Source organism: Aegilops tauschii, chromosome 3 (assembly GCF_002575655.3).
Source record: "Aegilops tauschii subsp. strangulata cultivar AL8/78 chromosome 3, Aet v6.0, whole genome shotgun sequence".
NCBI lineage: Eukaryota > Viridiplantae > Streptophyta > Magnoliopsida > Poales > Poaceae > Aegilops > Aegilops tauschii.
In genome coordinates this window covers 38,064,979-38,137,067 of record NC_053037.3, presented here as the reverse complement: position 1 = coordinate 38,137,067, position 72,089 = coordinate 38,064,979, and the positions used below count along the sequence as shown (strand labels likewise).

Here is a 72,089-nt window from a genome sequence, read left to right as displayed (position 1 = left end):
ATGATTGCAATGATGTTATTATAAATTCTATTAATGTCAACTGTGCTAATAATATGCAAAACCCTAAGCTTGGGGATGCTAATTTTTCTATGTCTACTACTTGTTGCAATGATCATGATTGGGGTGATTCTTTTTATGATCTTGAAAATTTATTTAAGCCCCATGATGAATATGAGATTGATAATAGTGTTTGCAATAATATTTAAAGTGGGTTTGGAAGAGTGTCAACTTTATATCCCACATATTTGGAGGATGTTCAATCTTATGAAATTTTTGATAAAAGTGGGTTTGGAGAGGTCATGACTTTAGTTAATGTTAATCCCACTATTTTGGAAGAGTGTCACTTTGCATGCATGTGGTTCATACAAAGAATATTTTGTGTGATAGTTATATTGTTGAGTTTGAATATGATACCAAATATAATTATTATGAGAGAGGAAAATATGGTTGTAGAAATCTTCATGTTACAAAATTACCTCTCGTTATGTTGAGATTGCTATTGTTTCTTTCTTCTTCCTTGCATATGGTGGTTTTTGCTTGTCTTGATAATTTGTTTGCCTATAGGATGCCTATGAATAGGAAGTATGTTAGACTTAGATATGTTTGTCGCATGTTTTATGATGCTCTCTTTGTGCTTCAATTCTTGTCTTTCATGTGAGCATCATTGAAATCTCAATGCCTAGCTAAAAAGGCTTTAAAGAAAAGCGCTTGTTGGGAGACAACCCAATATTTTCCTTGCTGTTTTCCAATAAATATTTTTCATCTAGCCTCTGATTAGATGTGGTTTTGTGTTTTAATTAGTGTTTGTGCCAAGTAAGACCTTTGGGATAGCTTACGGTGATAGTTGTTTTGATCCTGCTGAGAAACAGAAACTTTTGCGCCCAGGAAAATAATTTTCATAATTCACATAAGCGTGCTATTGATCTGATTCTTTTTGAACTGTATTGGTACACAAATTGCCCAGGTTTTCCTAATTTTTCAGAATTTTTGGAGTTGCATAAGTATTCGATAGTTACAGATTGCTACAAACTGTTCTGTTTTTGACAGATTCTGTTTTTCGCGTGTTGTTTGCTTATTTTGATGCATCTATGGCTAGTATCGGGGGGCATGAACCATGGAAAAGTTGGAATACAATAGATATTACACCAATATAAATAAAGAATGAGTTCACAACAGTACCAAAAGTGGTGATTTATTTTCTTATACTAACGGAGCTTATGAGATTTTCCGTTGAGTTTTGTGTTGTGAAGTTTTCAAGTTTTGGGTAAGGATTTGATGAGGAGTGGCAAGAGCCTAAGCTTGGGGATGCCCAAGGCACCCCAAGGTAATATTCAGGGATACCAAGAGCCTAAGCTTGGGGATGCCCCGAGAAGGCATCCCCTCTTTCATCTTCGTCTATCGGTAACTTTACTTGAGGCTATATTTTTATTCACCACGTGATATGTGTTTTGCTTGGAGCGTCTTGTATACTTTGAGTCTTTGCTTTTTAGTTTGCCACAATCATCCCTGCTTTACAGACCTTTTGGGAGAGACACGCATGAATCCTGATTTATTAGAATACTCTATGTGCTTCACTAATATCTTTTGAGCTAGGAAAATTTTCTCTAGTGCTTCACTTATATCTTTTTAGAGCATGGCGGTGGTTTTATTTTATAGAAATTGATGAACTCTCACACTTCACTTATATTATTTGGGGAGTCCTTAAAATAGGTAATTTGCTTTGGTTATAAAATTAGTCCTAATATGATAGGCATCCAAGAGGGATATAATAAAAACTTTCATATAAAATGCATTGAATACTATGAGAAGTTTGATTCCTTATGATTGTTTTGAGATATGAATATGATGATATTAAAGTCATGCTAGTAAGTAGTTGTGAATTTGAGAAATACTAGTGTTTAGGTTTGTGAGTCACGTAGCATGCACGTATGGTGAACCGTTATGTAACGAAGTTGGAGCATGATTTATTTATTGATTGTCCTCCTTATGAGTGGCTGTCGGGGATGAGCGATGGTCTTTTCCTACCAATCTATCCCCCTTGAAGCATGCACGTAGTACTTTGTTTCGATGACTAATAGATTTTTGCAATAAGTATGTGACTTCTTTATGACTAATGTTGAGTCCATGGATTATACGCACTCTCACCTTTCCGCCATTGCAAGCCTCTCTTGTACCGCACAACTTTCGCCGGTACCATAAACCAACCATATACCTTCCTCAAAACAGCCACCGTACCTACCTATTATGGTACTTCCATAGCCATTTCGAGATATATTGCCATGCAACTTTCCACAGTTCCGTTTATTATGACACGCATCATCATTGTCATATTGCTTTGCATGATCATGTAGTTGACATCATATTTGTGGCAAAGCCACCGTTCATCATTCTTTTTTATACATGTCACTCTTGATTCATTGCACATCCCGGTACACCGCCGGAGGCATTTATATAGAGTCATATTTTGTTCTAGTGTCGAGTTGTAATTTTGGAGTTGTAAGTAAATAAAAGTGTGATGATCTTCATTATTAGAGCATTGTCCCATGTGAGGAAATAAAAAAAAGAGAAAAGGCCAAATAAAATAATAAAAAAGAGAAGGCCCCAAAAAATGAGAGAAAAAGAGAGAAGGGACAATGTTACTATCCTTTTTCCACACTTGTGCTTCAAAGTAGCACCATGATCTTTATGATAGAGAGTCTTCTATATTGTCACTTTCATATAATAGTGGGAATTTATTTATAGAACTTGGCTCATATATTCCAACGATGGGCTTCCTCAAAACGCCCTAGGTCTTCATGAGCAAGCAAGTTGGATGCACACCCACTTAGTTTTCTTTTGGAGCTTTCATAAACTTATAGCTCTAGTGCATCCGTTGCATGGCAATCCCTACTGACTCACATTGATACCTATTGATGGGCATCTCCATAGCACTTTGATACGCCTAGTTTATGTGAGACTATCTCCTTCTTTTTGTCTTCTCCACAACCACCGTTTATTCCACCTATAGTGCTATGTCCATGGCTCACGCTCATGTATTGCGTGAAAGTTGAAAAGGTTTGAGAACATCAAAAGTATGAAACAATTGCTTGGCTTGTCATCAGGGTTGTGCATGATTTAAATGTTTTTTGTGATGAAGATGGTTCATAGCCAGACTATATGATTTTGTAGGGATAAGCTTTCTTTGGCCACGTTATTTTGAGAAGACATAATTATTTTGTTAGTATGCTTGAAGTATTGTTGTTTTTATGTCAATATTAAACTTTTGCTTTGAATCATACGGATCTGAACATTCATGCCACAATAAAGAGAATTACATGGATAAATATGTTAGGTAGCATTCCATATCAAAAATTCTATTTTTATCATTTACCTACTCAAGGACGAGCAGGAATTAAGCTTGGGGATGCTTAATAGGTCTCCAACGTATCTATAATTTTTTATTGTTCCATGCTATTATATTATCTGTTTTGGATGTTTGATATGCATAAATATGCTATTTTATATGATTTTTGGGACTAACCTATTAACCTAGAGGCCAGTGTCAGTTCCTGTTTTTTCCTTGTTTTAGAGTTTCGAAGAAAAGGAATACCAAATGGAATGAAACTTTCACGATGATTTTTCTTGGACTAGAAGACATCCAGAGGGCTTGGAGTGCACGTCAGGAAAGCCACGAGGCGGCCACAAGGTCGGAGGGCGCGCCCAGGGGGGTAGGGCGCGCCCCCACCCTTGTGGGCCCCTCGTGACTCCACCGACCTATTTCTTCTGCCTATATATTCTCAAATATCCCAAAACCTACCAGGGGAGCCACGAAACCACTTTTCCACCTCCGCAACCTTCTGTACCCGTGAGATCCCATCTAGGGACCTTTTCCGGCGTCCTACCGGAGGGGGATTCGATCGCGGAGGGCTTATACATCAACACCATTGCCTCTCCGATGAAGCGTGAGTAGTTTACCACAGACCTACGGGTCCATAGCTAGTAGCTAGATGGCTTCTTCTCTCTCTTTGATTCTCAATACCATGTTCTCCTCGATGTTCTTGGAGATCTATTCGATGTAATACTCTTTTGTGGTGTGTTTGTCGAGATCCGATGAATTGTGGATTTATCTTCAGCTTATCTATGAATATTATTTGAATCTTCTTTGAATTCTTATATGCATGATTTGATATCTTTGCAAGTCTCTTCGAACTATCGATTTGGTTTGGCCAACTAGATTGGTTTTTCTTGCAATGGGAGAAGAGCTTTGGGTTCAATCTTGCGGTGTCCTTTCCCAGTGACAGTAGGGGAAGCAAGGCACGTATTGTATTGTTGCCATCGAGCATAACAAGATGGGGTTTTCATCATATTGCTTGAGTTAATCCCGCTACATCATGTCATCTTACTTAATGTGTTACTCTGTTCTTATGAACTTAATACTCTAGATGCAGGCAGGAGTCGGTTGATGTGTGGAGTAATAGTAGTAGATGCAGAATCGTTTCGGTCTACTTGACACGGACGTGATGCCTATATTCATGATCATTGCCTTAGATATCGTCATAACTTTACGCTTTTCTATCAATTGGTCGGCAGTAATTTGTTCACCCACCGTAATAATTTCTATCTTGAGAGAAGCCTCTAGTGAAACCTATGGCCCCCTGGTCTATTTTCCATCATATAATCTTTTATTTTCCATCATATAAGTTTCCGATCTACAATTTTAGTTTCCTATTTACTTTCTTTGCAATCTTTACTTTTCCTTCCATAAACCAAAAATACTAAAAATATTACTTTACCGTTTATCCATCTCTATCAGATCTCACTTTGCAAATATCCGTGAAGGGATTGACAACCCCTTTGTCCCGCTGGGTGCAAGTTGGTGTTTGTTTGTGTAGGTATTCCGTGGCTTGAGTGTTATCTCCTAGTGGATTAATACTTTGGTTCTCAAAAGCTGAGGGAAATACTTAATCTACTTTGCTGCATCACCCTTTCCTCTTCATGGTAAAAACCAAGGCAAGTTCAAGAGGTAGCAGTCTACCAAAGATAATGGGACAAAAGTCATCTTGTGGGGAACCAAGAACTAGAAAATCAGTAGGGCATTTTATTTTCCCACACAAGACTTCAACATCTCTAACAATCCCAAGTGGTGTGATGGTGTCTCTATTAGCAAGTTTAATAGTAACATCTATGTCTTCTATTTCAGCGGGTGCTATATCATTCATAATTTCATGATATAAGGGAAAAGGAACAGCACTCACGCTAGCACCTAAATCACATAAACCATGATAACAATGATCTCCTATTTTAACTGAGACAACACGCATGCCAACAACAGGTCTATGTTTATATTTTTCATTGGGTTTGGCAATTCTAGTAGCTTCATCATAGAAGTAAATAACATGCCCATCAATATTTTCTACCAGGAGATCTTTAACCATAGCAACACTAGGTTCTACTTTAATTTGTTCAGCAGGTTTAGGTTCTAATATGACTTTTGCGAACCACAGTTGAAACCTTAGCATGCTCCTTTATCCTAACAGGGAAAGGTGGTTTTTCAATATAAGCAGTAGGCACAACTGGATCAACATTGTGACTGATAGTTTCTTCTTTAGCTATGTCGGGTTCTTTAATTTCTTCTTTAATAGGTGGGTGATATTTAAACCACTTCTCCTTAGGGAGATCAACATGAGTAGCAAATGATTCACAAAAGGAGGCTACTATCTCAGAGTCAAGTCCATATTTAGTGCTAAACTTGTGAAAAGCATCAGTATTCATAAAAGATTTAACACAATCAAATTCAAGCTTAATACTTGACTCTTTACCTTCATCGAGTTCCCAATCTTCAGAGTCGCGTTTGATTCTTTCTAAAAGATGCCACCTGGATTCAATAGTCTTCTTCATAAAAGAACCAGTACAAGAAGTATCGAGCATGGATCGATCATCATGAGAAAGCCGAGCATACAAATTCTGAATGATAATTTCTCTTGGGAGCTCATGATTGGGGCATGAATATAACATTGACTTAAGACTCCCCCAAGCTAGAGCGATACTTTCTCCTTCACGAGGCCAAAAGTTATATATATATAATTCTGATCACCATGAACTAGATGCATAGGATATTTTTTTTTGGTGAAATTCCAATTTCAATCGATCCCAATTCCAAGATCCAATATCATCGCATAGCCTATACCATGCCAATGCTTTTCCATTCAAAGATAAAGGGAAAACCTTCTTCTTACCTTCATCTTCGGGCAAACCTGCAAGCTTAAATAATCCACGAATTTCATCCACATATATCAAGTGCATATCAGGATGTTTAGTTCCATCTCCTGCATAAGGATTAGCTAGCAGTTGTTCTATCATACCCGAAGGAATTTCATAACCAATATTTTCAGTAGGTGCATTAGGTTGAGGGGAAACTAATTATGGTTCATGTCGAGGTGAAGATACCCCAAACAAACGCCTCAAAGCATGATTCTCCATAGTAACAAGTGACAATAAATTTCAGTACATAGTAATAATTTTCCCTTACCAAGAGCGCTTCACTCCTCGGAAACGGCGCCAGAAAAGAGCCTTGATGACCCACAAGTATAGGGGATCAATCGTAGTCCTTTCGATAAGTAAGAGTGTCGAACCCAACGAGGAGCAGAAGGAAATGACAAGTGGTTTTCAGCAAGGTAATATCTGCAAGCACTGAAATTGTAGGCAACACATTGTTTGATAGCAAGATAATTTGTAACAAGCAAGTAATGGTAACAGTAACAAAAGTGCAGCAAGGTAGTACAATACCTTTGAGGCAAAGTACATGCCAAAACGGTCTCTTATGATAAGCAAAGCGTTCTTGAGGGTACACGGGAATTTCATCATGTTGGTTTGATTCGTGTTCGCTACTTTGATAATTTGATATGTGGGTGGATCGGTGCTTAGGTGTTGTTCTTACTTGAACAACCTCCTACTTATGATTAACCCCCTCTCAAGCATCCGCAACTACGAGAAAAGTATTAAAATAAAATCTAACCATAGCATTAAACTTTTGGATCCAAATCGGTCCCTTACGAAGTAGCGCACAAACTAGGGTTTAAGCTTCTGTCACTCTAGCAACCCATCATCTAATAACTACTCCACAATGCATTCCCTTAGGACCTAATGAGTTGAAGTGCCATGTAGTCGACATTCACATGACACGACTAAGGGAATCACAACATACATATCATCAAAATATCAACCACATATCAAGTTCACATGATCACTTGCAACATGACTTCTCCCGTGACCTCAAGAACAAAAGTAACTACTCACAGATAATAATCATGCTCAAGATCATAGGGGTATTAAATAGCATAATGGACCTGAACATATAATCTTCCACCAAATAAACCATATAGTAATCAACTACAAGATGTAATCAACACTACTAGTCACCCACAAGCACCAATCTAAGGTTCCGGTACAAAGATTGAACACAACAGATGAACTAGGGTTTGAGAGGAGATATTGCTGTTGAAGATGTTGATGGAGATGGCCCTCCAAAAGATGGGAGAGTTGTTGGTGATGATGATGACGCTGATGTCCCCCTTCGGGGGGGGGGGGGGGGGAAGTTCCCCCGGCGAAATCGCTCCGTCGGAGGGCAAAAGTGCACCTGCCCAAGTTCTGCCTCAAGACGGTGGCGCTTCGGCCCGAAAGTCCTCCCCATCATTTTTTCTAGGTCAAAATGACTTATGTACCAGAAGAGGGGCACCGGAGGTGGGCCGAGGAAGGCACAACCCACCAGGGCGCGTCTGGGCTCCCTGGCGCGCCCAGGTGGGTTGTGCCCACCTGGTGGGTCCCCTCTGGTAGTTATTTGCTCCAATAATTCTGAAATCATCCATAAAAAATCTCTGTGAAGTTTCAACTTATTTGGAGTTGTGCAGAATAGGTAGCTCTGGCATGCTTTTTCAGGTCCAGAATTCCAGCTGCCGGTATTCTCCCTCTTTGTGTAAACCTTGCAAAATATGAGAGAAAAGGCATTAGAATTACTCCGAAAAGCATTATTATGCATAAAAACATTATAAATAACAGTAGTAAAACATGATGCAAAATGGACATACCAGCTCCCCCAAACTTAGACCTCGCTTGTCCTCAAGCGAAAACCGAAATCGAAAAACATGTCCACATGCTTAGAGAGAGAGGTGTCGATAAAAACAAAATACGGAAATAGAAGCATCATGCATATTATTATAACAGCAAGGAAATTTAACATAAAACTTTATCAAATGACTTTTATCACACAACCTTTTTATCATATAAATTCTCATGAAAAAGTAACAATTCATCACAACATTGAAGTATAAAGCATAAACATTATTGAAAACCAACCAACTATGTTTTGAGTCAACTTTGTAACTACAATTCATCATATTTTCAGGAAGGGTCACGTATCAGAGCCTTTAGGCAAGTCCACATACTCAACCATCATCTAATCGTCTATGATTGCTAACACTCACAGCGTACCCATGAACAAAAAGTTTCAACCGGACACATAGAAATATACGGGCTTATAGTTTCGCCTCCCAACGTATTCACCTCAAGGGTGATGTCAACAATAATAACTCATGTCTACTCATATCCAACTGGATATATGTGCCTAGATCTTTCCTCACCACATGGTGCTTGCAAAAAGAGAAAATAAAAAAGGAATAGGAAAGAATACTTTGACTCTTACATAAAAGTAAATGCATAAAAGTAATAGATAGGCCCTTCGCAGAGGGAAGCAGAGGTTGTCATGCACTTATTTGTTTGTATGCCAAATCCCTTAATGCAAAAGAACGTCACGTTATATTGCCCCTTATGATAGCAACCTTTATTATGCAGTCTTTCGCTTTTATTCTTTGCCATCACAAGTTCATACAATGCTCAATTTTCTCTTACACTAAATGATCCAACACTTTTAGAAGCAATTTTTATTGCCTTATTGCACCGATGACAACTTACTCGAAGGATCTTACTCAATCCATAGGTAGGTATGGTGGACTCTCAAAATAAGATTTGGGTTAAGGGTTTTGGATGCACAAGTAGTATCTCTACTTAGTGCGGAATTTTTGGCTAGAAAAGATATAGGGCAAGCACCACATGTTAAAGGATCTATGACAATATAACTTCTATGTGAATATGAACACACATAAATCATTACGTTATCTTCCTTGTCCAACGTCAACTATTTTGACACAAAATATTTAATGGGGGCTCACAATCACAAAAGATGTCCAAGATAGTGTATTTGCATGTGATTCTTCTCTTCCCTTATTAATTCTTTCATGAGTTGCATCATTGACCAATGCTATGTTTGTCAATCTCCAACAAATTTTACCACTTATACTTTTCCTTATGTGATGTCATTACTTACCATAATATTAGCATATGATCTTATTCATTTATTTTCTTTTCTCTCTATTGAAACGTTAAAGTAAAGAAACAAGACTCAAAGTACTCTTCATTATATATCTCGAACACGATTACATCGATAGATAGATCACTAAGCAAACACATGAAAAGAAAGGATCAAACTAAACTTTTATTCAACTAAATCATTGGAAAACTAAAGATCGAACTAAAATAGATAAAAGCAAAGATAGTGGTGGTGATACGATACCGGGACACCTCCCCCAAGATTGGCACAAGCCAAGGGGAGTGTCCATACCATGAACTCAAGTCTCCTTTGGTGATGAAGAAGGTGGTGGTGATGTATGAGTATTTTTCTTCCTCAGCTTACACTTGAGGATGGAGTTCTCCTCCCTCAAGTCATCGATCTCCTGCTCAAGCTTTAGTACCTTTCTGCATAATTCTTGCTTGTTTTCCTGGAAGAGATGAAAAGGGATAAACTGGATCTTAGGTTTCTTTGCTTTATTAGGGAGACTTGACTTCTTGAATTCCACGTGCATGTCCCCAGGTTGGGGTAATGAAACTTCATCTTCATCCGAACTTGTCTCCTCTTCCCTTTTCGGATCATAATCATCTTCTTCCTCCGAGGTCCAACCATTATGTTCCACATCTCCATAAACCTTGGGGTTTGCAATATAATCAGCAACATAGCTCTCACCTTCCGAATCTTGAGATGCCATATTTTCAGATCTGCCAGAAAACTGCAAGAAAGAAAAACAGAAGATTTCTCCGTGATACGGTGTTCAATATGTTCGGGGGGTATATAAAGATTTTTTTTTTATCTTGGGAAACAAACAAACGGGAGGAAAACGGAGTCGGGAAGGTTCCCGAGGTGGGCACAACCCACCTGGGCGCGCAAGGCTGGTGTCTTCTGCCCTCCTCGGGTGCCTTCCTGGTTGTTTCTTATTTTCCTAATTTTAATATATTCCAAAACTGACAGAAAATATTTTTGCAGATTTTTCAGAGTCCGTTTACTTACCATACCACATACCTCCTTTTTTTTATTCTGTAGTGTTCCAGAAGGTCTCCTTTATGTGTTCCTTAGGTGTCATGGTTTGAATAATGTTGCTTTCAACATTAATAGGTGTACCTGAGATATAGTGTTTAATTCTTTGTCCATTGACCACCTTCGGGTTAGTACCTTCGGCATTATTTATTTTGGTAGCTCCAGAGCGATAAACCTCTTCGATGATATATGGTCCTTCCCATTTAGAGAGAAGTTTCCCTGCAAAGAACCTGAAACGAGAGTTGTACAAAAGAACATATTCTCCAACTTTGAATTCCCGCTTTTGGATTCTTTTGGCATGCCATCTTTTGACTTTTTCTTTAAACAACTTGGCATTTTCATAAGCTTGGGTTCTCCATTCATCTAGTGAGCTAATATCAAATAACCTCTTTTCACCGGCAAGTTTGAAATCATAGTTGAGTTCTTTAATTGCCCAATATGCTTTATGTTCTAACTCAAGAGGAAAATGATAAGCTTTTCCATAGACCATTTTGTAGGGAGACATACCCATAGGATTTTTGTATGCTGTTCGGTAGGCCCAAAGTGCATGATCTAATTTCTTAGACCAATTCTTTCGGGACCTATTAACAGTTTTTTGTAGTATTAGTTTTATTTCTCTATTGCTAAGTTCAAGTTGACCACTAGATTGAGGATGATAGGGTGATGCAATTCTATGGTTAACATCATATTTAGCAAGCATTTTACGGAAAGCACCATGAATAAAGTGTGAACCACCATCAGTCATTAAATATCTAGGGACTCCAAACATCGGGAAAATAACTTCTTTAAGCATTTTAATGGAAGTCTTGTGATCAGCACTACTAGTTGGAATAGCTTCTACCCACTTAGTAACATAATCAACAGCAACCAAAATATGCGTATACCATTAGTGGAAGGAAAATGTCCCATATAATCAAAACCCCAAACATCAAATGGTTCAACAGCAAGTGAATAATTCAGACATTTCTTGACGCTTGCTGTCGGTGTCAAAACCGGCGGATCTCGGGTAGGGGGTCCCGAACTATGCGTCTAAGGTCGATGGTAACAGGAGACAGGGGACACGATATTTACCCATGTTCGGGCCCTCTCTATGGAGGTAATACCCTACTTCCTGCTTGATTGATCTTGATGAATATGAGTATTACAAGAGTTGATCTACCACGAGATCATAATGGCTAAACCCTAGTAGTCTAGCGTGTATGACTATGGTAATGAGTATCCCTGGTTCCGGACTAAGTCCTCCGGTTTATATAGGCACCGGGAGGATCTAGGGTTACACAAGGTCAGTTACAAAAGAAAGGAATCTACATATCCGGTCGCCAAGCTTGCCTTCCACGCCAAGGAGAGTCCCATCGGGATACGGGTGCAATCTTCGGTCTTTGCATCTTCATAGCCCATTAGTCCGGCCCATGATAACAGGCCGGATGCCCGAGGACCCCTTAGTCCAGGACTCTCTCAGTAGCCCCTGAACCTGGCTTCAATGACAAGGTATCCGGCGCGTTGATCTGTCTTCGGCATTGCAAGGCGGGTTCCTCCTTCCGAACTGTACCCGAAGTAGTCTTCGGACGTATCGATGTGTCCGGATCTGTAACACAAACACCCCACACAACCGTAGAGAGAATATAATATTTCACGAATCCAATCTGCCGACAACTTTTTGTAACATGACATCACGTCTGCCCGGTCATAATTTTGAACTGTTCCCGTCTGCCGCTCCATGTTTCGAGACACGGTTGCCATTGGCACGTCTTGTCAAAGCAGAGATCGTGTCCCCTTATTGCGGGATTCTCATCAATACGGGCGTGGGTAACCCAACCGTGTCATTTACACAGCCCTTGGGAATAGGCGAGCTTTAGGGCAAGTGGGAGGGCATTTGACATTCGCGGCCTTTATAAGGGGATAAACATTCGTCCTCATCTACCCACGCCTTCTCCTTTCACTGCCCATCCATCCTTGAGCTCCAGCGCCCAAGCTTTAGCTTTCCCCGCCCTAGAAAGCACTCGAACATGTCCGGATCCGGAGCTGGAGGCAAGTGGATGGCCTCCTCCGTCAAGAAGAAAGATATCAAGGAGCTCCGAGAGGGCGGATAGATGGCCAAGGAGATCGTTCACCGACTCCCGGTCAAGGGACAGATTGTTCCTACCCCCGAACCTCAAGAGAGGGTGGTGTTCCTTGCACATTTCGTCCGCGGGTTGGGATTCCCTCTCCACCCATTTGTCCATGGACTGATGTTTTATTACGGGCTGGACTTCCATGATCTAGCCCCCAACTTTATCCTGAATATCTCAGCATTTATAGTCGTGTGCGAGGCCTTTCTTCGCATATCGCCCCACTTCGGCCTATGGCTGAAGACCTTCAACGTGAAGCCGAAGGTGGTGCGTGGCCAACAAGCAGAGTGCGGAGGTGCCATGGTGGGCAAGATGCCCAATGTCACCTGGCTCGAAGGCTCCTTTGTGGAGACAGTGAAGGGGTGGCAATCGGAGTGGTTCTACATCACCGAGCCGCGTGATACGTCTCCAACGTATCTATAACTTTTGATTGTTCCATGCTATTATATTATCTGTTTTGGATGTTTATGGGCTTTATTAAGCACTTTTATATTATTTTTGGGACTAACCTATTAACCTAGAGCCCAGTGCCAGTTCCTGTTTTTTCCCTTGTTTCAGTGTTTCGAAGAAAAGGAATATCAAACGGAGTCCAAACAGAATGAAACCTTCGGGAGAGTTATTTTTGGAAAGAAAGCAATCCGGGAGACTTGGAGTGCACATCAGGGGATCAACGAGGAAGGCACGAGGTAGGGGGCGCGCCCACCCCCCTGGGCGTGCCCTCCACCCTTTATGGGCCCCTCGTGGCTCCCCTGACAGACTTCTTTCTCCTATATAACCAATATACCCTAAAATCATCGGGGAACAGAATAGATCGGGAGTTCCGCCGCCGCAAGCCTCTGTAGCCACCAAAAACCAATCGTGACCCTATTCCGGCACCCTGCCGGAGGGGGGATCCCTCACCGGTGGCCATCTTCATCATCCCGACGCTCTCCATGACGAGGAGGGAGTAGTTCACCCTCGGGGCTGAGGGTATGTACCAGTAGCTATGTGTTTGATCTCTCTCTCTCTCGTGTTCTTGAGGTGATATGATCTTGATGTATCGCGAGCTTTGCTATTATAGTTGGACCTTATGATGTTTCTCCCCCTCCACTCTCTTGTAATGGATTGAGTTTTCCCTTTGAAGTTATCTTATCGGATTGAGTCTTTAAGGATTTGAGAACACTTGATGTATGTCTTGCGTGGGATACCTGTGGTGACAATGGAGTATTCTATTGATACACTTGATGTATGTTTTGGTGATCAACTTGCGGGTTCCGCCCATGAACCTATGCATAGGGGTTGGCACACGTTTTCGTCTTGACTCTCCGGTAGAAACTTTGGGGCACTCTTTGAAGTACTTTGTGTTGGTTTGAATAGATGAATCTGAGATTGTGTGATGCATATCATATAATCATACCCATGGATACTTGAGGTGACATTGGAGTATCTAGGTGACATTAGGGTTTTGGTTGATTTGTGTCTTAAGGTGTTATTCTAGTACGAACTCTATGATAGATTGAACGGAAGTAATAGCTTCATGTTATTTTACTACGGACTCTTGAATAGATCGATCAGAAAGAATAACTTTGAGGTGGTTTCGAACCCTACCATAATCTCTTCGTTTGTTCTCCGCTATTAGTGACTTTGGAGTGACTCTTTGTTGCATGCTGAGGGATATTTATATGATCCAATTATGTTCTTATTGTTGAGAGAATTTGCACTAGTGAAAGTATGAACCCTAGGCCTTGTTTCAACGCATTGCAATACTGTTTACACTCACTTCTACCACTTGCTACCTTGCTGTTTTTATATTTTCAGATTACAAAAACTTATATCTACCATCCATATTGCACTTGTATCACCATCTCTTCGCCGAACTAGTGCACCTATAAAATTTACCATTGTATTGGGTGTGTTGGGGACACAAGAGAATCTTTGTTATTTGGTTGCAGGGTTGCTTGAGAGAGACCATTTTCATCCTACGCCTCCAACGGATTGATAAACCTTCGGTCATCCACTTGAGGGAAATTTGCTACTGTCCTACAAACCTCAGCACTTGGAGGCCCAACAACGTCTACAAGAAGAAGGTTGTGTAGTAGACATCAAGCTCTTTTCTGGCGCCGTTGCTGGGGAGGCGAGGTAAGCGGCACTCACACCCCGTCAACTAAGCTCTTTTCTGACGCCGTTGCCGGGGAGGTGAGTGCTTGAAGGTATATCTTTAGATCTTGCAATCGAATCTTTTAGTTTCTTGTTTTATCACTAGTTTAGTTTATAAAAGAAAACTACAAAAAATGGAATTGAGTTTGTCTCATACGCTTCATCTTTTTAATATCTTTCGTGAGTATGATGGAAAGGAAAATTGTGCTGAAGTACTAGAAGAAGAATTACATAGAATGCTTGGCATAAAATATGTGAATGATGAGCATGATTGCAATGTTGTTAGTATGAACTCCTTGAATATCCATAGTACTAATGATGATTGCAGTAGTCATGATGAAAATATCTCTTATAAGCATGTCGATTTTTGTGGAGTGTATTGGGTTGCAAGTACACACCAAATAGGGAAGATAGATATTGCAAGAGGCATAAGCATTTAGAAACTAAATTGTTGCAAGAAAGGCTACGTGTTTGTGCTGAAAATTTAGTTTTTCTTAGCCGTACTTGTGAACTTTGCAATGAACATGATCATTTCAGTACCCAATGCAAATTGTTTCATGGTCGTATCGTGTCCAAAAATTGTGATGACTTTATTTACCTTGCACATCATAATGAACTTAGTTTGCTCTTGGGTTATGAAGAAATGAAACGTATAACTAAGGTCATTCCAGAATTTGCCCTTGATAGAGTTCTTCATTTTGATCTAGAGGAAATTTATATGTATTGCACGGTGAATTGCATTGAAAATCCTTATATTGCCAACTACATAAAGAAAAGAAAAGAAATATAAGATGAAGAGAATACTAAAGAAAGGGAAGAGACTTCCCAATATCCTCCTATTATTTCTTATGATGAATCAGGTAACGAGGAGGAGCCTTCTATTCAACCAATCTCATTAATAAGGAGCTCCAAAAAGAGGATTGAACCCACACATGGTGTGGTGAAGAAGAAGAAAAGAAAAGGTAAGAGAGGTAAAAAGATATCTCTCCCAAATAATGTTGCTCCTATTATTGTTGTGCCCCATGAAAATGAATCAAAAATAATTATGGAAGATGATGCACTTCATGATGATCTCGTTATGCCTATTGCTTGTTGTGATGATTATGATTGGGAAGATAATGATACTTCTTATGATCTTGAAAATCTTTTTGGCACTTTCTTGGAAGAATGTGATAATTGCTATACTATTGGTCCTATCCATACTATTAATGATGAGAGTGATTATGCTTATGACATGAAAAGGCCCAAGCTTGGGGAACCTATGTTTGATGAGGATGACATATTTGAGAATATATTTGCTGAAATTAATGTTTGTCCTAAGCTTGGGGATGCTATGTTTAATAATGATGATATTTTTAGCCTCCCAAGTTTTGATATGCAAAGTTGTTATGATGATAGCATGCCTTCTACCTATGCTGATTATATTGATGAAAGTGGGTTTGGAAGAGTGTCAACTTTAGGAAGTAATGATACCACTATTTTGGAGGATGTTGAATCTTATAATATTTATGAAAGTGGATTTGGAGAGGTCATGACTTTATTTAGTGATGAGTCCACTATCTTGGAAGAGGTTTCAATCGATTATGATGAGAACAAATTTGCTACTTATGATGATTATTGTGATGAAACTTATGCTATAAGAAGTAGTGATGATTATATTTATAAAACTTGTCATGATTATGATTACCCTTTTTCTGAACATTACTCTTTTAATGTGGAAACAATTTATAGTATTCAAGTCTCTTATGATACTCCCACTATTCCGAATGAGAAGAATTTTGCTTATGTGGAGAGTAGTAAAATTTCTATGCAAGTAGATCATGAAAAGAATGATTTAGGTGCTGGTTATATTGTTGAATTCACTCATGGTGCTACTGAAATTTATTATGAGGGAGGAATGTATGCTTGTCGGAATTGCAATAATATCAAGTTTCCTCTCTATGTGCTTAAAGTTTTGAAGTTATGCTTGTTTTACCTTCCTATGCAAATTGATTCTTGTTACCATAAGTTGTTTGCTCACAAAATCCCTATGCATAGGAAGTGGGTTAGACTTAAATGTGCTAGTCATATTCTTCATGATGCTCTCTTTATGTTTCAATTCTTATCTTTTATGCGAGCATCATTGAAATCATCATGCCTAGCTAGGGGCGTTAAACGTTAGCGCTTGTTGGGAGGCAACCCAATTTTATTTTAGTTTCTTGCTTTTTGGTTCTGTTTAGTAATAAATAATCCATATATCTTCTGGTTAGATGTGTTTTCATGTTTTAATTAGTGTTTGTGCCAAGTAGAACCTTTGGGAAGACTCGGGTGAAGTCTTTATGATCATGCTGTAAAAAACAGAAACTTTAGCGCTCACGAGATTAGCTTCAACTTTTTACTGGAGAGTGCTATTTAGTTGATTATTTTTTCAGATGATTACTAGACAAATTCCTCAGGTCCACAAATTTATTTTAGAATTTTTGGAGTTCCATAAGTATACGTTTGATAAAGATTACTGAAGACTGTTCTGTTTTTGACAGATTCTGTTTTCATTGTGTTGCTTGCTTATTTTGATGAATCTATGGCTAGTAAAATAGTTTATAAACCATAGAGAAGTTTGAATACAGTAGGTTTAACACCAAAACAAATAAAGAATGAGTTCATTACAGTACCTTGAAGTGGTGTTTTGTTTTCTTTCGCTAACGGAGCTCACAAGATCTTCTGTTAAGTTTTGTGTTGTGAAGTTTTCAAGTTTTGGGTAGAGATTCGACGGACTATGGAATAAGGAGTGGCAAGATCCTAAGCTTGGGGATGCCCAAGGCACCACAAGGTAAAATTCAAGGACAACAAAAAGCCTAAGCTTGGGGATGCCCCGGATGGCATCCCCTCTTTCGTCTTCGTTCATCGGTAACTTTACTTGGAGCTATATTTTTATTCACCACATGATATGTGTTTTGCTTGGAGCGTCATTTTATTTTCTTTTGTTTTGCTTGCTGTTTGAATAAAATACCAAGACCTGAAATTCTTAAATGTTAGAGAGTCTTCACATAGTTGCATAATTATTAAACTACTCATTCATCTTCACTTATATATTTCGGAGTAGTTTGTCGTTTGCTCTGATGCTTCACTTATATCCTTTTAGAGCACGGAGGTGGTTTTATTTTGAAGAAATAGATGAACTATCATGCTTCACTTATATTATTTGAGAGTATTTAGAATAGCATGGTAATTTGCTTTGGTTATGAATTTAGTCCTAATATGATGGGCATCCAAGAGGGATATAATAAAAACTTTCATATAGAGTGCATTGAATACTATGAGAAGTTTGATTCCTTATGATTGTTTTGAGATATGAATATGGTGATATTAGAGTCATGCTAGTTGAGTAGTTGTGAATTTGAGAAATACTTGTGTTAAAGTTTGTGATTCCCGTAGCATGCACGTATGGTGAACCGTTATGTGATGAAGTCGGAGCATGATTTATTTATTGATTGTCCTCCTTATGAGTGGCGGTCGGGGATGAGCGATGGTCTTTTCCTACCAATCTATCCCCCTAGGAGCATGCGCGTAGTACTTTGTTTCGATAACTAATAGATTTTTGCAATAAGTATGTGAGTTCTTTATGACTAATGTTGAGTCCATGGATTATACGCACTCTCACCCTTCCACCATTGCTAGCCTCTCTAATACCGCGCACCTTTCGCCGGTATCACAAACCCACCATATACCTTCCTCAAAACAGCCACCATACCTACCTATTATGAAATTTCCATAGCCATTTCGAGATATATTGCCATGCAACTTTCCACCATTCCGTTTATTATGACACGCTCCATCATTGTCATATTTCTTTGCATGATCATGTAGTTGACATCGTATTTGTGGCAAAGCCACCGTCCATAATTCTTCCATACATGTCACTCATGAGTCATTGCACATCCCGGTACACCGCCGGAGGCATTCACATAGAGTCATATTTTGTTCTAAGTATTGAGTTGTAATTCTTGAGTTGTAAGTAAATAAAAGTGTGATGATCATCATTATTAGAGCATTGTCCCAGTGAGGAAAGGATGATGGAGACTATGATTCCCCCACAAGTCGGGATGAGGCTCCGGAGGAAAAAAGAAAAAGGAAAAAAGAGGCCATAAAAAAAGAGAAAGGCCCAAATAAAAAAATAAAAAAATGAGAGAAAAAGAGAGAAGGGGCAATGCTACTATCCTTTTACCACACTTGTGCTTCAAAGTAGCACCATGATTTTCACGATAGAGAATCTCCTATGTTGTCACTTTCATATACTAGTGGGAATTTTTCATTATAGAACTTGGCTTGTATATTCCAATGATGGGCTTCCTCAAAATGCCCTAGGTCTTCGTGAGCAAGCGAGTTGGATGCACACCCACTTAGTTTCTTTTTCAGCTTTCATACACTTATAGCTCTAGTGCATCCGTTGCATGGCAATCCCTACTCACTCACATTGATATCTATTGATGGGCATCTCCATAGCCCGTTGATACGCCTAGTTGATGTGAGACTATCTTCTCCTTTTTGTCTTCTCCACAACCACCATTCTATTCTACCTATAGTGCTATGTCCATGGCTCACGCTCATGTATTGCATGAAGATTGAAAAAGTTTGAGAACATCAAAAGTATGAAACAATTGCTTGGCTTGTCATCAGGGTTGTGCATGAACTAAATATTTTGTGTGATGAAGATAGAGGATAGCCAGACTATATGATTTTGTAGGGATAGCTCGCTTTGGCCATGTTATTTTGAGAAGACATGATTGCTTTGTTAGTATGCTTGAAGTATTATTGTTTTCATGTCAATATTAAACTTTTGTTTTGAATCTTATGGATCTGAATATTCTTGCCACAATAAAGATAATTACATTGATAAATATGTAAGGTAGCATTCCACATCAAAAATTCTGTTTTTATCATTTACCTACTCGAGGACGAGCAGGAATTAAGCTTGGGGATGCTGATACGTCTCCAACGTATCTATAATTTTTGATTGTTCCATGCTATTATATTATCTGTTTTGGATGTTTATGGGCTTTATTAAAGACTTTTATATTATTTTTGGGACTAACCTATTAACCCAGAGCCTAGTGCCAGTTCCTGTTTTTTCCCTTGTTTCAGTGTTTCGAAGAAAAGGAATATCAAACGGAGTCCAAACGGAATGAAACCTTCACGAGAGTTATTTTTGGAAAGAAAGCAATCCGGGAGACTTGGAGTGCACGTCAGGGGATCAACGAGGAAGGCACAAGGCAGGGGGGCGCCCACCCCCCTGGGCATGCCCTCCACCCTCGTGGGCCCCTCATGGTTCCCCTGACCGACTTCTTTCTCCTATATATACCAATATACCCTAAAATCATCGGGGAACAGAATAGATCGGGAATTCCGCCGCCGCAAGCTTCTGTAGCCACCAAAAACCAATCGTGACCCTGTTCCGGCACCCTGCCGGAGGGGGGATCCCTCACCGGTGGCCATCTTCATCATCCCGGCGCTCTCCATGACGAGGAGGGAGTAGTTCACCCTCGGGGCTGAGGGTATGTACCAGTAGCTATGTGTTTGATCTCTCTCTCTCATGTTCTTGAGGTGATACGATCTTGATGTATCGCGAGCTTTGCTATTATAGTTGGACCTTATGATGTTTCTCCCCCTCCACTCTCTTGTAATGGATTGAGTTTTCCCTTTGAAGTTATCTTATCGGATTGAGTCTTTAAGGATTTGAGAACACTTGATGTATGTCTTGCGTGGGATACCCGTGGTGACAATGGGGTATTCTATTGATTCACTTGATGTATGTTTTGGTGATCAACTTGCGGGTTCCGCCCATGAACCTATGCATAGGGGTTGGCACACGTTTTCATCTTGACTCTCCGGTAGAAACTTTGGGGCACTCTTTGAAGTACTTTGTGTTGGTTTGAATAGATGAATCTGAGATTGTGTGATGCATATCGTATAATCATACCCATGGATACTTGAGGTGACATTGGAGTATCTAGGTGACATTAGGGTTTTGGTTGATTTGTGTCTTAAGGTGTTATTCTAGTACGAACTCTATGATAGATTGAACGAAAAGAATAGCTTCGTGTTATTTTACTACGGACTCTTGAATAGATCGATCAGAAAGAATAACTTTGAGGTGGTTTCGTACCCTACCATAATCTCTTCGTTTGTTTTCTGCTATTAGTGACTTTGGAGTGACTCTTTGTTGCATGCTGAGGGATATTTATATGATCCAATTATGTTATTATTGTTGAGAGAAGTTGCACTAGTGAAATTATGAACCCTAGGCCTTGTTTCAATGCATTGCAATACCGTTTACGCTCACTTTTACCACTTGCTACCTTGCTGTTTTTATATTTTCAGATTACAAAAACTTATATCTACCATCCATATTGCACTTGTATCACCATCTCTTCGCCGAACTTGTGCACCTATACAATTTACCATTGTATTGGGTGTGTTGGGGACACAAGAGACTCTTTGTTATTTGGTTGCAGGGTTGCTTGAGAGAGACCATCTTCATCCTACGCCTCCCACGGATTGATAAACCTTAGGTCATCCACTTGAGGGAAATTTGCTACTGTCCTACAAACCTCTGCACTTGGAGGCCCAACAACGTCTACAAGAAGAAGGTTGTGTAATAGACATCACCGCGCGATACCAACTGGGCGGCGGGCCCCGAATTCCGATCCGGAGTTCCGATGCGGCGCACCTCCTGGCAAGAGAAGGGCCTGACCTGGGGATCTTCGAACGAGCTAACTGGGCTCCAGACGTGCGTCCAGAACATGATAACCAAGAAGATCAAGCTTGTCAACGTTATCCAGGTTATGCTCATCCGTCGGATCCTTCCGTGCCAACGCCGGACCTGCTATTTGTGGGAGTTCGATCCGGCCAAGCACCAGACGCTGCTAGAGCTCTTCGGCACGACGCACGAAGATATTTGGAAAGTGCTCTTCAAGGCCGGCATGACACCACCGCCTACGACCGAGGATCGTGGGCTTAGCCTGAAGCGCCAGGCTAATTCGGTAAGCTTTTTCATGTTTTCAAGGTATAGCCTTTACTGGCATATTTTGAGGAAGGAGTCTAAGCCTTCCTATCAATTTCTTTTAGGCCTGGACCGAAGTATCGGGGGCATTAATTGTCCAGCTCCGCTACCCGAAGACGAGGAGACCCCACTCCTGATGAAGATGTTGTTTCCGGCGCCTTATGATGTGCCGGAGAAGAAGGCCAAGAAGGCAGCCAAGGCGACCAGGAGTGGCCTTCGCCGAAAGGGTGCTTCGGACATGTCGTCCGAAGACGAAACTGACTCTTCGGACGCCGACGACGGCGAGGAGGAGGAGGAAAGCGGCTCCCCCCTGAGGGGGAAGGAAGAAAGGGGGGGCCTCCATGAATCTGGAGGCGAAGGCGCCCAAGAGGGGGAAGGGTTCCCTTGCGGATAACTCCCCATGGGATGTCGATAGCAGTCCGGAGAGAATGCCCCGGGCCAAGCCTTGGGCCGCCTCGTAAGTACCAAAAACCTTTATGCATCTCCAAATACCTGGCCTTTCTGGTTTATAATATTAATATGTTCAAATTGTGCCATTACAGTCCGGCCCACGACGGCTCCCTGCGATCCTCGACAAAGAGTTCGCTAGACTCAAAGGAGATGGCCAGCATGTCTCAGCCGCCCGCTCACTCTGTATCACCCAAGGGTGATGACGAGGTGGTGTCTCAAAGGATCTTCCCAGACCGGGGGGAGATTCCGAAAACCGCCAGGGTGGCGCCCCAGGATGACTCCTCGGTTGCCGTACACATGGGGGAAAAGTCCCCATGGGGACTGGTGATGGGGACCAAATTCCATTCAGCCCCCAGCCGGATACCATTCTGGAGACCTACACGGCTCCGGAGTCCAGCGAACGGCCTTCCCCGAAAGGAGGAAGTGTGCCTGTTCCACCGGTGACCTCTGTCCAACCAGAGGCACCGAATAATCTGCTGGAAGCGCTGCGAGGCGCTTCCATTGTGGATGAACACCGTGTCCTTATGGGTACTGTGATCGAGAGGGTTCAGTCCGCCAAAAGCGGACTGACCAAAGCCTGCGCTAGCCTTTTAATAGGCTTTGAGGTAAGTAATTTGATTGTAGGAAGAATATCACAGCGTAGACAGTAGCCCCTGATGCTCTGTTCGGTGTTCGGAAAGAAAAGGCCGAACAGAGGATCAAAATAATTTTCGCAGAAGTCTAACATAAAATGTCTATGTGAATAAGCAGGCATCTCTCTTGGCTGCTACCGCTCGTACTGCGGAGGTCTCCGGCTTGAAGCAGAGCCTCGAGCAGGCCGAACAAGAGCTCGGCCTCATGAAAAAGCAGCTGGAGGACAGCCAAGGTACACAGTAACCTGCACGTATATTTAGGAAGGATGAATGCTTCATGCTGACTAAAGTGTCATGAACTTTATTAGGGGCCACGACCGAGGTGGCGGCCCTCAAGAAGGCGTTAGCCGAGGCCGAGGACAAAGCGGCCACGGAGCGCGTCGCGCGCGAGGAGCACGAGGCCCGGGTCGGCGAGGTCCAGCAAGAGCTCTAGGACGCTGTCAAGAAGTACGAGTCCTTGGAGCGTGATTCAAAGATGCAAGTGTCAGAACTTGCGAACGCCCGCCAGAGCGCACAAGAGGCTCGAGCCAAGGCCCAGAGCGCCCTTCAGGAAATCCAAGCGGCCAAGAAGATCGCGGCGGGTAAGGCTTTCCTTACGCAAAGCGAGTCTGTGAAGGAAGCGTTCCTTTTACTTACCCGAATTTGGAGCTCTCCAGGGGCGTTTACGGATTTGCCGTGCAGCGTATCAGATGCTACCGAGTTCTATCGGGCCGAAGAGGGGAGTTCCATGGAGAAGTTGTTCTGGTCTCAATATATTGGACCAGAACATCCGTTGTCCTTCAGCGACCAGCTGAAACAACTGGTCGAGCTACACAAGGCGGCCGAGCTAGCCATGAAGGAACTGATAGTCCGACTATGGCATGCCGCGCCGATACCGAGCAGCTACTTCGGACTTGTGAAGCGGCTTGTTGATGCCTGCCCGCGGCTTGAAGTTATAAAGTAGTCGATCTGTATCGAAGGTGCCCGGATGGCCTTTGCCCGCGTCAAGACGCACTGGGCGAAGATGGATACCAAGAAGCTAATGACCGAGGGGACGCCTGAGGGCAAGGAGCATCGCCGACCCGAGTTATATTTTGATGGTGTCCTGGAGGGATCCCGCCTTGTGGCGGAGCAATGTACGAAGGATGTTATATTCTCATGAAGACATTTGTATTATCCTGTCCTGTAATATCAAACAATGATGTTATGTAATATAATGCTTGGGATTTTAAAATTTTACCTCATGTGCGGCCGTTTGTGAAATCTGAGGGTTGGCCAGTCGTCGGCTTCTGCCCCCACGTGGATAGTACGGGGGTGTTCGGTATAAATCTAAACACTCTTTACTTCATATTCTAGTCCTTAAAGGAGGTGTTTAGCGCAACGAACAAGGCAATCAGACTATACGGCCTTTATCGCCCTCACTTAGCCTTGATAATGAGAATTTTGGCGAAGCCCCTTGTATTCGGAAGGCCGAACTTGGGGCGTGACACACGCCTGATCGGTTAAGAAACCGATTCCTCGCATAAAGCGGAAAAAATCTCTAAGGATTTGAAACCTCACGAACAGCTGACCGGCTCGCGCTGCATCATGACAGTCAGTTTTCGGCTTTCTCTACTGAGGCGCTCGTCCGGAAGAACCGGGACACAATCGCAGTAGTTCTCCCTTTACTACCCTAGCTGATCTAGCGGAACGTAAGGTAGTAAGCACAGGAGCCGGGCAACCCAACTTTTGACCAAAGACATGATTCGGAGCCGATGCATATAATGCTATAAGTTCGGGGTGCCGAACTGCACTGAGAAAGGTGTTCGGACTTTATTGTTGTACTGCGGGGCGCGAAAGCCCCTGGTGAAGTAAAATGTACCAGGGTGTACGTGTGCAATGAGTAGTAAATACAAAGGGTAAGGAAAAAAGGGAAATTAAGTAATAAGCTGACGCTACCATTTAATTACCATTGTAATGTGATTAATACGTCAAGGCGTACTTGTACAAGTAATGCGATAAGCAAGTAGGGATATTTAACATGCCATGACCAAGAGCGAGTTGCGTGCGGGTATGTAAAACAGGTATATCAATCGTTAGCAGAGACCACCTGGGGGTTCCCTTGTACGCCAAAGCTCCTTGCCTCCTTGGTGTGTCCGACAAACGGGTTATCAAGAGAGACCTCGAAAAGAGACAAACCTCGAAATTAAAGAGAAAAGTAAAAGTGTGCGAATCCTGGGATCGGTCGAGCCGCACTGTGGATCGCGAGCTAGCTATGCCTCCGTCGATACCCATGGGATTTTGAGTGTGTAGTTATGTACACGCGGTACGAATGCCGCTGTTTGATAGGGACTGGGATGGAGGCCAAATTGCTAGTTAAGCTCTTGACGAGCCAGGCTGCTTCGCTGTAGGATAGTCCGGACTCTTTTAATGGTGTCCGGGGGCTTGGCCACTGAACTAAGGTTCCGCTGGAAAAGGTGTAACACCGCGAGAATCGTGCTACAGTAACTCTCTGAGATTAGGCTAATCATGTTGCTAAACAGGGCTTGATCACAATTGCATCACATTTCTTTTCAAACTCCTAGTTCAAACTTCAATTAAAATCAAAGTGGAAAATAAAAGTTTTCAAAAATTTAAACAAAAATGTTCGGTGGGTGCCAAATAATACACTGGTAATTATGGTGGAGAAAACACATTTTTATAAAATGCCTAAATACTTTTAAATGAAATAAAACAGAAAAGAAAATAAACAAATAAAAAGAAAACAGAAAACAGAACAGACAAAGAAAAAGAAAAAAAAGAGAAGGCCCTCCCCCCCACTGGACCCCTGGCCCAACTGGGCCGACCCTCGGCCCAGCCGGCCTAGCCCATCTCCCACTCCCCCTCGCCCCCTTCCCTGTTCCCCCGACCGGGGTCGGAACAGGGGCCGTCCCCGCCGCACCCCCTCGCCGGCGACGGGGAGGATAAGGACGCCAGCCCCCCCGCCTCCTCGGGCCCCTCTCCCACTCACCCCCCGCTCTCCCTCTCGGCCGCTGCGCCTCCCCCGTCAGATCCACCTCCCTCTCCCCTTCGATCCCCACTGCCCGAGCGTGCTCGCCGCCGTTCACCGTCGTTCCCGCGGCCACCGAGCCCCAATCGCCACTTCGCCGTGTCGTACGCCGTCGCCGCCCTCGACTACACCACCTCCACCTCTCCGTTGGAGCTCCGAGCCACTGCAACGGCCTCCCCGAGCTCGTCTTCCCCGCACGGCCGCCGTCGATCGCCGCCCCGTTTCGCCGCCTCGAGCCTCCCCGAGCATGCTGTCGTCCCCCTACAGCCTCGCCGTGAGCCTCTCCCCCTCCTCCCCTGTCCTTTCTCTCTCGCGCGCCCCCTAGCGGCTTCCCCACGCGCGCCCGAACGCCGCGCCGCGGAGCTCGCCGCCGGCAAGGCTCCGGTGACCTTTTGGTCACGGGCTCAAGCCCGTTGCACTCCCCACCTCGCGTAGATGACCCCCAGCCCCTCCGCTTGCTCGATAGCCCGCCGTAGCCTCGTTTCCGTCGGGCACCCGTGCGCGCCGCCGCCTCCGCCGCTCGCCGGCGCCGATTCCGGCCAAGTCCGGCGAAGCCCCGGCCACCCCTGGATGCGGCGCTGCGAGCCCTTTCGAATGGGCCTAGCCCCGCTCCTCCCCGAGCCCCGTAGCGCGATTCCAGCCAACTCCGGCGAGGGGCCGCCGCCGTTTTGGTCGCCGGAGTTGCTCCGGCGCCGGCCACCGACGTGGCCGGCCTGGGGCCACCCCAGGGCCACTGCCAGTGGGCCCCGTGGGTCCCAGTTGACTGGGTTGACCCAGTCAACTGCTGACTGGGCAGGCCCAGCCACTGACATGCGGGCCCCGCCGCAAAATTAAAAAAAAAAGAGAGAAAAAGAAAAATGTTTTATAAATAAAAATAATTAGATTAACTAATCACTCACTGACATATGGGGCCCACCTCTCTAATTAGACTGTTAGTTTAGTTTAAATTAATATTAGACTAACAGAGGCTGACATGTGGGTCCCACTGGACCCACCTGTCTGGTTTGACTGGTCAGCCGACCTGTTGACCTGCTGACGTCAGCATTGCCTCATGCTGACGTCATAATTCATTTTTGCTTAATTTAAATAATTCCAGAAATTCAAATAAACTTTGAAAATTCATATCTTTTAAACCGTAACTCGGATGAAAATGTTTTCTATATGAAAGTTGCTCAGAACGACGAGACGAATCCGAATACGCAGTCTGTTCGTCCACCACAACCCCCTAACCTATCGAACTAGCAACTTTCCCCCTCCGGTCCGTCTGTCCGAAAACGCGAAACCTCGGGAATACCTCCCGGATGTTCCCCCCCTTCACCGGTACCACCTACTGTCGCGTTAGGACACACCTCGCACTGTTCATTGTCATGTCACGCATCGTCATGCTTATGATTGCATTGTATTTACTGTTTCTTCCCCCCTCTTCTCTCCGGTAGACTACGAGACCAACACTGCTGCTGCCCAGTTCGACTACGGAGTTGACGACCCCTCCTACTTGCCAGAGCAACCAGGCAAGCCCCCCCCCCTTGATCACCAGATATCGCCTACTCTTCTCTATTCTGCTTGCATTAGAGTAGTGTAGCATGTTACTGTTTTCCGATATCCTATCCTGATGCATAGCCTATCCTTGCTACTACTGTTGTTACCTTTACCTGCAATCCTACATGCTTAGTATAGGATGCTAGATTTCCATCAGTGGCCCTACATTCTTGTCCGTCTGCTGTGCTATACTATCGGGCCGTGATCACCTGGGCGGTGATCACGGGTATATACTTATATACTTTATACATGACACATGTGATGACTAAAGTCGGGTCGGCTCGTAGGAGTACCCACAAGTGGATCTTTGTGGCGGAGCGACAGGGCAGGTTGAGACCACCCAGGTGAGAGGTGGGCCTGGCCCTGGTCGGCGTTCGCGGTTACTTAACACGCTTAACGAGATCTTGGTATTTGATCTGAGTCTGGCCATTTGGTCTATACGCACTAGCCATCTACGCGGGAGTAGTTATGGGTATCCCGGCGTCGTGGTATCAGCCGAAGCCTTCTTGACGTCGGCGACTGAGTGGTGCGCGCCGGATTGGACTGGAATGCCACTAGGCTAGGTTTGCTTCCGGCCGCGTACGCAACGTGCAGGTGTGCATAGGGCGATGGGCCCAGACCCCTGCGCGCTTAGGATTAGACCGGCGTGCTGACCGCTCTGTTGTGCTTAGGTGGGGCTGCGACGCGTTGATCTTACGAGGCCGGGCATGACCCAGGAAAGTGTGTCCGGCCAAATGGGATCGAGCGTGTTGGGTTATGTGGTGCACCCCTGCAGGGAAGTTTATCTATTCGAATAGCCGTGTCCCTCGGTAAAAGGACGACCCGGAGTTGTACCTTGACCTTATGACAACTAGAACTGGATACTGAATAAAATACACCCTTCCAAGTGCCAGATACAACCCGGTGATCGCTCTCTAACAGGGCGACGAGGAGGGGATCGCCGGGTAGGATTATGCTATGCGATGCTACTTGGAGGACTTCAATCTACTCTCTTCTACATGCTGCAAGATGGAGATGACCAGAAGCGTAGTCTTCGACAGGACTAGCTATCCCCCCTTTTTATTCTGGCATTCTGCAGTTCAGCCCACTGATATGCCCCTTTACACATATACCCATGCATATGTAGTATAGCTCCTTGCTTGCGAGTACTTTGGATGAGTACTCACGGTTGCTTCTCTCCCTCTTTCCCCCTTTCCTATCTATCTGGTTGTCGCAACCAGATGTTGGAGTCCAGGAGCCAGACGCCACCGTCGACGATGACACCTACGACACTGGAGGTGCCTACTACTACGTGCAGGCCGCTGACGACGACCAGGAGTAGTTAGGAGGATCCCAGGCAGGAGGCCTGCGCCTCGTTCGATCTGTATCCCAGTTTGTGCTAGCCTTCTTAAGGCAAACTTGTTTAACTTATGTCTGTACTCAGATAATGTTGCTTCCGCTGACTCGTCTGTGATCGAGCACTTGTATTCGAGCCCTCGAGGCCCCTGGCTTGTATTATGATGCTTGTATGACTTATTTATGTTTTAGAGTTGTGTTGTGATATCTTCCCGTGAGTCCCTGATCTTGGTCGTACACATTTGCGTGCATGATTAGTGTACGGTCAAATCGGGGGCGTCACAAAAGGTCGCGTTGTATTTCTGCATCTAAGGCCGTTGTGTGCTCCTCGGTACGGAGGGAGTGTTCCGTATTTCCATTGATTGTTATGACGCCGCGTGGACCGGGCATCTTGAGCTTGAGATGAGCGTAGTGAGGTACCACATTGAATTGAGCGAATGCGGTTCGTCCGAGCAGTGCGTGATAGCCGCTGTGAAAGGGGACGATATCGAAGATTAACTCCTCGCTTCGGAAGTTATCCGGGGATCCGAAGATGACCTCTAGTGTGATTGAGCCCGTACAGCGGGCCTCCACGCCCGGTATGACTCCTTTAAAGGTAGTCCTTGTGGGTTTGATCCGTGACGGGTTAATGCCCATTTTGCGTACTGTGTCCTGATAGAGCAGATTGAGGCTGCTGCCACCATCCATGAGGACTCGCATTAGGTGGAATTCGTCGATGATTGGGTCTAGGACTAGTGAGGCTGATCCTCCGTGCCGGATACTGGTCGGATGATCTCGACGGTCAAAAGTGATCGGGTACGATGACCATGGGTTGAATTTTGGGGCGATGGCTCTATCGCATAGACGTCCCTTAGTGCGCGCTTGCGCTCCCTCTTGGGGATGTGTGCAGCGTATATCATGTTCACCGTTTTGACTTGGGGGGGAACTGCTTCTGTCCCCCTATGGTTGGCTGCAGGGATTCCTCGTCATCGTCCTCGCTCTGCGATCCCTTTTCCTTCTTTTCGGTGTTTAACTTGCCGGCTTGCTTAAAAACCCAGCAATCTCTGTTGGCATGATTGGCTGGCTTGTACGGGGTGCCATGGATTTGGCACGGACGGTCGAGTATGCGGTCCATGCTAGATGGTCCCTGATTGTTTCCTTGATACGGATTTTTCCGCTGACCGGACTTGGAGCCGCTGAATCCGGCGTTTATAGCAGTTTCATCGGTGTTATCGCCATTGCTTCGGCGTTTATGTCTGCTACGTCGGAGCTTGCTCTTACTGTTTTTGACCTCGGAGGGGACTGTCTCGCTGGCCGTATTTTTACTACGGGCCAGCCAGCTGTCCTCACCCGCGCAAAAGCAGGTCATGAGGGCCGTGAGGGCGGCCATAGATTTCGGCTTTTCTTGGCCGAGGTGGCGGGCGAGCCATTCGTCGCGGATGCTATGTTTAAAGGCCGCTAGGGCTTCAGCGTCCGGACAGTCAACAATTTGGTTCTTTTTAGTTAGGAACCTAGTCCAGAATTTTTTGCCTGATTCTCCAGGCTGTTGGACTATGTGACTTAAGTCGTCGGCGTCTGGTGGCCGGATGTAAGTACCTTGGAAGTTGTCAAGAAAAGCTTCTTCCAAGTCCTCCCAGCTGCCGATGGAATTTTCAGGTAGCCTATTTAACCAGTGCCGAGCTGGCCCTTTGAGCTTTAGTGGGAGGTATTTGATAGCATGGAGGTCATCTCCGCGGGCCATGTGGATGTGGAGAATAAAATCCTCGATCCATACCGCGGGATCGGTTGTTCCGTCGTATGATTCAACATTGACAGGTTTTGAATCCTTCGGGGAATTCATGATCCATTACTTCATCAGTGAAGCACAGAGGATGTGCGGCGCCTCTATATCGGGTCGCGTCGCGACGTAGCTCCGATGGAGTCCGTCTATGGTTATCAGCCCGGGCATGACTAGGTTTGCCACGTCCGAATAGGTAGCCCTCGTCGCGCGTCGAAGAACGTCCTCGCGATCCGTAGATCGATCTGGTGTGTCCTGCTCTACTGTCCAGGTCCTGCCGAAGGTCGTATGTGTAATCCCGAGCTGTTTTGTCTCTGTTTTTACGTGGCGGTGGGGCGGGCTGCTGTTCGGCCTGAGTTACCGCTTTATCCCGACCGCGGGGTGGTCGGTCCGCCGCACTGTCCCGCCCGCGTGGTGGTCGTTCCGCATTCCGCGAGGGAGGTATGGGCTCCGGCGCCTCCTCATCGAACTGAGGTAGCAGTCTGCGTTTCGGGTAGCTCTTGGTTGGGCGCTTAAGGCCGTATTCTTCGGCTGCTAGGACGTCAGTCCATCTGTCAATGAGTAGGTCTTGATCAGCTTGCAGCTGTTGTTGCTTCTTCTTCAGGCTTCTTGCAGTGGCTATGAGTTGGCGCTTGAAGCGCTCCTGTTCGAGGGTTCCTCAGGCACGATAAAGTCTTCGTTGCCAAGGCTCACCTCCTCCTCGGAGAGCGGATGATAACTACCGTCCTCCGAGTCTTCGTTTTTGGCCTGTTCATCAGGGCTGACTTGACCATCCTCCTGATTGTCCTATTCGGCAGTTTGTTCGTCGTGGTCTTCTACGTCTTCGGCACCGTCCGGAGTGTTGTCGTCTCCTGTGCCGGTGTTGCTGTCCTTGCTTCGGCGTGGTTTAGAGCGGCGACGCTGGCGTCGGCGCTTTGGTTGTGTTTTAGGAGGGTCCTCCTTTGTGGGGGTTTTCTTTTCAACGCCACCATTATTTTTCGGCGTGTCTACCATGTAGACGTCTTATGAGGAAGTGGTCGTCCATCGTCCGGTGAACGGCGGGTTTTGAGCCTCCTCTTCTCCGGCATCGTCGTCCATACCGTCGATGTCTTCGGAGTCATAATCGAGCGCGTCGGTTAAGTCATTGACAGTGGCTATGAAGTGGGTGGCGGGTGGGAAGCGAGATTTTCCATCATCAGCCCCTAGTCCGAACCGAACATAGTTCGGCTGTGAATCCCCCGCCAAGGACAGGTTCTTCAGTAAGCATAGTACATCGCCCAAGGGCGAGTGTTGGAAGATGTCTGCAGCGCTGAACTCAAAGATCGACAAACGATCAAGTTCGGCCTCCGCGGACTCGCATGGTTCGGAACTTACATCCAGAGACGAGTCCGGAGTTCCGGTAACACGAATATTATGTGAGGTTAAGTCCATGTGCAGCTCCAACGCCGGGGAATCTGTGGCCTCCGTGGTGGGGTTGAGCCTCCACTCCTTGGATGCCATGGTGTGCTCGGGCTCTAAGGCCGGAGTGGTTACAGGAGCTATCTCCTGGATGTGGTTTGACGACAGATTTAGGTCATGTTCGTCAAGGTGACCAGGAGCGGTCGCCGCGGTCTCAAATCCGGCGAAGATTAAATCTCCACAGATGTCCGCAACGTAATTCAAGCTCCCAAATCTGACCTGGTGGCCAGGGGCGTAGCTGTCGATCTGCTCTAGGTTGCCAAACGAGTTGGCCCGTAGTGCAAAGCCGCCGAACACGAAGATCTGTCCGGGGGGGAGTTTCCCCTTGGACAGCGTCGCTATGGACGATAGGAGGGGTCATCGAACCTTTTGGGGACGGCGCAGTGGAACTCTCAATGAAAGCACCAATGTCAGTGTCAAAACCGGCGGATCTCGAGTAGGGGGTCCCGAACTGTGCGTCTAAGGTCGATGTAACAGGAAACAGGGGACACGATGTTTACCCAGGTTCGGGCCCTCTCTATGGAGGTAATACCCTACTTCCTGCTTGATTGATCTTGATGAATATGAGTATTACAAGAGTTGATCTACCACGAGATCGTAATGGCTAAACCCTAGTAGTCTAGCCTGTATGACTATGGTAATGAGTATCCCTGGTTCCGGACGAAGTCCTCCGGTTTATATAGGCACCGGGAGGATCTAGGGTTACACAAGGTCGGTTACAAAAGAAAGGAATCTACATATCCGGTCGCCAAGCTTGCCTTCCACGCCAAGGAGAATCCCATCCGGATACGGGTGCAGTCTTCGGTCTTCGCATCTTCACAGCCCATCAGTCCGGCCATGATAACAGGCCGGACGCCCGAGGACCCCTCACTTACCAATATTACCAATTCGTTGACATTCATCACAAGATAAAACAAACTTACGGGCATCCTTGAAGAGAGTAGGCCAATAAAAACCAGATTGCAATACCTTGTGAGCAGTTCTATCTCCCGCATGATGCCCTGCATAAGCTTCGGAGTGACATTTCCGTAGTATTTGTTCCTATTCATGCTCAGGTACACAACGTCTAATAATACCGTCTACTCCTTTATAAAGATGTGGGTCATCCCAAAAGTAATGTCTTAAATCATAGAAGAACTTTTTCTTTTGTTGGTATGTGAAACTAGGTGGTATGTATTTAGCAACAATATAATTAGCATAGTCAGCATATAAAGGAGTGTTATGAGAAACATTTATTGCAGCTAATTGTTCATCAGGAAAGCTATCATCAATGGGTAGTGGGTCATCAAGGATATTCTCTAACCTAGACAAGTTATCAGCTACGGGGTTCTCAGCTCCTTTTCTATCAGTTATATGTAAATCAAATTCTTGTAGTAGGAGAACCCACCTAATGAGCTTAGGCTTAGCATCTTTTTTTCATAAGATATTTAAGAGCAGCATGATCAGTGTGAACAATTAATTTGGAATAAAAAATATAAGATCTGAATTTGTCACAAGCAAACACAACTGCCAAAAATTATTTTTCAGTAGTAGCATAATTTCTTTGGGTACTGTTTAGAGTTTTGATAGCATAATGATTAACATTTAGTTTCTTATCAACTCTTTGTCCTAAAACAGCACCAACAACATAATCACTAGCATCACACATAATTTCAAAAGACAAGTTCCAATCAGGTGGTTGTACAATAGGTGCAGAAGTTAAATCTTTCTTAAGTGTTTCAAAGGCTTCTACACAATCATCACCAAAAACAAATGAAATATCCTTTTATAAAAGATTTGTAAGAGGCCTAGAAATTTTAGATTAGTTTTTAATAAACCTTCTATAGAAACCAGCATGACCAAGGAAACTACGAATACATTTAATATCTCTGGGACATGGCATTTTCTCAACTGCATCAACTTTAGCTTTATCCAACTCCATACCTCGCTCGTTTCCTGGTTATGGGCCGGCCCAATTGCGCCGAGCTTTTAGCAGAAAAATAAAAAAATTAGCAAGCAAAAAAAATGGGCCGGCCCAGCGCGGAGGACGGGTGCTCCTTGGCCCACCAGCTAGACAAATCCCAGTTGACATTTGTCGAGAGCAACTAGTTAACGAGCGCTCCTTCGGGAGCCTCGCAACGATCAGCGCCACTTGGCGCGCTCTCAGCCATTCGCCATGTGTCGCGCTCTGGGCGCTCCCTCCGGATTTTGTTTTTTTTTCGCACGCGTTTTTGGCTTTTTAAACTGTATTTTTTCCGGGTTTTTTCGACGTTTTGGTTTTCCACCGATCTTCCTTAGCTTGTCAATAAAAAAATTGGGAATTTTTTTTAGCGAAAAAACACGTTTTTTTTTCTTTTTTCCTTTCACGAGAGTCACGGTTTTGCTTCCGCGAGAGGCACGGTTTTACTTTCACGAGAGTCACGGTCGTGCCTCTTCGAAAATGAAAAAAAACACGTTTTTTGTTTTTTTCTTTCGCGAGAGTTACAGTTTTGCTTCCGCGAGAGTCACGTCCGTGCCTCTTGGAAACGAAAAAAATCGTTTTCTGTTTTTTTCTTTCGCGAGAATCACGATTTTGCTTCCGCGAGAGGCACAGTTGTGTTTTCGCGAGAGTCACGGCCGTGCCTCTCGGAAAGGAAAAAAATGTGTTTTCTATTTTTTCCTTTCGCGAGAGTCACGGTTTTGATTCCGCAAGAGGTATTGTTGTGCTTTCACGAGAGTTACGGCCGTGCCTCCTCGGAAACGGAAAAAAAATGCGTTCTCTTTTTTTTTCCTTCCGCGAGAGTCACGGTTTGCTCCGCGAGAGGCATGATTGTGATTTCATGAGAGGCACGGGCGTGCCTTTTTCGGAAGGGGAAAAACCCGTGCTTCCGGTTTGGTTTTTTCGTCCGGTTTTTTCGTGAAAAAAAGTTCGTTAAAACCTATCAACATGGGATTTTATTTTGAAGATCTCGACGCGAGGAATCCAACGGTGAAAGCGGTTCGAGATTTGGACGCACGGTTTGTGAGATAAAACGTTTTGAATAAACAAATCTACGAAAAAAGGGAAAACTCCCAGGTTGCGACAAGTGGCGCGCTGCACGTGCGCCACTTGTCGTAACCAGAGGAATTGGAGTGATCTTTGCGACGAGTACTCTTTAATTAATGATTTCGACATTTGTCAGAGATTGATTTAGACCGGGATTACATAATTCAGAGTGTAATCGACAAGGATTTCGAGTTGAGGGTTCGTTTCGGTCAACCTCTACGAGTTAAAGGTTTAAAACGGATCTTTTCCGTCTGCAACGGGGTCCTGGCCGCTGCACACCCGCCGCGTCGAGCAACAGGATGCGTCCAACGGTACAATCAGGAGAAGAAGAGAATGTGTTCTCACTTTTACGCCTTCGTGCTGAGCTTACGGTTTTCACCCACCATGCGTCCCCCTCCCCCGCTCCTCCCCCGCATCGCCGCCTCCGCCTCCGCCACGCCCCCTCGCCGCCAGCGCACCGTGAGGCCGCCGATGCCGCCCTCCCCTGCCCTCCTCTCCTCCACCCCACCGCCGGCCGCGTTCGTAGAGACCCCCAAGCCCGAGACCACCCAGCAGCACCCTCCTACCGCCCGCCGCCGCCTAACCCTCGCCGACGAGGAGTGGCACCCGCTCCCCCTCTCTCTCGCCGAGCTCTCCCTCCCGCTCACCCTCCCCACAGGCCAGACCTTCCTCTGGCGCCGCACCTCCCTCTCCCCGCTCCGATTCACCGCCGCCGTGGGCCCGCACCTCGTCTCCCTCTCCCACCTCCCCGACGACGACCGCCTCGCCTTCCTCCTCCACAACGACGACCCCGCCTCCTCCCCCTCCTCCTCCGTGGCCGCCGCCCGGGCCGCGCTGTGCGACTACCTCAACGCGGCCGTCCCCCTCGCCGACCTCTGGGTCCAGTTCACCGCCGCCGACGCGCGCTTCGCGGAGGTCGCGGCGCGGCTCGGCGGCGGCGGCGCGCGGGTGCTCAGGCAGGACCCGGTCGAGTGCCTGTTCCAGTTCCTCTGCTCCTCCAACAACAACATCGCGCGGATCGAGAAGATGGTCTGGACGCTGGCCGGATACGGGGAGCGGCTCGGAGAGGTCGGCGGCTTCGTCTTCCACCGGTTCCCCACTGTCGAGCGGCTCGCGCGGGTGTCGGAGCAGGAGCTTCGGGAGGCTGGGTTTGGGTACAGGTCCGTCAGTTCCTGCCTCGTGTGTGTCTATCTTCTTAGTTATATACGGAGTACAATTTATGCTGCGCTCTAAGCATTGGCAGTCCTTTGTGTTGAATTCAGCACAGCTAGTCTGATTTTGTTGTAGCCTCATTGTCTTGAGATGAACTGATTGCTACTCCAGCTTGTGCTGTGGGGCACATGGTTCCATCTGCTTGCTGTTAATTCAGTTATAGGTAGTCCTTAATGTACTTTGTTTAGCATCCAGATATGTTCACCTGCCGTGTTTGTTGAGAAATGAAAATCCTGTGCTAAGGATGCCCATATCAGGGGGCTGATTATTCAGTAATTCAAGCGATGAGGAGCTGTATTATTGTTTAGTGATGATGGTGGTGATGGTATTGTCCTACTTTCTACTGTCTTAAATGTATGAATGTACAGAAGAATCTCAGTATCACATTTGTTTGTGTGCATAAATTTCAACTGTGGGAAAACAACCTCACACATACAATTACTGATTTTGGATAGATTGTCTGAATCATATCTCAGTTATGAGTATCTGTTGTTTATGCAGCATTACTAGATACTTATACTAAACTGATTTGAGAAAATGTTTCTGTTCCTACGAATGAGCAGGGCAAAGTATGTTGTTGGCACTGCTAAAGAATTGATGGCCAAGCCTGGTGGAGGCGCAAAATGGCTTGCCTTGCTGCGTGACAGGGAACTTCTGGAGGTAATTGAGGGTCTTTGTACCCTGCCAGGTGTTGGTCCAAAAGTTGCAGCCTGCATTGCTCTGTTCTCTCTTGATAAGAATCAGGCTATTCCTGTTGACACACATGTCTGGAAGGTATGCTATGTCTGGTTAACCATTGTCTCTTGCTGTAAAAATGACTTAATCTGATGTGCCTTTCCACCTACTCTTTGTCCATTCTCACAAAATTAGATGGTTTTGATGGGCTGGTTTTAGTTATGATAGTCCTTTTCTGTTGGTTAGCAACAAGTTGAAGGCTTCACCTAGATGAATTGTAAGAGTTTGGACCATGATAACATGTTATACATTTCCTAAGCTGATCATGCTTAAATTTCATGGGGTGATGGATGTACCAATAGCAATTTGTTATATTGTCGGGAAATAGAATTTTCATCCTTTGAAATGGGTGAAGTAACCAATCGCCACTGAAATTTATACAAAATGGAAGTTCTGTTCAGAAATGACAACAGCTTGTGTGGTATCAAAAAGTACATTTGAACCTTAAGGATGCAGTGTCAAGAAAGATTCTCTGGATATGTTCTATATGATCTGAAAGCATATTTTGTTTGAGTCTTCAAACCCTAACCATGTGGATTTTACACAGGTTGCTACACAATATATGTTGCCTGAGCTAGCTGGCAAGAGCCTGACTCCAAAACTAAGCATTGTTGTTGCCGATGCATTTGTAGCCAAATTTGGCGAGTATGCTGGTTGGGCGCAGAATGTTCTCTTTATTGGCCAGCTACCTGCTAAAAAACTTGTGGCCACCGAAGTTACCAGTGAGACCGCGAAACCTACCAAGAGGAAACGTGCGACAAAGATGGTTGAAATACAGGCATGAGAGAGCATGTATAGCAACTGTAGCAAGGTTTGCCTTCTTTTCTCGTTGTCTTTTGGGACCATGATGCTCCTTCACTAATTTTTGCATTGTGTATTAGCTTTTGCAGGAAAATGTTGGAGAAGGTCAGCGCATGGATTACCCGAAATCCTGTTGAAACAAAGTGCTGGGAAATGTTTTGAGCCACCCAACGCTCTCCTCTGAAAATGATGGCAGCTATCTTCTGGTAGAACTTGTTGGAAGGTTCTTTTTTCTTTCCAAGTAGAGTAATCATTAGTACTTGACCAAAGTAACATTTGACATTCCATTCACATCTTCTGATGACAGATAGCATGAGTAGTTGTCCCCATCTTAATTTGGAAGAGGAAGGCTATCTTAGTGTATGATTGGCCTACCGCGTCCTATATAAAAGGGAGGTGTAGAGGCTATTATTATATTGTTAGCCAAATGGCGGTGAGGAATTCTGAACACTTGTGTTGTAAATCATGTAGTTTCCCTCGAAAACTGATCTCCATTCATGTACTTGATTCAACATGGTTTAACACGCTGTATACGTTCTTAGATAATGGGAGAGATATCTCTGAATTTGATCAGAACGAGAGTTCATATTCGATTTGATTTGTGAATATGCTGATATGATCGCAGGTATGGGATCAGGTGTGAATATGATTTTGATCAGCGCCCAATTTGAATTATGTTGGTCTACCCTCTCCCAAGCAACGATTACGGTTCCTTTGCTTCAACGAGTGCGGGAGATTCCTTCATTTTGCCCCTTTCCTCTCCCCAAGGCTGGCGGCAGCCTGGAGACGACGGCGTGGGAGCTCGTCGAACAATAATACTAGGGATTAGCAAACTTAAAATATCTCACTACCTTTCAAGCAAAAGACAATAATAGCAAACTTTCAAATATTGAAGCAACAATCAAAGTCTAAACTATGTCATGAATTAAAAAATATATATGGTTTGTGATAAATATTTCTTGGGTAATGAAAATATGAGGACAACAAGTGGTGGAGATGGATATTTAAGACGGAAATTTTAGTGTTGAGGGCATTTATCAAAATATGACTCGACGCATCTCTTCTCTACTTACTCATCTCGCCTCCTCAGTTCCCGAAGCAAAAAAAAGTGTTGAATTCATGCTCTATGGTATGATTTATATAGATGTATACACGGACGAGTGTACGTAGCAGAATTGTGACACCATGTGCCATCATTACCTTATATAATGACAGTGACTGCAGTTGTAGGTGTTTAGTGGTTCCGCTTGCGTTGATGTTTGCATGGCTCACAAGTTTCTTGTACATTATTCGCTTTCTTCTATAAAAATATGGTATGCCTTGGGCATACTCTCGAAAAAAAATAACAGCGACCCTTGGATTATGGCTTGAGAAAATATTATTTGTCAGATAATAAGCCACGATCTGGTATTGCAACATGGAATAGCTAGATCGTCATTAAAACTAGAATAACATGCCACATTGAGCTAGAAGTCTTAAGTAGGATTCACAACTTTATTTATTATTACATCTCTTAGCACTTGAGCTCCAGCTAGCCATACTAGATAGATGGTCATACAAGTATTCAGGAAATACATAGCTTTAGATTATATGATGTTCATTAATTCCAGCCCCCCATATGTGCCTTCTAGGTCATATATATCATTCTCATATTCCGCAATTCACCATATGTGTAGTTGTAGTATAGTCCTCGCCTGGGTACCCTTCTCCTCACCTATTCAAATTCACTAATATGGTTTGCTCTAAGTGAGAGGGGATTAATATCAAGAAACAACAATAATAATACTTTTTCAAGATATGTAAAGACTATTTACATGTTAAAAAAATAGTAATCCAGAATTATTCTTGCGAGAACATGTACTAGATATATCCAATGGGCCAAAACATAATACACATATTAAGGAAATGACACATTATTTTTGATGAAAAAACTACATGACATTTGAATTGATTATTACTATCAAGATATATCTGTGAAGAAAAATGTTGAATGAAAAAGACATCAGGCTTTAAACTTCCAAATGCACCTATCGTAATACTATTTCAGAAATTAGAGATCAACTAGTTTCCAACTGCTAGAAAACTCATGCGAAAAGATCAACTAAGAGACAACAATAGTTATGGTTCTTCCCCTTTTCTAGTTCAAGTCTTGCCGAGTATAAGAAATTACATCACCATAAGATCACCACACAGACTAAGAAACTAAAAGTAACTAGAATGAATGTCAACGAATAAAAATTAATTGGATTACTGTAGTTTGTGCAATGTAGATAGTGAGGTATTACCGTATAGAAATTTCTATAGGGATAAATGACTGAGTGACGTAGATTAATTCTCATAGAAATATCTCTGATTTGCATAGAATCAAGTTGGAGCATGAACATGCCACTCATCGTAGACAGAACAATCACATTTGCTTCCTCATCATACCCCACCAAAAATATCCACATGTGACCACTAGGCATTGTCTGCGGAAACAACCCATCCAGTGGAGCAATTTTCTTCAGCAACACCCATCCAACAACACCATCATAGTTGGATTTCCTCTCCCATAATTTAATTGTAAGTTCTGACACAATGGCCATACCAAGTCCATTATCCTCTATCCGTAAGAGATGATAAGAAAGCTCGACATGTCCATTATGTGTGTCTGCTGGCTTCTCAATCAGACCAAGACTCTGCCTTTCAAAATCATGCACAAGGACTTCACCTCCAACAAGCAACCAGTAAAGTACATTTCCAATCAGAATGCTGGGTCTCAGGGCAGAAATTACTTTCTTGGTCACCACAGAGACAATATCTCCCCATACACCAGATATTGATTCGTAGACGCAAGTTGAAGCATCTGTGTCTCTGTTGAAGATCAAGACTAATTTGAACGGGCTCGAGAAGCAATCACCATGCACATGCCCATCTTCGACATTAGTGCACAACACAGTGGCATTCCAACACTTCCATTTGTCACCATTGAGCCCCGGTGGCATTGTCAAATGGTTGTGTTGTTGACCATTGAGTGGATCCCACACAATCAAACCCGTTGGCATGGGGGAATGTAGTGACATTTCGAGTAGGACGGCGAGGCCATGGCGGCATCCCATGAAGCGCAACTCCTTGAACGGGTTGTGGCTGTGCGGCACGAGAAAGCGACCAGCATGGATGCAGTCAGGCGAGTCAAGGACAGAAGTGAAGACGGTCGCTTTACTGATTAAACACCTTGCAAAGAAGCCAAGCAGAGGTGGTTTCTGGTGATGCTTGCGAAAGCGGCAGAGGAACTTGTGGTTGGAAAGGATGTTACGCCAGCACGGGCAGACAAGGGAGGCGCGCGGGAGGGAGGATGGTTGTGGAGGGAGGCGGAGGAGGATCTCCTGGAGAAGGTCCTCATCATCGAGCGGTAGCACCGACGAGGAAGCGAGGCGGCTCAGAATCGAGTCAGAAATCCCCTCAGCCAATTTGGATCTAGGGTTCCTAAAATTAAAGAGAAGAAGTGAATCATCAATAAATAAAACTGAAATTGGGGAAGTTGGATCTCAGGGAGAAGCTAGGAAAAACCAGGGGCACTCACCTTTTCTCATGGAGGAGCTGCGCCATAGGGTCACTAGGAGGGGCGAATGTCGGCGGCTGCTTGGTAGAGTCAGTGGAGAGATGCACGCGCTGGGAGGAAGGGGGAGGGCGAGAGAGAGAGAGAGAGAGAGGGGGGGGGGGGTGAGAGAGAGAGAGATAATACCGAAATATCGGCATATTGTGAATACGCCTTTTTTAGTAGGTCAAACTTTTTGAGATACAACTAGTCGATTAGTGTGTGGGAGTGACCTGATCCGGTGGAGGTTTTATTTCGACTATACGCCCTGTTGCCCCATGAAGCATGTGCATTAAACTGAAATTATTAGCTTAACAATGCCTTCCTTTCTTATCCATTGTTTTATTTTAAAATTCTAATGTGAGGAACATTGTTTATACAAATGGTTGAATACATTTTTATGTGGTAGATAATGGAGAGAGATTGCTCTGGCTAAATATGGTTGGAACGAGAGTTGATTTTTCGATTTGTAAATATATTTGTTGGTACATCCTACCATTCCTTTGCTTTGATGCACATAAACTGATTTAGTCCTGTGTGCCCCCTAGGTGACTCGGCTGCAATGGTGCACCGCCCAAAACTACTGTCCTTCAGGATGCCTCCCCTCCCCGTCGTCGACTGGCCTGGTGATGACCCGCAAGATGGGAAATGACATGATCTTGGGATGGTTTTGAGGATGACAAACCACTCTGGAAAGGAAGAAGAGGTCATCTTCTCAGGTTTCCAGACTACATAGCCACAGAAAAAGAAATCCAAAACAAAATCCACAGAAAATCAAAAGAAAAAGAAAGGGCCAAAATCCAGGGTGTTACAAACCTTCCCCTCTTAAAGAAATCTCGTCCTCGAGATTTTGTTGCTCAGGGAACAAGCATCAATATTCTGACTTAAGGAAACCGTCTCCAACTCGGGTGTCCTTTTTTCCTTTCTATGATGTTGCCACTGAATTTCATATGACTGACTGCCTTGCTCTGGGGTGATTTGCTTCACTATATCCTCATTTTGACAGGTATTACCTCACATGTTCAAGCTTACATTGGCTCCAATTTTCTTTCATATCTGTCGTATTAGCTGAGTGCGATTGATTATCATGACTGACATACGTGCCGTTCTTGCAAGTCCGAGAGTTGTCCCCGATAGATGTGTCCTTATTATATCCAACATTGACAACATTCCATGGAGTTGTGAACCAATCTTCTTGGTGGACAAGGAATCTTTTCATCCTGGCATCGGGTTGCTCAAATAGCTGCATGTCCTCTGGGTTCACAACAATGCTAAGAACCATACCCTTTTCTTGGCGGAGTCTGACTTCTTGCAGGGGTTTCCTGAATTATCTTGGTTGGATCCACTACCTTGAGTATCAAATCCGTACTAGAGATTTGACTGTCGCCTGTCGTGGCCAGTATAAAGGAGTATGGTCTTATAAGAGCATCCCGAGACTTGATGGACGGTGAGTCTGGCAGAGGAATCTTGTTCATGGCAGGCTATCCTTCAAATGATTCCCATATTTGAGGCACAAGCTTCGAGACTGTTGTTCAACATTCTGACTACTCATTTTGTCGGTATGCCCACATGGATAGTAGGCCGTGTGATGCTTTAACACAATCCGAGGAATCAATATGTTAAGCCGGCCTTTGGTCTGACATGACAGACTTAGATAGTCGTTACCGGCAATTCTGATTATAACAGTTGGTTGAGTGAGTTACCTCGATATGAGGTCCTTACAAACAGAGTAGACCCCTTGGGTGTATATTCATGGGGATCGATACTGAATCAGACTGTCTTGGGTATCCGTACCATGTTATTCATGCAACAATTATCATACCTGTATTGCCGTTCTGGCTCCTTCATTATTGTTTTCTTTGTCTGGATCCTTTGCTGAAAGAACTTGGCCACATATATCCTTAATTCTTCTTGTGACCATAGGTGCTGTCAGGTGCAGTATTCCGGCAATTATACCATGACCTTATCCATGTCCCAGGTCATGGAATATATACCAGGTTCACGTATGCTGGTAGGAGCTCATTGTTGTCGTCAATCATACAAGGGAGTGACAAGGGTTAATGATATCGCCTTGTCGGGAGTGAGGAGGCTGACCTTGATAACCACTGCCAAGATGATTGTCTCAATGTTGTCTTGCTTCATAGTTTGTCGGTCCTTGCATCATCCATTGAGGTGTATACTGGTTTCTTTGCATAACGGGTGAGGCTGTCGGATCTTACCATGACTTCATCGTACCAATGTCTGGCAAGAACTTGGCGGCAGGCTCACAATATATATATATGAGAATACATGTAGCTGGACACTTGATTCCCGAGGCAGACACTTATGTTCTGATTGATTCCTTTTTTGTGAACAAACTGTTGCGGATCTGATTTTTGGGATGTACTGCCATATGTTGCCAACTCACGATGTATTATATTGCACCAGGGCCGTACTGAGGAAGATTGGATGGCTTATGTTGTAAGCCATCTGGAGTATCGCGTTGAGGAAGACTGAATAGCTTGTGCTCGAAGCTTTCATCAGGCAGCTTGCTGAAGAAGACTGGGTACCATACTTCAGAAGCTTCCCCCTCAATGGGCTTGCCGGGGAAGACTCGATACCTTATGCCAGAAGCTTTTATGGTAGCTTACTAAAGAAGCCTGAGTACCTTGCTTGGGAAACCATCCACATATCATACTGGGGACGATTGAGGAGCCTTGCATTGTAAGCTTCTCTGGTAGCTTGTGAAGGAAGACCGGAGTTCCTTATACCAGAAGCTTCTATTTGTGATATGCAGGCTGAATGCCATATATATATATATATATATATATATATATATATATATATATATATATATGTATGTATATGTATATATATGTATGTATATGTATATATATACCATTGATATTTCTGCTGTCGATGACTTGTATAAAAACGGTTGGTCGACTATCCTTCTTGCTGAGTACTGAATTCATAGCACATTTTGACTTGCTTCTGGGGTATAGCATGTTTGAAATCATGCTCATAATAGAATCAAACCTTGTATATGAACCGTACCTTTGACTCGAAGTATACAGTTGGTGTTGCACACAATTTGTCTTCTTGCTAATTTGATCATTACTGCTATGAAGAGTGCACACTGAGGTAGACTTGATGCTAATAATCAATCTAGGATATCATTTGTATTCGGACAAGATATTCCCAATACAATGCAGTGGGCTGAGAATTACATAATATTTAGCTGAGCTTCCAAATATTTATCTCCTCACTGATTCTTCGGGTCCGGTGTCGGTTGATGAGCAACTTCCATAAGGGGAAATAAGGTAACATCGAAGGCCCAAAGAACTAAGCAAAAGAAACGAATGAAACAAAAGCACACAAGGCATACAAACAATATCATATTCAAGCAACATCACATTTTACTGCTACTCACAACAATAATATGCATGCATACTTAAGCACGCAGACCTCGCGGGAACTCCGGTATTACGATCTAACATACTGTGGCGGTGTGCACGAAAGTGAATCCACGTGTGGATGGATTGGTGTAAACAGGGCTACACCAAGCGTTGGCTCAACACCGGTTGAATCTGGACGGGCTTAGGGGTGAGGACGGACTTGGTGATCATGTAGGGAGACACAGATGTCACTACCACATTATCATCAAGCGGACAGATGGGGAACCGTACTCGTCCAAAGAATGGGTGAGAGGGTAGGACAGGCGGTGGAAACAGGGCTTGCTGGCATGGTCCATTTATGATAAGAAAGATCAGTAAGGGTTGCCAACGCGGCGAGTTGGATGTCAAGATTCGAGATAGAAACATGTCTATCACAAAAACGATAGGTGTGGCTAACGGAAAGATATCGACGCGATACCTGAGCACAAACCCTGCAAATGGTGTCAGGAACACTTGGTACCTCGCCATCACTCTGCTGGGATAGAGATGACGCCAAACACCGAAAATCAGGTATGCAAAGGTAGAGGGTGCAGGCAGTGGATCAAAACAGATGCCACCTACACACAAGATCAATCGTTAGAGACAAAATAATAAGTCAATATGCATGCTATGCAGCAACCAAATGCAACAACCAAATGCAGCAAACAGACAAGACTCTATACTACCATTTTCTAAGGCTCACGCAGACTAGCGTCGTACAGCCAGACCTGCTCTGATACCAACCGTTGTGGCACCCTGTCTCAGAGAGATCAGAACACCCCCTATTCCAGCCCAGAGATCAAGTCTTCTGGAATACGACACATCTTGGCAAAGAACAAATCAGCTCTTTATTACAAATGCTCGGGGATGCAAGGGTGATGACCCACAAGTATATGGGATCAATTGTAGCTCTTTCGATAAGTAAGAGTGTCGAACCCAATGAGGAGCAGAAGGAAATGACAAGCGGTTTCCAACAAGGTAATGTCTGCAAGTGCTGAAATTGTAAGTAACAGAGTAGTTTGATAGCAAGATAATTTGTAACGAGAAAGTAATGATAGTAGTAACAAAAGTGCAGCAAGGTAGCCCAATCCTTTTGAGGCAAATGACAGGCCAAAACGGTCTCTTATACTCCCTTCGTCCCAAAATTCTTGTCTTAGATTTGTCTAGATATGGATGAATCTAATACTAAAACATAACTTGATGCATCCGTATTTAGACAAATCTAAAACAAGAATTTTGGGACGGAGGGAGTAGTAAGCAAAGCGTTCTTGAGGGTACACGGGAATTTCAGTTACTCACTTTCATCATGTTTATTCGATTCGTGTTCGCTACTTTGATAATTGATATGTGGGTGGACCGGTGCTTAGGTGCTGTTCTTACTTGAACAAACCTCCTACTTATGACTAACCCCCTCGCAAACATCTGCAACTACGAGAAAAGTATTAAGAATAAATTCTAACAATAGCATTAAACTTTTGGATCCAATCGGTCCCTTACGGATAACGCATAAACTAGGGTTTAAGCTTCTGTCACTCTCGCAACCCATCATCTAATAACTACTCCACAATGCATAACCTTAGGCCCAAATATGGTGAAGTGTCATGTAGTCGACGTTCACATGACACCACTAAGGGAATCACAACATACATACTATCAAAATATCGAACACATATCAAGTTCATATGATTACTTGCAACATGATTTCTCCCGTGACCTCAAGAACAAAAGTAACTACTCACAAATGATAATCATGCTCAAGATCAAAGGGGTATTAAATAGCATAATGGATCTGAACATATAATCTTCTACGAAATAAACCATATAGTAATCAACTGCAAGATGTAATCAACACTACTAGTCACCCACTAGCACCAATCTATAGTTTCGATACAAAGATTGAACACAAGAGATGAACTAGGGTTTGAGAGGAGATGGTGTTGTTGAAGATGTTGATGGAGATTGCCCTCCCCAGATGGGAGAGTTGTTGGTGATGATGATGACGATGATTTCCCCCCTCCGGGAGGGAAGTTCCCCCGGCGAAATCGCTCCTTCGGAAGGCAAAAATGCTCCTGCCCAAGTTCCGCCTCGAGACGGCGGCGCTCCGCCCCGAAAGTCCTCCCTTTATTTTTTCTAGGTCAAAATGACTTATATACCAGAAGATGGGCACCAGGTGGGCCGAGGAGAGCACAACCCACCAGGGCGCGCCTGGGCTCCCTGGTGCACCCAGGTGGGTTGTGCCCACCTGGTGGCCCCCCTCTGGTAGTTATTTGCTCCAATATTCCTCATATATTCCATAAAAAATCTCTGTAAAGTTTCAGCTTGTTTGGAGTTGTGCAGAATAGGTAGCCTGACGTAGCTTTTCCAGGTCCAGATTTTCAGCTGCCGGAATTCTCCCTCTTTGTGTGTACCTTGAAAATTATGAGAGAAAAGGCATTGGAATTACTCCAAAAAGAATTATTATGCATAAAAACATCATAAATAACAGTAGGAAAACATGATGCAAAATGGACGAATCAACTCCCCCAAGCTTAGACCTCGCTTGTCCTCAAGAGAAAACCAAAATCGAAAACATGTCCACATGCTTAGAGAGAGAGGTGTCGATAGAAACAAAATACATACATAGAAGCATCATGCAGATTATTATAACAACAACAAACTTTAACATAAAACTTTTATCATAGTCTTCTCATGAATAAGTAACAGTTCATCACACTATTGAAGTATAAAGCATAAACTCTATTAGAAACTAAAAAACTATGTTCTCAGTCAACTTTGCAACTACAATTCATCATCTTTTTAGGAAGGGTCACGTATCAGAGCCTTTAGGCAAGTCCACATAATCAACCATCATATAGTCTTCTATGATTGCTAACACTCACCGCATACACATGAGCAAAATGTTTCAATCGGACACATAGAAAGATAGGGGCTTATAGTTTCGCCTCCCAACGTATTCACCTCAAGGGTGATGTCAACAATAATAACCCATGCTACCCATATTCAACTGGACATATGTGCCTAGATCTTTCCTCACCACATGATGCTTGCCAAAGGAGAAAAGTAAAAATGAATAGATAGAAGAAACTTTGACTCTTGCATAAAAGTAAAAGATAGGCCCTTCACAGAGGGAAGCAGAGGTTTCCATGCGCTTATTTGTTTGTATGCTCAACCCCTTAGTGCAAAAGAACGTCATGTTGTATTGCCCCTTGTGATGGTGACCTTTATTATGCAGTCTGTCGCTTTTATTCTTCACCATCATAAATTCGTACAACGCTCAATTTTCTCTTACACTAAATGATCTCACACTTTTAGAAGCAATTTTTATTGCCTTATTGCACCGATGACAACTTACTTGAGGGATCTTGCTCAATCCCTAAGTAGGTATGGTGGACTTTGAAAATAAGATTCGGGTTTAAGGGTTTTTGGATGCACAAGTAGTATCTCTACTTAGTGCGGAATTTTTGGCTAGCAAAGATAGGGGGCAAGCACCACATGTTGAAGGATCTATGACAATATAACTTCTATGTGAATATGAACAAACATAAATTATGACGTTGGCTTCCTTGTCCAACGTCAACAATTTTGCCATATAATATTTTGATGGGGGCTCACAATCACAAAATATTTCCATGATAGTGTATTTATATGTGAATCTTCTCTTCCCTTATTAATTCTTTCATGAGTTGCATCATTGACCAATGCTATGTTTGTCAATTTCTAATAAAATTTTCTACTTATATTTTTCCTTATGTGGTGCCATCACCTACCATAAGATTAGCATATGATCTTTTTCTTTTATTTCCTTTCTTTTTATTTATATCCTTTCTTTTTATTCCAAAACTAACAAAAAATATTTTTGCAGATTTTTTGGAATTCGTTTACTTACCCTATCACATACCTCCTCTTTTTCACGATTCTGGAGTGTTTCAGCAGGACTCTTTTATGTGTTCTTCCGGTGTCATAGTTTGGATAATATTACTTTCAACATTAATGGGCGTACCAGAGATATAATGTTTTATTCATTGCCCATTAACAACCTTCGGGGTAGTACCTTCGGCATTATTTATTTTGATAGCTCCAGACCGATAAACCTCCTCGATAACATAGGGTCCTTCCCATTTGGAGAGGAGTTTTCCTGCAAAGAATCTGAAACGAGAGTTGTATAAAAGAATATATTCTCCAACTTTAAACTCACGCTTTTGGATTCTTTTATCATGCCATATTTTAACTTTTTCTTTAAATAACTTGGCATTTTCATAAGCTTGGGTTGTCCATTCATCTAGTGAGCTAATATCAAATAACCTATTTTCACTGGCAAGTTTGAAATTATAGTTGAGTTTGATTGCCCAATATGCTTTATGTTCTAACTTAAGAGGTAAATGACAAGCCATTCCATAAACCATAGCCCAAAGTGCATCATCTAATTTCTTAGACCAATTCTTCCGGGACCTATTGACAGTCTTTTGCAAAATTAATTTTATTTCTCTATTGCTAAGTTCAACTTGACCACTAGACTGAGGATGATAGGGGGATGCAATTCTATGGTTAACATCATACTTGGCAAGCATTTCACGGAAAGCACCATGAATAAAGTGAGAACCACCATTAGTCATTAAATATCTAGGGACTCCAAACCTTTGGAAAATAACTTCCTTAAGCATTTTAATAGAGGTTTTGTGATCAGCACTACTGGTTGAAATAGCTTCTACCCATTTAGTAACATAATCAACAACAACCAAAATATGTGTATACCCATTAGAGGAAGGAAAATGTCCCATGTAATCAAATCCCCAAACATCAAATGGTTCAACAACAAGTGAATAATTCATAGGCAATTCTTGACGCTTACCGATATTACCTATTCTTTGACATTCATCACAAGATAAGACGAACTTACGGGTATCCTTGAAGAGAGTAGGCCAATAAAATCCAGATTGCAATACCTTGTGAGCAGTTCTGTCTCCAGCATGATGCCCTCCATAAGCTTCAGAGTGACATTTCCGTGAGATTTGTCCCTGTTCATGCTCAGGTGCACAACGTCTAATAATACCATCTACTCCTTTATAAAGATGTGGGTCATCCCAAAAGTAGTGTCTTAAATCATAAATGAATTTTTTCTTTTGTTGGTATGTAAAGCTAGGTGGTAAATATTTAGCAACAATGTAATTAGCATAGTCAGCATACCAAGGAGTGTTATGAGAAACATTTATTACAGCCAACTTCTCATCAGGGGAACTATCATCAATAGGTAGTGGGTCATCAAGCACATTTTCAAGCCTAGACAAGTTATCAGCTACGGGGTTCTCAACTCCTTTTCTATCAATGATATGTAAATCAAATTCTTGTAACAGGAGAACCCATCGAATAATTTTAGGTTTAGCATCTTTCTTTTCCATAAGGTATTTTATAGCAGCATGATCGGTGTGAACAATTACTTTTGAATCAACAATGTAAGATCTAAATTTATCACAAGCAAACACCACTGCTAGGAATTCTTTTTCAGTAGTAGCATAATTTCATTGAGCACTGTCTAGAGTTTTACTAGCATAATGAATACCATTTAGTTTCTTATCAACTCTTTGTCCTAGAACAGCACCATCAACATAATCACTAGCATCACACATAATTTCAAAAGGCAAGTTCCAGTCAGGTGGTTGAACAATAGGTGCAGTAATTAAGGCTTTCTTGAGTGTTTCAAAGGCTTCTAAACAATCATCATCAAAAACAAAAGAAACATCCTTTTGCAAAAGATTTGTGAGGGGCCTAGAAATTTTAGAGAAGTCTTAGATAAATCTCCTATAGAAACCAGCATGACCCAAGAAACTACGAATACCTTTGATATCTTTAGGACATGGCATTTTCTCAATTGCATCAACCTTAGCTTTATCCACTTCAATACCTCTTTCAGAAATGTTATGGCCCAAAACAATACCTTCATTAATCATAAAGTGGCACTTCTCCCAATTCAAGAAAAGATTTGTCTGCTCGCATCTCTGCAAAGCGGCGCTCCTGGCCAGTTGAGGAGGAGTGGGACGCCGCTGCTTCCTCGACGTGGTCCTGCTCGCCGATGACGAGGCCCTGCGAGGAGACAGTTCCACTGCTTCGAGCTCCCCCGACCTACTGCTGCCAGCGCCATGGAGGTCCAACCCCTATTCTCACTCCTCTCCTCCTCTTTTTCCATGTACCGCACTGCAGCAGCGAACTTAGTACTAACACGAACTTAGCATGCCCTCATCAATTAAAATTTTAGATGCAAAGTTTAGGACTAACTGAAGCATAGATTTGCAGAGCAGAGGGCAAGGAACTGGTTAGAAGGTTCGGTTATGTAACTTTTGGGAAGTACAGTTAGTTATTGCATGATTAAACTACAATTGAGCACCTGTCCCTAGCAGCACAGAACTAAATGTATTGAATAAAATGCAGAGTGTAGAGATGATCTGAAATAGGAGGACGAAACTTGTTACTTGTTCCCGGCTGGGTGTATCATGTTTCTTCATAGTCATAGATGTAACTTTTATTCTGGTTACTTGTTACCGAGTCTAGAAATAACTGATACGTCCATTTTGCATCATGTTTAATTACTGTTATTATAATGTTTTTGTCCATAATAATGCTTTCTGGAGTAATTCTAATGCCTTTTCTCTCATAATTTGCAAGGTACACACCAAGAGGGAGAATTCCCGCAGCTGGAAATCTGAACCTGAAAATGTTGGGGAACATAGTAATTTCAAAAATTTCCTACGCACATGCAAGATCATGGTGATGCATAGCAACGAGAGGGGAGAGTGTTGTCTACGTACCCTCGTAGACCGTAAGCGGAAGCGTTAGCACAACGCGGTTGATGTAGTCGTACGTCTTCACGATCCGACCGATCAAGTACCGAACACACGACACCTCCGAGTTCAGCACACGTTCAGCTCGATGACGTCCCATGAACTCCGATCCAGCCGAGCTTTGAGGGAGAGTTCTGTTAGCACGACGGCGTGGTGATGATGATGATGTTCTACCGACGCAGGGCTTCGCCTAAGCACCGCTACGATATTATCGAGGTGGATTATGGTGGAGGGGCGCACCGCACACGGCTAAGAGATCAAGAGATCAATTGTTGTGTCTCCAAGTGGTGCCCCCTCCCCGTATATAAAGGAGTGGAGGAGGGGGAGGGCCGGCCCTCTCTATGGCGCGCCCTAGGAGGAGTCCTACTCCCACCGGGAGTAGGATTCCCCCCTTCCAAGTCGTAGGAGTAGGAGTCAAGGAAAGGGGAGAGAGAACAGAAGGAAGGAGGGGGCGCAGCCCCTCCCCCTAGTCCAATTCGGACTAGGCCTTGGGGGGCGCGCAGCCTCTCCTCTCTCTTTCCCCAAAAGCCCAATAAGGCCCATATACTCCCAGACGAATTCCAGTAATTCTCCCGTACTCCGAAAAATACCCGAATCCCTCGGAACCTTTCCGATGTCCGGATATAGTCGTCCAATATATCGATCTTTACGTCTCGACCATTTCGAGGCTCCTCGTCATGTCCACATCTCATCCGGTACTCCGAACTACCTTCGGTACATCAAATCACATAAACTCATAATATAACCGTCATCGAACTTTAAGCGTGCGGACCCTACGGGTTCGAGAACTATGTAGACATGACCGAGACACGTCTCCGGGGAATAACCAATAGCGGAACCTGGATGCTCATATTGGCCCCCACATATTCTACGGAGATCTTTATCGGTCAGACCGCATAACAACATACGTTGTTCCCTTTGTCATCGGTATGTTACTTGCCCAAGATTCGATCGTCGGTATCTCAATACCTAGTTCAATCTCGTTATCGGCAAGTCTCTTTACTCGTCCCGTAATACATCATCCCGCAACTAACTCATTAGTTGCAATGCTTGCAAGGCTTATAGTGATGTGCATTACCGAGTGGGCCCAGAGATACCTCTCCGACAATCGGAGTGACAAATCCTAATCTCGAAATACGCCAACCCAACAAGTACCTTCGGAGACACCTGTAGAGCGCCTTTATAATCACCCAGTTACGTTGTGACGTTTGGTCGCACACAAAGTGTTCCTCTGGTAAACGGGAGTTGCATAATCTCATAGTCATAGGAACATGTATAAGTCATGAAGAAAGCAATAGCAGAATACAAAACGATCGTGTGCTAAGCTAACGGAATGGGTCAAGTCAATCACATCATTCTCCTAATGATGTGATCCCGTTAATCAAATGACAACTCATGTCTATGGCTAGGAAACATAACCATCTTTGATCAACGAGCTAGTCAAGTAGAGGCATACTAGTGACACTATGTTTGTCTATGTATTCACACATGTATTATGTTTCCGGTTAATACAATTCTAGCATGAATAATAAACATTTATCATGATATAAGGAAATAAATAATAACTTTATTATTGCCTCTAGGGCATATTTCCTTCAGTCTCCCACTTGCACTAGAGTCAATAATCTAGATCACATTGCCATGTGATTTAACATCAATAGTTCACATCACCATGTGATTAACACCCATAGTTCACATCGTCATGTGACCAACACCCAAAGGGTTTACTAGAGTCAATAATCTAGTTCACATCGCTATGTGATTAACACCCAAAGAGTACTAAGGTGTGATCATGTTTTGCTTGTGAGATAATTTTAGTCAACGGGTCTGTCACATTCAGATCCGTAAGTATTTTGCAAATTTCTATGTCTACAATGCTCTGCACGGAGCTACTCTAGCTAATTGCTCCCACTTTCAATATGTATCTAGATTGAGACTTAGAGTCATCTGGATCAGTGTGAAAATTTGCATCGACGTAACCCTTTACGACGAACCCTTTTTGTCACCTCCATAATCGAGAAACATATCCTTATTCCACTAAGGATAATTTTGACTGCTGTCCAGTGATTTACTCCTAGATCACTATTGTACTCCATTGCCAAAATCAGTGTAGGGTATACAATAGATCTGGTACACAACATGGCATACTTTATAGAACCTATGGCCAAGGCATAGGGAATGACTTTCATTCTCTTTCTATCTTCTGCCGTGGTCTGGCTTTGAGTCTTACTCAATTTCACACCTTGTAACACAGGCAAGAACTCTTTCTTTGACTGTTCCATTTTGAACTACTTCAAAATCTTGTCAAGGTATGTACTCATTGAAAAAACTTATCAAGCGTTTTGATCTATCTCTATAGATCTTGATGCTCAATATGTAAGCAGCTTCACCGAGGTCTTTCTTTGAAAAACTCCTTTCAAACACTCCTTTATGCTTTGCAGAATAATTCTACATTATTTCTGATCAACAATATGTCATTCACATATACTTATCAGAAATGCTATAGTGCTCCCACTCACTTTCTTGTAAATACAGGCTTCACCGCAAGTCTGTATAAAACTATATGCTTTGATCAACTTATCAAAGCGTATATTCCAACTCCGAGATGCTTACACCAGTCCATAGATGGATCGCTGGAGCTTGCATATTTTGTTAGCACCTTTAGGATTGACAAAACCTTCTTGTTGCATCATATACAACTCTTCTTTAATAAATCCATTTAAGGATTGCAGTTTTTGTTATCCATTTGCCAGATTTCATAAAATGCGGCAATTGCTAACATGATTCGGACAGACTTAAGCATAGATACGAGTGAGAAACTCTCATCGTAGTCAACATCTTGAACTTGTCGAAAATCTTTTGCGACAATTCTAGCTTTGTAGATAGTAACACTACTATCAGCGTCCGTCTTCCTCTTGAAGATCCATTTATTTTCTATGGCTTGCCGATCATCGGGCAAGTCAACCAAAGTCCATACTTTGTTCTCGTATATGGATCCCATCTCATATTTCATGGCCTCAAACCATTTCGTGGAATCTGGGCTCATCATCGCTTCCTCATAGTTCGTAGGTTCGTCATGGTCAAGTAACATGACCTCCAGAACAGGATTACCGTACCACTCTGGTGCGGATCTCACTCTGGTTTACCTACGAGGTTCGGTAGTAACTTGATCTGAAGTTACATGATCATCATCATTAGCTCCCTCACTAATTGGTGTAGTAGTCACAGGAACAGATTTCTGTGATGAACTACTTTCCAATAAGGGAGTAGGTACAGTTACCTCATCAAGTTCTACTTTCCTCCCACTCACTTCTTTCGAGAGAAACTCCTTCTCTAGAAAGGATCCATTATAAGCAACGAATATCTTGCCTTCAGATCTGTGATAGAAGGTGTACCCAACTATCTCCTTTGGGTATCCTATGAAGACACATTTCTCCGATTTGGGTTTGAGCTTATCAGGATGAAATTTTTTCACATAAGCATCACAACCCCAAATTTTAAGAAACGACAACTTTTGGTTTCTTGCCAAACCAAAGTTCATAAGGTGTCGTCTCAACGGATTTAGATGGTGCCCTATTTAACGTGAATGCAGTTGTCTCTAATGCATAACCCCAAAACGATAGTGGTAAATCGGTAAGAGACATCATAGATTGCATCATATCTAATAAAGTACGGTTACGATGTTCGGACCCACCATTACGCTGTGGTGTTCCAGGTGGCGTGAGTTGCGAAACTATTCCGCATTGTTTCAAATGAAGACCAAACTCGTAACTCAAATATTCTCCTCCACGATCAGATCGTAGAAACTTTATTTTCTTGTTACGATGATTTTTCACTTCACTCTGAAATTATATGAACTTTTCAAATGTTTCAGACTTATGTTTCATCAAGTAGATATACCCATATCTACTCAAATCATCTGTGAAGGTCAGAAAATAATGATACCCGCCACGAGCCTCAACAATCATCAGATCGCATACATCAGTATGTATTATTTCCAATAAGTCAGTTGCTCGCTCCATTGTTCCGGAGAACAGAGTCTTTAGTCATCTTGCCCATAAAGCATGGTTCGCAAGCATCAAGTGATTCATAATCAAGTGATTCCAAAATCCCATCAGCATGGAGTTTCTTCATGCGCTTTACACCAATATGACCTAAACAGCAGTGCCACAAATGAGTTGCACTATCATTATTAACTTTGCATCTTTTGGCTTCAATATTATGAATATGTGTATTACTACGATCGAGATCCAACAAACCATTTTCATTGGGTGTATGACCATAGAAGGTTTTATTCATGTAAATAGAACAACAATTATTCTCTAACTTAAATGAATAACCGTATTGCAGTAAACATGATCAAATCATATTCATGCTCAACGCAAACACCAAATAACACTTATTTAGGTTCAACACTAATCCCGAAAGTGTAGGGAGCGTGCGATGATGATCATATCAACCTTGGAACCACTTCCAACACACAACGTTACTTCACCCTTAACTAGTCTCTGTTCATTCTGCAACTCCGGTTCGAGTTACTACTCTTTAGCAACTGAACCAATATCAAATACCGAGGGGTTGCTACGAACACTAGTAAAATACACATCAATAATCTGTATATCAAATATACCTTTGTTCACTTTGCCATCCTTCTTATCCGCCAAATACTTGGGGCAGTTCCGCTTCCAATGACCAGTCCCTTTGCAGTAGAAGCACTTAGTCTCAGGCTTAGGTCCAGACTTGGGCTTCTTCACTTGAGCAGCAACTTTGCTTGCCGTTCTTCTTGAAGTTCCCCTTCTTCCCTTTGCCCTTTTCCTTGAAACTAGTGGTCTTGTCAACCATCAACACTTGATGCTCTTTCTTGATTTCTACCTTCGTCGATTTCAGCATCGCGAAGAGCTCGGGAATTACTTTCATCATCCCTTGCATACTATAGTTCATCATGAAGTTCTACTAACTTGGTGATGGTGACTAGAGAATTCTGTCAATCACTATTTTATCGGGAAGATTAACTCCCACTTGATTCAAGCGATTGTAGTACCCAGACAACCTGAGAACATGCTCACTGCTTGAGCTATTCTCCTCCATCTTTTAGCTATAGAACTTGTTGGAGACTTCATATCTCTCAACTCGGGTATTTGCTTGAAATATTAACTTCAACTCCTGGAACATCTCATATGGTCCATGACGTTCAAAACGTCTTTGAAGTCCCGATTCTAAGCCGTTAAGCATGGTGCACTAAACTATCAAGTAGTCATCATATTGAGCTTAGCCAAACGTTCATAGCGTCTGCATCTGCTCCTGCAATAGGTCCGTCAGCTAGCGGCGCATCGAGGACATAATACTTCTGTGCAGCAATGAGGATAATCCTCAGATCACGGACCAAGTCCGCATCATTGCTACTAACATCTTTCAACATAGTTTTCTCTAGGAACATATCAAAAAATAAAACAGGGGAGCTAAACACGAGCTATTGATCTACAACATAGATATGCTAATACTACCAGGACTAAGTTCATGATAAATTAAAGTTCAATTAATCATATTACTTAAAGAACTCCCACTTAGATAGACATCCCTCTAATCCTCTAAGTGATCACGTGATCCATTTCAACTAAACCATGTCCGATCATCACGTGAGATGGAGTAGTTTCAATGGTGAACATCACTAGGTTGATCATATCTACTATATGATTCACGCTCGACCTTTCGGTCTCAGTGTTCCGAGGCCATATCTGTTATATGCTAGGCTCGTCAAGTTTAACCTGAGTATTCCGCGTATGCAACTGTTTTGCACCCGTTGTATTTGAACATAGAGCCTATCACACCCGATCATCACGTGGTGTCTCAGCACGAAGAACTTTCGCAACGGTGCATACACAGGGAGAACACTTATACCTTGAAATTTAGTGAGAGATCATCTTATAAAGCTACCGCCGAACTAAGCAAAATAAGATGTATAAAAGATAAACATCACATGCAATCATAATATGTGACATGATATGGCCATCATCATCTTGTGCCTTTGATCTCCATCTCCAAAGCATCGTCATGATCTCCATCGTCACCGGCATGACACCATGATCTCCATCATCTTGATCTATATCAATGTGTCTTCACATGGTCGTCTCGCCAACTATTGCTCTTGTAACTATTGCTATCGCATAGCGATAAAGTAAAGCAATTATTTGGCGCTTGCATCTTATGCAATAAAGAGACAACCATAAGGCTTTTTCCAGTTGCCGATAACTTCAACAAAACATGATCATCTCATACAACAACTTATATCTCATCACGTCTTGACCATATCACATCACAACATGCCCTGCAAAAACAAGTTAGACGTCCTCTACTTTGTTGTTGCAAGTTTTACGTGGCTGCTACGAGCTGAGCAAGAACCGTTCTTACCTACGCATCAAAACCACAACGATAGTTTGTCAAGTTGGTGCTGTTTTAACCTTCGCAAGGACCGGGCATAGCCACACTCGGTTCAACTAAAGTTGGAGAAACTGACACCCGCTAGTCACCTGTGTGCATAGCACGGCGGTAAAACCAGTCTCGCGTAAGCGTACGCGTAATGTCGGTCCGGGCCGCTTCATCCAACAATACCGCCGAACCAAAGTATGACATGCTGGTAAGCAGTATGACTTATATCGCCCACAACTCACTTGTGTTCTACTCGTGCATATAACATCTACGCAAAAAACCAGGCTTGGATGCCACTGTTGGGGAACGTAGTAATTTCAAAAATTTCCTACGCACACGCAAGATCATGGTGATGCATAGCAACGAGAGGGGAGAGTGTTGTCTACGTACCCTCGTAGACCACAAGCGGAAGCATTAGCACAACGCGGTTGATGTAGTCGTACATCTTCACGATCCGACCGATCAAGTACCGAAAGCACGGCACCTCCGAGTTCAGCACACGTTCAGCTCGATGACGTCCCTCGAACTCCGATCTAGACGAGCTTTGAGGGAGAGTTCCGTCAGCACGACGGCGTGGTGACGATGATAATGTTCTACCGACGCAGGGCTTCGCCTAAGCACCGCTACGATATTATCGAGGTGGATTATGGTGGAGGGGGGCACCGCACACGGCTAAGAGATCAAGAGATCAATTGTTGTGTCTCGAAGGGGTGCCCCCTCCCCGTATATAAAGGAGTGGAGGAGGGGGAGGGCCGGCCCTCTCTATGGGGCGCCCTAGGAGGAGTCCTACTCCCACCGGGAGTAGGATTCCCCCTTCCAAGTAGTAGGAGTAGGAGTCAAGGAAAGGGGAGAGAGAAGAGAAGGAAGGAGGGGGCGCAGCCCCTCCCCCTAGTCCAATTCGGACTAGGCCTTGGGGGGGCGTGCAGCCTCTCCTCTCTCTTTCCCCAAAAGCCCAATAAGGCCCATATACTCCCCGGCGAATTCCCGTATCTCTTCGGTACTCCGAAAAATACCCGAATCACTCGGAACCTTTCCGATGTCCGAATATAGTCGTCCAATATATCGATCTTTACGTCTCGACCATTTAGAGACTCCTCGTCATGTCCCCAATCTCATCCGGGACTCCGAACTACCTTTGGTACATCAAATCACATAAACTCATAATATAACCGTCATCGAACTTTAAGCGTGCGGACCCTACGGGTTTGAGAACTACGTAGACATGACCGAGACACGTCTCCGGTCAATAACCAATAGCGGAACCTGGATGCTCATATTGGCTCGCACATATTCTACGAAGATCTTTATCGGTCAGACCGCATAACAACGTTCATTGTTTCCTTTGTCATCGGTATGTTACTTGCCCGAGATTCAATCGTCGGTATCTCAATACCTAGTTCAATCTCGTTATCGGCAAGTCTCTTTACTCGTTCCGTAATACATCATCCCGCAACTAACTCATTAGTTGCAATGCTTGCAAGGCTTATAGTGATGTGCATTACCGAGTGGGCCCAGAGATACCTCTCCGACAATCGGAGTGGCAAATCCTAATCTCGAAATACGCCAACCCAACAAGTACCTTCAGAGACACCTGTAGAGCGCCTTTATAATCACCCAGTTACGTTGTGACGTTTGGTCGCACACAAAGTGTTCCTCTGGTAAACGGGAGTTGCATAATCTCATAGTCATAGGAACATGTATAAGTCATGAAGAAAGCAATAGCAGAATACAAAACGATCGTGTGCTAAGCTAACGGAATGGGTCAAGTCAATCACATCATTCTCCTAATGATGTGATCCCATTAATCAAATGAAAACTCATGTCTATGGCTAGGAAACATAACCATCTTTGATCAACGAGCTAGTCAAGTAGAGGCATACTAGTGACACTATGTTTGTCTATGTATTCACACATGTATTATGTTTCCTATTAATACAATTCTAGCATGAATAATAAACATTTATCATGATATAAGGAAATAAATAATAACTTTATTATTGCCTCTAGGGCATATTTCCTTCAGAAAAAGCTACGTCAGGCAACCTATTCTGCACAACTCCAAACAAGGTGAAACTTTACAGAGATTTTTTATGGAATATATAAGAAATATTGGAGCAAATAACTACCAGAGGGGGGCCACCAGGTGGGCACAACCCACCTGGGCACGACAGGCAACCCAGGCGCGCCCTGGTAGGTTGTAGCCTCCTCGGCCCACCTTCGATGCCCATCTTCTAGTATATAAGTCATTTTACCTAGAAAAAATAAGGAGAAGGATTTCGGGATGGAGCACCGCCGTCTCGAAGCGGAACTTGGGCAGGAGCACTTTTGCCCTCCGGCGGAGCGATTCCGTCGGGGGAACTTCCCTCCCGGAGGGGGAAATCATCGTCATCATCATCACCAACAACTCTCCCATCTTGGGGAGGGCAATCTCCATCAACATCTTCAACAACACCATCTCATCTCAAACCCTAGTTCATATCTTGTGTTTAATCTTGTTACCGGAACTATAGATTGGTGCTTGTGGGTGACTAGTAGTGTTGATTACATCTTGTAGTTGATTACTATATGGTTTATTTGGTGGAATATTATATGTTCAGATCCATTATGCTATTTAATACTCCTCTGATCATGAACATGTTTATCATTTGTGAGTACTTACTTTCGTTCTCGAGGTCACGGGAGAAATCATGTTGCAAGTAATCATGTGAACTTGATATGTGTTCGATATTTTGATAGTATGTATGTTGTGATTCCCTTAGTGGTGTCATGTGAACGTCGACTACATGACACTTCACCTTACTTTGGGCCTAAGGGAATGCATTGTGGAGTAGGAATTAGATGGAGCACCGCCGTCTCAAAGCGGAACTTGGGCAGGAGCACTTTTGCCCTCCAGCGGAGCGATTCCGTCGGGGGAACTTCCCTCCCGGAGGGGGAAATCATCGTCATCATCATCACCAACAACTCTTCCATCTTGGGGAGGGCAATCTCCATCAACATCTTCAACAACACCATCTCATCTCAAATCCTAGTTCATATCTTGTGTTCAATCTTGTTACCGGAACTATAGATTGGTGCTTGTGGGTGACTAGTAGTGTTGATTACATCTTGTAGTTGATTACCATATGGTTTATTTGGTGGAATATTATATGTTCAGATCCATTATGCTATTTAATACTCCTCTGACCATGAACATGTTTATCATTTGTGAGTAGTTACTTTCGTTCTCGAGGTCACGGGAGAAATCATGTTGCAAGTAATCATGTGAACTTGATATGTGTTCGATATTTTGATAGTATGTATGTTGTGATTCCCTTAGTGGTGTCATGTGAACGTCGACTACATGACACTTCACCTTACTTTGGGCCTAAGGGAATGCATTGTGGAGTAGGAATTAGATGGTGGGTTGCGAGAGTGACAGAAACTTAATCCCCAGTTTATGCGCTATTCCGTAAGGGACCGATTAGATCCTAAAGTTTAATGGTATGGTTAGAATTTATTCTTAATAGTTTTCTCGTAGTTGCAGATGCTTGCGGGAGGGTTGATCATAAGTAGGAGGTTTGTTCAAGTAAGAAAAGCACCTAAGCACCATTCCACCCACATAGCAAATTATCAAAGTAGGGAACACAAATCGAACCAACATGATGAAAGTGACTAGATGAAATTCCCGTGTACCCTCAAGAACGCTTTGCTTATCATAAGAAACCGTTTTGGCATGTCCTTTGCCTCAAAAATATTGGGCTACATTGCTGCATACTTGTTACTATTATCATTACTTGCTCGTTACAAATTATCTTGCTATCAAACTACCCGCTACTTGCAATTTCAGCACTTGCAGACATTACCTTACTGAAAACTACTTGTCATTTCCTTATGCTCCTCGTTGGGTTCGACACTCTTACTTATCGAAAAGATATACAATTTATACCCTATACTTGTGGGTCATCAAGGCTATTTTCTGGCACCGTTGCCGGGGAGTGAAGCGCCTTTGGTAAGGAAACATTTATATAGTGTGCTGAAATTTATTGTCACTTGTTACTATGGAAAACAATCCTTTGAGGGGTTTGTTCGGGTATCTTCACCTCGTCCAGAACCACAATTAGTTACCCCTCAACCTACTGCACCTACTGAAAATATTGAATATGAAATTCCTTCGGGTATGATAGAACAACTGCTAGGTAATCCTTATGCAGGAGATGGAACCGAACATCCTGATATGCACTTGATATATGTAGAACAAATTTGTGGATTGTTCAAGCTTGCAGGTTTACCCGGAGATGAGGTGATTAAAAAGGTTTTCCCTTTATCTTTGAAGGGAAAAGCATTGGCATGGTATAGGCTATGCGATGACATTGGATAATGGAATTGGAATTGTTTGAAATTAGAGTTCCACCAAAATTTTTATCCTATGCATCTAGTTCATCATGATCGGAATTATATATATAATTTTTGGCCTCGTGAAGGAAAAAGTATCGCTCTAGCTTAGGGGAGGCTTAATTCAATGTTATATTCATGCCCCAATCATGAGCTCTCAAGAGAAATTATTATCCAGAACTTTTATGCTCGGCTTTGTCATAATGATCAAACCATATGCTTGATACTTCTTGTGCTGGTTCTTTTATGAAGAAGACTATTGAATTCCGGTGGGATCTTTTGGAAAGAATTAAATGCAACTCTGAAGATTGGGAACTCAACGAAGGTAAAGAGTCACGTATTAAACTTAAGTATGATTGTGTTAAATCTTTTATGGATACCGATGCTTTTCAAGAGTTTAGCACTAAATATGGACTTGACTCTCAGATAGTAGCCTCTTTTTGTGAATCATTTGCTACTCATGTTGAACTCCCTAAAGAGAAGTGGTTTAAATATCACCCACCTATTAAAGAATAAATTAAAGAACCGATACCGGTTAAAGAAGAAACTATACTTTATAATGTTGATCAAGTTGTTCCTTCTGCTTATATTGAGAAACCACCTTTTCCTGTTAGGATAAAGGAACATGCTAAAGTTTCAACTATGGTTAACAAAAGCTATATTAGAACACCTAAACCTGATGAACAAGTTAAAGTAGAACCTAGCATTGCTATGGTTAAAGATCTCTTGGAAGAAGATATAGGTGGGCATGTTATTTACTTCTGTGAAGAAGCTGCTAGAATTGCTAAACCGGATAAAAAAGATAAACATAGACCTGTTGTGGGCATGCGTGTCATCTCAGTTAAAATAGGAGATCACTGTTATCATGGTTTATGTGACATGGGTTCTAGTGTGAGTGCTATTCCCTACACTTTATATCAACAAATTATGGAAAACATAGCACCTGCTGATATAGAAGACATAGATGTTACTATTAAACTTGCTAATAGAGACACCATATCACCAATTGGGATTGTTAGAGATGTTGAAGTCTTGTGTGGGAAAATAAAATACCCTACTGATTTTCTTGTTCTTGGTTCCCCACAAGATGACTTCTGTCCCATTATCTTTGGTAGACCTTTCTTGAACATAGTTAATGCTAAGATAGATTGTAAGAAACAAACTGTCGGTGTTAGCTTTGGTGATGAGTCTCATGAGTTTAATTTTTCCAAGTTTAGTAGAAATCATCATGAAAAAGAATTGCCTAGTAAGGATGAATTAATTGGTCTTGCTTCTATTGCTGTGCCACCTACTGATCCTTTAGAACAGTATTTGCTAGACCATGAAAATGATTTACATATGCATGAAAGAAATGAAATACATAAGATTTTATTTGAACAACGTCCTCTACTTAAACACAATTTTCCTATTGAAAGTTTTGGAGGTCCTCCTCCACCTAAAGGTGATCCTGTGTTTGAATTAAAACAATTGTCAGACACTTTGAATATGCTTATCTTGATGAAAAGAAGATATATCCTGTTATTATTAGTGCTAACCTTTCAGAACATGAGGAAGAAAGATTATTGAAAGTTCTAAGGAAGCACCGAGCTGCTATTGGATATACTCTTGATGATTTAAAGGGCATTAGTCTCACTCTATGTCAGCACAAAATTAATATGTAACCTGATGCTAAACCCGGTCTTGATCACCAACGTCGGTTAAATCCGAAGATGAAAGAGGTGGTAAGAACAGAAATACTAAAACTTCTAGAAGCAGGTATAATCTGTCCTATAGCTGATAGTAGATGGGTAAGTCCTGTTCATTGTGTCCCTAAGAAAGGAGGTATTACTGTTGTTCCTATAATGATAAGAATGAACTTATTCCACAAAGAATTGTTACAGGCTATAGAATGGTAATTGATTTCAGAAAATTAAATAAAGCAACTAGAAAAGATCATTACCCATTGATCAAATGCTTGAAAGATTATCTATGCACAGACACTTTTGCTTCCTTGATGGATATTCTGGCTTTTCACAAATACCTGTTTCTCAACCTAATCAACAAAAGACCACTTTTACTTGTCCTTTTGGAACTTATGCTTATAGACATATGCCTTTTGGTTTATGTAATGCTCCTGCTACCTTTCAAAGATGTATGACTGCTATATTCTCTGACTTTTGTGAAAAGATTGTTGAGGTTTTCATGGATGACTTCTCTATTTATGGGAAGTCTTTTGATGATTGTCTAAGCAATCTTGACCGAGTTTTGCAGAGATGTGAACAAGCAAATCTTGTCTTGAATTGGGAGAAGTGCCACTTTATGGTCAATGAAGGCATTGTCTTGGGTCATCAAATTTCTGAAAGAGGTATTGAAGTGGACCAAGCTAAGGTTGATGCCATTGAGAAAATGCCATGTCCCAAGGACATCAAAGGTATTCATAGTTTCCTAGGTCATGCTGGTTTCTATAGGAGATTTATCAAAGACTTCTCTAAAATTTCTAGGCCTCTTACTAATCTTTTGCAAAAGGATATTCCTTTTGTTTTTGATGATGATTGTCTGGAAGCCTTTGAAACACTCAAGAAAGCCTTAATTTTTGCACCTATTGTTCGACCACCTGATTGGAACTTGCCTTTTGAAATTATGTGTGATGCTAGTGATTATGCTGTTGGTGCTGTCCTAGGACAAAGAGTTGATAAGAAATTGAATGTTATTCATTATGCTAGTAAAACTCTAGACGGTGCTCAAAGAAATTATGCTACTACTGAAAAACAATTCTTAGCAGTTGTGTTTGCCTGTGATAAATTTAGACCTTATATTGTTGATTCCAAAGTAACTGTTCACACAGACCATGCTGCTATTAAATATCTTATGGAAAAGAAAGATGCTAAACCTAGACTTATTCGTTGGGTTCTCTTGTTGCAAGAATTTGATTTACATATCATTGATAGAAAAGGAGCTGAGAACCCAGTAGCTGACAACCCTTCTAGGCTTGAAAATGTGCTTGATGACCCACTTCCTATTGATGACAGTTTTCCTAATGAGAAGTTAGCTACAATAAATGTTGCTAATAGTACTCCTTGGTATGCTGACTATGCTAATTACATTGTTGCTAAATATTTACCACCTAGCTTTACATGCCAACAAAAGAAAAAAATTCTTCTATGATTTAAGACATTACTTTTGGGATGACCCACATCTTTATAAAGGAGTATATGGTATTATTACACGTTGTGTACCTGAGCATGAACAGGGACAAATCCTATGGAAAGTCACTCCGAAGCTTATGGAGGGCATATGCTGGAGATAGAACTGCTCATAAGGTACTGCAGTTTGGATTTTATTGGCCTACTCTCTTCAAGGATGCCCGTAAGTACGTCTTATCTTGTGATGAATGTCAAGGAATAGGTAATATCGGTAAACGTCAAGAAATGCCTATGAATTATTCACTTGTTGTTGAACCATTTGATGTTTGGGGATTTGATTACATGTGACCTTTTCCTTCCTCTAATGGGTATACACATATTTTGGTTGCTGTTGATTATGTTACTAAATGGGTAGAAGCTATTCCAACCAGTAGTGCTGATCACAATACCTCTATTAAAATGCTTAAGGAAGTTATTTTCCCAAGGTTTGGAGTCCCTAGATATTTAATGACTGATGGTGGTTCACACTTTATTCATGGTGCTTTTCGTAAAATGCTTGCCAAGTATGATGTTAACCATAGAATTGCATCACCCTATCATCCTCAGTCTAGTGGTCAAGTTGAACTTAGCAATAGAGAAATAAAATTAATTTTGCAAAAGACTGTCAATAGGTCTAGGAAGAATTGGTCTAAGAAATTAGATGATGCACTTTGGGCTTATAGAACAGCATATAAAAATCCTATGGGTATGTCTCCTTATAAAATGGTTTATGGAAAAGCTTGTCACTTGCCTCTTGAGTTAGAACATAAAGCATACAGTTAAAGAAATCAACTATGATTTCAAACTTGCTGGTGAAAAGAGGTTATTTGATATTAGCTCATTAGATGAATGGAGAACCCAAGCTTATGAAAATACAAAATTATTCAAAGAGAAAGTTAGAAGATGGTATGACAAAAGAATCCAAAAGCGTGAGTTTAAAGTCGGAGAATATGTTCTTTTGTACAACTCTCATTTTAGGTTCTTTGCAGGGAAGTTCCTCTCAAAATGGGAAGGCCCATATGTCATCGAGGAGGTTTACCAGTTTGGAGCCATTAAAATAAATAATTCCGAAGGTACTAACCCGAAGGTTGTCAATGGGCAACGAATAAAGCATTATATCTCAGGTACGCCTATTAATGTGGAAAGTAATATTATCCAAAGTTTGAAACCGGAAGAGCACATAAAAAAGTCCTTCTGGAACACTCCAGAATCGTGAAATAAGGAACGTGATACGGTAAGTAAACGGACTCCGAAAAATCTGCAAAAATATTTTTTATCAGTTTTGAATATTTTAGAATTTTGGAAATAAAGAAACTTCCAGGAAGCGTCCCCTGGTGGGCACAAGACAACAGGGTGCGCCAGGAATACTTGGCGCGCCCAGGTGGGTTGTGCCCACCTGGGACACCTTCCGTACTCCGTTTTTCTTCCATGTACTTGTCCCCCAAGATAAAAAATCTATATATACTTCTCTAATCTGTTAATCATCGTATCGCGAGGAAATCCTCTGTTCTCTTTTTCCCTTGCTGTTTTCTGTCAGATCCCATCTACCATGGCTACTTCAAGCTCCTCCAAGGACAAGTTCTTCAAGAACGTCATCAACCCATATCTGCGGGAGGTGGTGTAGCACCCTCATGTCATTGAGATGCATGAGGGGGTGCTTCACCTTCGCGATGTGCCCTGTCCCAAGGGGACGGGAACCATGGAGGCCAGGCTTAAAGCTGTGGAGCAAGATGTCTTCTGGTGCAAGGGGATGGTGGAGCGTGGACTCCATGCCAATCACCTAATGATCACGGACCTCTGCCGTGATCTCAAGGTGGATGGCAAGCCCATGAAGGACATCGTCTTCACCTTCAACGAGCAAATCAACTTCCTCCAAATCCAGATCTATGACCTCCAGAACCAAGTCTTTGAATATGAGGCGAGGTTTAAAGGTATGAGTTTGGCTGCTAGTTGCGGGACCCGTGAGACTCATCTTCCTCTTATGATGGTGGACCACTGCCATGGAAATCTGAGGACAAGACCTCTTATTCTTCACCACCACCATCTTCTTCACCACCAAAGGAGAACTGAGTATCGGGTATGTGAAAGGATCGATATAGTTGACTAGAGGGGGGGGGGGTGAATAGGCAACTAACAATTTTTAGCTTTTCTTTACCAATTTAAACTTTGCATCAAAGTAGGTTGTCTAGATATGAAACTAGGTGAGCAACCTATATGATGCAACAACAACAAGCACACAAGCAAGCAAGGGATATAACACAAATAAGCTTGCACAAGTAAAGGCACGAAATAACCAAGAGTGGAGCCGGTGAAGATGAGGATGTGTTATCGAAGTTCCTTCCTTTTGAGGGGAAGTACGTCTCCGTTGGAGCGGTGTGGAGGCACAATGCTCCCCAAGAAGCCACTAGGGCCACCGTATTCTCTTGGTGGAAGTGTAGATCGGGGCCTTCTCAACCAATCCCTAAAGAATCAACGAGTTTGATTGGCTTGGGAGAGAGATCGGGCAAAAAGGAGTTTAGAGGAACAATGGAGCTTAGGGATGGAAGAGGTGGTCAACTCGGAGAAGAAGACTCCCCTTTTATAGTAAGAGAACAAATCCAACCGTTATCCACCAACTCAGCCTGCGACGCACGGTACTACCGCACAGGAGACACGGTACTACCGCTAGGGCACACGATACTACCGCAACGCACTGCGGTACTACCGCTAGCCCTGATGTGATGAAGCAGAGGGCGGTAGAACTGCTGGCGCGGTACTACCACTCCCCCTTGCAGTACTACCGCAAGGCAGGGATACTCCAGATTTGGGAAGGAACGGACATATAAAAATACATCCGTGGCAACTTCCGCTGAGTTGAGATCTGTGCAAAAATCCGACACGGTAGTACCGCACTTGGAAAGCGGTACTACCACATAGGGCGCGGATGTAAAAAATTACATCCGCCCCTACTTCCGCTCATGTCGTTGTGCTAGGCCAGGGCTCACGGTACTACCGCACCCATGGGGCGGTACTACCGCGTAGGGCGCAGATGTAAAAAATTACATCCACCCCTACAACCGCTCGAGCGGCTGAGCCTGGCCAGAGGCCACGGTACTACCGCTCCCAAGGAGCGGTACTACCATGATTACTTGCGGTACTACCGCGCCTACGGCCGGTACTACCGCAAGGCCCTGCGCTACTACCGCTCCGAAGAGCGGTACTACCGCAAGCCCCAGATCAGCAACACTAGGAGTCCTTCATTTTGCAAAGACACGGAGAGATGGAGGATGTTCCAAAGAGCCAAAGGAAAGGTGGTGCAAAAGGAGCAAACGTGTACGTGTTGATTCCACCCAAACTTTTCCAACACGGACCCCCTCTTAATAGTACGGCTTTCCTACGACTCAAATCCACCGAAAAGAAACGTAGAGAAACGCCATCTTCAATAAGCTCCGAGGGGCACCAAATCGTCTTGTGCTTAGACATGGTATATCTGAAATGCTCACTGCACACGATTAGTCAGCAAAAGCATCGTCATCAATCACCAAAACTACTGAGGGATAAATATGCCCTTACAATCTCCCCCTTTTTGGTGGATTGATGACAATACGGGATTTGCACAAATGGATATATACTGAAACAACGGCAATCCCACCATTTATAAAATTTAGACGGGCTCCCCCTAGATGTGTGCACACTAGAGAAGTGGTTTGGACTGAACGGCACACATACTAGGATCAACACTCCCCCTATATTTTATAGACAAGGCATATCTTGCAATAATGAACCTAACACTAAGCAAGTAGGCAAGATAATAACTATGAGCATAAAGAAACATGCACAAGATAGCATACGCTCATGGGATACTAAGCATGAAAGACAATAAGATACGCTAGAGTGCATATGTCTTACACCATATGATAGGGAACTAGGTCTTACGAGCACAAAACAAACCAAAGCAAACGAGGTCCAACTGAACGAAAGCAAAGCAACAAAGCAAGACAACTCGACACATGAAACACAAATCCTACACTCTCTCCCCCTTTGGCATCGAGACACCAAAAAGGTAGAGAGCACACCTACGACACAAGTGGTGGCTCAAGCTGAAGCGATCACTCGTCACGTTCCTTGTCGGACTCGGCAGCGGGGATGGTCTCCTCCTTGTCCTCCTCAGAATCATTCCACTTGTAGCCCTGCTTCGCCATCCATTCTGCCTCTGGCGTGATGTGCTTCTCAGACCCGCTGGATATCTCCTCGCCAAACGTCCTCAAGATCCACTTGTTGCGGCGGCGACTCTCCTTCTGAGCAACATGAGACCTGTACTGCCCCTTGGCCTGCATGCAAAACAGAGCCTTCATCTTGTTCTTCAGCTTCTTAGCCCAAGAAGGCTCAGAAGATGAAGGTGAGTAGCCAGCAGAGATGTCCTCATCAGCGTCCTCCTCCTCGATCTCATCCTCATCCACATCCATCTGAGCTGCCATTGCCTCAGCACGGGTAGTGGTGTTGGCCCATTGGGTCTTGATGCGGAGCTTGATGGGCTCATGACGAGTCCAGTCAGGGGCAAGAAACTCATCATCGGGATAGAGCTTCTCCCAAGTGTTCGTGATAAAAAGAAACAGGTAAGGTCCATAGATGGGTACCTTACGGTTGAACACCGCAAACCGAAGCTCACACCACATGATATGTGAGACATCAAGTGGTTGCGTCTGAGGATGACGCGCCTCCTCACAAATGAGCATCATATCCATGAGATAGGCATGCACCTTGTCCTTGTCACCAATGCGCGGAAAGAGGGTGTTGCGAAAGATGCGATGCATGATGTCAAGGAATGAGTTCAGCACCCACGCCTTCTTGCCACTAGGCAGCGTCTTCTCAACATAGTAAGGCTGAAGCTTGTTCTTGCTGGCTGACTCGGGATTGGCATGAGGGCGTACACCAACAGGCGTGTTGAGCCCCTCATCAGGAATGTGAAGCAAGTCCATGAAGTCCTTCCACATAGCAGTCATCCGTTGTCCATTGGTCATCCAGGTCATGGTCCGTTCCTCAACAGGATGGAAGTGGACCAAAGCAAAGAACTGAGCCACAATCTCAGGGTCAAAGTCCAGATGGAAAGTGATCAAGTCCTCAATGCCAAACTGCTCTACCAGGTCCAAAGCCTCACCAAAATAGCCACGGTGCTTATCCTGCCTCATATGATTCATATCAATCCAGTGCACATCCACGTAGATGTTCTGCTTGGCCTTGATGACATCCAGATAGATAAGATTCTGCTGCTTGGTCCAGAACAAATCATTCCCTCTGAAGTTTGCACGGGGATTCACATAGGGGTTGATCTTCCTTCGAGTAACAAACTCAGCCAGTGGTATCTCATCCATGCCCATTGAGGGCTCCTTGTTCTTGTTGGTGGTGGTCTTGGTTCTGTGTTGGGGAGCATTGGAGCTGTAACGCCCCCGATTTGACCGTACACTAATCATACACGCAAATGTGTACGATCAAGATCAAGGACTCACGGGAAGATATCACAACACAACTCTAGACACAAATTAAAATAATACAAGCTTTATGTTACAAGCTAGGGGCCTCGAAGGCTCGAATACATAAGCTCGAATACACAAGAGTCAGCGGAAGCAATAATATATGAGTACAGACATAAGTTAAACAAGATTGCCTTAAGAAGGCTAGCACAAACTGGGATACAGATCGAAAGAGGCGCATGCCTCCTGCCTGGGATCCTCCTAAACTACTCCTGGTCGTCGTCAGCGGCCTGCACGTAGTAGTAGGCACCTCCAGTGTAGTAGGAGTCGTCGTCGACGGTGGCGTCTGGCTCCTGGGCTCCAGCATCTGGTTGCGACAACCAGGTAGAAAGGAAAGGGGAAAAGGAGAGAGAAAGCAACCGTGAGTACTCATCCAAAGTACTCGCAAGCAAGGAGCTACACTACATATGCATGGGTATATGTGTACAGGGCCATATCGGTGGACTGAACTGTAGAATGCCAGAATAAGAGGGGGATAGCTAATCCTGTCGAAGACTACGCTTCAGGCCACCTCCATCTTGCAGCATGTAGAAGAGAGTAGATGGTAAGTTCACCAAGTAGCATCGTATAGCATAATCCTACCCGGCGATCCCCTCCTCGTCGCCTTATTAGAGAGCGATCACCGGGTTATATCTGGCACTTGGAAGGGTGTGTTTTATTAAGTATCCAGTTCTAGTTGTCATAAGGTCAAGGTACAACTCCGGGTCGTCCTTTTACCGAGGGACTCGGCTATTCGAATAGATAAACTTCCCTGCAGGGGTGCACCACATAACCCAACACGCTCGATCCCATTTGGCCGGACACACTTTTCTGGTTTATGCCCGGCCGCGGAAGATCAGCACGTCGCAGCCCCACCTAGGCACAACAGACAGGTCAGCACGCCGGTCTAAATCCTATGGCGCAGGGGTCTGGGCCCATCGCCCATTGCACACCTGCATGTTGCGAACGCGGCCGGAAGCAGACCTAGCCTAGCAGGCGTTCCAGTCCAATTCAGCGCGCGCCGCTCAGTCGCTGACGTCACGAAGGCTTCGGCTGATACCACGACGTCGCGTGCCCATAACTGTTCCCGCGTAGTTGGTTAGTGCGTATAGGCCAAATGGCCAGACTCAGATCAAACACCAAGAACTCGTTAAGTGTGTTATTTTTAAGTATCCGCGGACGCTGACCAGGGCCAGGCCCACCTCTCTCCTAGGTGGTCTCAACCT

General features: G+C 43.5%; 2 protein-coding genes across 8 annotated transcripts; one reads left to right on the top strand and one right to left on the bottom strand.

Annotated features, from left to right (window-relative positions):
• The first annotated feature begins 35,150 nt into the window (after window positions 1-35,150).
• LOC109777444 (N-glycosylase/DNA lyase OGG1) lies at window positions 35,151-38,166 on the top strand. Of its 6 annotated transcripts, none has more exons than XR_002236356.4 (5): window positions 35,151-36,002; window positions 36,618-36,828; window positions 37,337-37,600; window positions 37,680-37,813; window positions 37,898-38,166. XR_002236356.4 is itself a non-coding variant. In XM_020336078.4 (4 exons), the coding sequence occupies exons 1-3, from the start codon at window positions 35,176-35,178 to the stop codon at window positions 37,571-37,573; spliced, it is 1,275 nt and encodes a 424-aa protein (XP_020191667.2). In that variant the 5' UTR covers window positions 35,151-35,175; the 3' UTR covers window positions 37,574-37,600; window positions 37,680-38,166. The 6 variants fall into 6 exon arrangements, 2 of the variants coding, with proteins under 2 accessions (XP_020191667.2, XP_020191666.1); XR_002236353.4 differs by having other exon boundaries at window positions 35,191-36,002; window positions 37,671-37,796; XR_002236354.4 differs by having other exon boundaries at window positions 35,192-36,002; window positions 37,680-37,796.
• Window positions 38,167-39,065: 899 nt separating this feature from the next.
• On the bottom strand, window positions 39,066-41,261 carry LOC109777443 (uncharacterized). Of its 2 annotated transcripts, none has more exons than XM_040403373.3 (3): window positions 41,153-41,261; window positions 39,876-41,055; window positions 39,066-39,317 (listed from the first exon to the last, which is right to left on the bottom strand). In XM_040403373.3, the coding sequence occupies exons 1-3, from the start codon at window positions 41,176-41,178 to the stop codon at window positions 39,315-39,317; spliced, it is 1,209 nt and encodes a 402-aa protein (XP_040259307.1). In that variant the 5' UTR covers window positions 41,179-41,261; the 3' UTR covers window positions 39,066-39,314. The 2 variants fall into 2 exon arrangements, with proteins under 2 accessions (XP_040259307.1, XP_040259306.1); XM_040403372.3 differs by having other exon boundaries at window positions 39,066-39,304.
• Between the last annotated feature and the right edge of the window lie 30,828 nt (window positions 41,262-72,089).

Bases quoted from the DNA above. Each gene is read 5' to 3' on its own strand.
- LOC109777444 (XM_020336078.4), top strand. From the start codon at position 35,176: ATGTGTTCTCACTTTTACGCCTTCGTGCTGAGCTTACGGTTTTCACCC. The intron at 36,003-36,617 runs GTCCGTCAGTTC...ACGAATGAGCAG, and splicing joins GAGGCTGGGTTTGGGTACAG to GGCAAAGTATGTTGTTGGCA. The intron at 36,829-37,336 runs GTATGCTATGTC...GATTTTACACAG, and splicing joins TTGACACACATGTCTGGAAG to GTTGCTACACAATATATGTT.
- LOC109777443 (XM_040403372.3), bottom strand. From the start codon at position 41,178: ATGGCGCAGCTCCTCCATGAGAAAAG. The intron at 41,056-41,152 runs GTGAGTGCCCCT...CTTTAATTTTAG, and splicing joins CAGCTCCTCCATGAGAAAAG to GAACCCTAGATCCAAATTGG. The intron at 39,305-39,875 runs GTAATACCTCAC...GAATTTGAATAG, and splicing joins CCTATAGAAATTTCTATACG to GTGAGGAGAAGGGTACCCAG.